At 42.5% G+C, this 72,089-nt stretch overlaps 1 protein-coding gene across 5 annotated transcripts; it reads left to right on the top strand.

The window, feature by feature from the left end:
• The first annotated feature begins 12,876 nt into the window (after positions 1-12,876).
• On the top strand, positions 12,877-32,056 carry LOC139420434 (enoyl-CoA delta isomerase 2-like). Of its 5 annotated transcripts, none has more exons than XM_071170567.1 (11): positions 12,877-13,043; positions 13,617-13,737; positions 14,012-14,174; positions 15,045-15,143; positions 15,600-15,782; positions 23,075-23,144; positions 28,651-28,753; positions 29,013-29,133; positions 29,568-29,657; positions 29,820-29,963; positions 31,047-31,817. In XM_071170567.1, exons 3-11 carry the CDS (start codon positions 14,064-14,066, stop codon positions 31,200-31,202), a joined length of 1,077 nt encoding a protein of 358 aa, XP_071026668.1. In that variant the 5' UTR covers positions 12,877-13,043; positions 13,617-13,737; positions 14,012-14,063; the 3' UTR covers positions 31,203-31,817. The 5 variants fall into 5 exon arrangements, with proteins under 5 accessions (XP_071026668.1, XP_071026667.1, XP_071026664.1 ...); XM_071170566.1 differs by having other exon boundaries at positions 12,893-13,043; positions 13,617-13,695; positions 31,047-32,056; XM_071170563.1 differs by lacking the exon at positions 13,617-13,737 and having other exon boundaries at positions 12,937-13,043.
• The last annotated feature ends 40,033 nt before the right edge of the window (positions 32,057-72,089 follow it).

Below are 72,089 nucleotides of genomic sequence, written 5' to 3'. Positions count from 1 at the left end.
TCACTTCTGAACTGACAAATACAAATAAAATATACCTTTTACAAATACATTAGCACATGTAATACATTTGTTTCAAGCAATAGAGCATATGCTATGAATACTGGTCTGTTGGGCAAATATGCAGTTTTAGGCAAATTCTCATATCACTTTGCTCAGTTTGTCACATACAAGGATTTTGTATAGCTGTTGAAATGTGCAGAATATTAATCAGCTATGCCTTCCCCATATGTAAGGCCCTTTTTGAGTTGTTGCTCTTTACTGTGTCATGAGACCTGCGCCTATGCTTGGCACACTCCATTGAAGCAGCATCAGCTCTCACAACTCTTATCTAATTGATAAGTCTAATTCTAAAGTGCTGTCAAGCCACAATTTGTTCATCACATTTGATATAGCAGTTGCTCCCTCATTGAACGTGGCAACTGCCTTGATGGCTGCTCCGTCAATGCAGCTTTTGCCCACGAAGACAGTTTTGGGACATCACGACCATATTACAGAGTTCAGACATTCATTTGAATTCTGTGTTCCTCCGTGCTACATTCTTTTGAGGAGGTAATCATTTGACATCCTATGATATACAGGTACCATTTCCTGTGCAACCTCTATTAAAAAATCAAGTTGGTTTATTTGTGTCATGTGGAATAAAAGCCAATGTTGGCTGGCTGCTGTCTGGTTGATCGCTGCTTGTTGTCATCTTCATCTCAACTAATTTGCGTCTCAAGGCGCTGCTGCTGGCTAACTCCTTTTCCTGTACTGCCACGCCTTTCTTTTTCCCAACACAGTTAAGTCAAAATCACGCCCTGTTATTCAGTGTCACGTTCTGACCTTAGTTCTTTTGTTATGTCTTTGTTTTAGTATGGTCAGGGCGTGAGTTGGGTGGGTTGTCTATGTTCCTTTTTCTATGATTTGGGATTTCTGTGTTTGGCCTGGTATGGTTCTCAATCAGAGGCATCTGTCATTCGTTGTCCCTGATTGAGAACCATACTTAGGTAGTCTGGTTTCACTTTTGAGTGTGGGTGATTATTTTCCGTGTCAGTGTTTGTTCCACACGGAACTGTTTCGGTTTTGTTATTTCACGTTGTCGTTTCTTGTTTTGTTCAATGTTCATTATTCTTATTAAACAATATGGACACTTACCACGCTGCATACTGGTCCCCCGATCCTTCCTACTACTCCTCTACGTTCCCCTTGGCTAGCTAGCATTGTCCCACTCACAGGTGATCAGCGCATAGACAGTGACCTTCCAAGGTAAAGATGTAAAGTGTAATTTAACTTTAATTAACTTTAATTAGCTGCCTACCGTAATGCAGGCCTATTATTATCATGTTTAGTAACATTTGCATATGTATTTATCTTCAGAGATTCAATGAGTTGTAAAAATGGCTCAGAGAACTCTCTGGGTTGGCGCCCCCCCTTGGGTTGTGCCGTGGCGGAGATCTTTATCCTGGCCCTGTCCGGGGGTCTCGTAGGATGGGGCCACAGTGTCTCCCGACCCCTCCTGTCTCAGCCTCCAGTATTTATGCTGCAGTTGTTTATGTGTCAGAGTGCTAGGGTCAGTCTGTTATATCTGGAGTATTTATCCTGTCTTATCAGGTGTCCTGTCTGAATTTAAGTATGCTCTCTCTAATTCTCTTGCTCTTTCTCTATTTATTTCGTTCTTTCTTTCTTTCGGAGGACCATGCCTCAGAACTACCTGGCCTGATGACTCCTTGCTGTCCCCAGTCCACCTGGCCGTGCTGCTGCTCCAGTTAACTGTTCTGCCTGCGGCTATGGAACCCTGACCTTTTCACCAGACATGCTACCTGCCCCAGACCTGCTGTTTTCAACTCTCACATTATTTCCAATGTATTTGTACATTTTATGGAAGTTAAAAATATCCCAAAATATCCCAAATCTGAAAATTGACAAATGGAAGCAAATGTCTGCATGTGGTGCCTGGCCTTAAACATATTTAATAATCTCTTACCTAGCTTGATGACTGTGGGCATTTTCGCTTACTTTTTGATGTTCTAAATAGAGACGGCTAGAAGATTATGTAGAAATGCAGGAAATGTACTTTATATGCCCCAATAATGGGAGGGCCCCCAGACCGCCTGCCAAGTTATTGTAACGGCTGTCGTAGGTGGAAGAAGGTGAAGAGTACCAAGGTGCAGCGTGGTATGTGTTCATGGTAAATTGAATAAAGAAACTGAACACTAGAACAAAAACAACAACAAAGCGGAACAAAAGAAACAGTTTTGTCTGGTGCAGACACACAAAGACAGAAAACAACTACCCACAAATCATAGTGGGAAAACAGGCTACCTAAGTATGGTTCTCAATCGGAGACAGCGATCGACAGCTGCCTCTGATTGGGAACCATACCAGGCCAAACATAGAAATACGAAACCTAGAACAAAACCTAGAATACCCACCCACATCACACCCTGACCAAACTAAAAATAGAAACATACAAAGCAATCTACGGTCAGGGGGTGACAGTTATGTCCCTTTGCAAATAGCACTGCTAGGTGATTTAAAAAATAAATAAAAAATAATTTACAATATGTAGAGTCTATGAGAATAGAAAGGTTCAGAACTTTTGTGAAAAAGCACAGTTGAAAAATATATGGCAAAACTGGAGGGTGTTCAGAGATGGATGGAAGGGGTTGAGTAGAGCTGAAGGATGGGTCTAAAAACAAATAAAAGATAACTATTGTACTGTGCATGTCAGAGCAAGCCATGAGTTTGAAGGAATTGTCCATAGAGCTCCGAGACAGGATTGTGTCAAGGCACACGTCTGGGGAAGGATACCAGAAAATGTCTGCAGCATTGAAGGTCCCCAAGAACACACTGGCCTCCACAATTCTTAAATGGAAGAAGTTTAGAACCTCTTCCTAGAGCTGGCCGCCCGGACAAACTGAGCAATCGGGGAAGAAGGGCCTTGGTCAGGGAGGTGACCAAGAACCTGATGGTCACTCTGACAGAGCTCTAGAGTTCCTCTGTGAAGATGGAAGAACCTTCCAGAAGGACAACCATCTGCAGCACTCCACCAATCAGGCCTTTATGGTAGAGTGGCCAGACGGAAGCCACTTTGTGGCTGTGGTAACTAGTGATAATCGTGCAATGGTACAATCCAATCGCAAAATGCATCATACGGGCCAAATTTAGGTATTTTGAAAGATACATAACTTGATTGCTGACATGTAAAACAATTTGGGACTATATCAACAATGGACTAATGAAACAAATACCAAAATATAGTTTTTTGGTGGAGTTTTCCTTTAATGTCTTATTCACGTTAAACTTAACAGAGGTATTTGGAAAAGAGGAGATAAGAACCCCAACGGGAAATTAACAGAGAAATGTATAATGCTCCGCCAAGCAGACTGTCGACCAATCGCGTTCACATTGTGGTGCTGTGTCACGTGGTTGCCAAGCGTCACACAATCCCTTCTAAAAGTCGGTATGAGTCGAGAAACCTACCTATTTTCTTCAAAAGTGTGTAACGTCCAGGGTTGGGGAGTAACGGATTACATGTAATCCGTTACATGTAATCCGTTACAAAAAAACAGTAACTGTAATCCGTTACGTTGCGTTACCAGCAAAAATATGGTTCATCAGATTGCAGGTACTTTTGAAGAACTAGGTGATTGTTTCAAGGATTACTTTTAAACTCAGAAAGGATTTTGGTTTCTGTAGGCTACAGTCCAAGGTATGTCTTCCAGCTGACTGCTGTCAGCATCCAAAGATGAATCAAGGTAAGAACGACAGCAGTTGTGTAGTCTACGGCAATATGGATATCACTTATTGTTGATATCTACATAGCGCATTGATGTGCATCATACTGCTGCTCTCATTTAGCTATTTGCGCCCTACAGATTGTGGTTGTTGTGGGTGGCTGTTCACAAATCTAAATGTGTATTTGAACCCAATAATGGTGGAATTCAAGAGGTTTTTCCGCTGCCTATCAATCATTGTTTTTGAACCAGCCAGTGAAAAATGCGCTGTTGCAGCAGCTGCATAGTGCGGATCCCAGCATTTGGAATAAAAGTTGGGCTTTTATTGCTCAATCTAATTAATGCTGATTAAAAAAAAATCCATAGGGCTAATGGACACATACTCAAACACACAGTTTTCATAGACTTAAATGGCCAATCTGTAGTTACTACATCCATTTATTAACTTATAAATTAATTATATATATACAGTACATTGATTCTTGAAGATAATAACTTGTAAATGCCTCATTAGCTTAGTTAAACTGTTACACTCCATGAGAACCCAAAATATAAGCTTGTTTTTCTCCAATGTTTGTAAACATTGTAAACATATACAAACACTGTTTTGACTCATAGCATGGTTAAAACATAAATTTTGATATCATGGATGGTCTGTCATTGCATCCACAGCTCTGTCTATTAATCTGAGAGTGGTTACATTTCTCCAGGCCCATCCCTCCAAAACAGAGGCAGGGAGTTGTTTTGTTATTGTTTCAACTGTGGATTTGCCCTTTAAACAGCTGCATATTAATCAAGATATCAAAGTGTCACCAACAAAAAGGTAAACAATAGGCCTAGAGCAAATGCAGAATATGGCATTCATTTTTCACATGTAAATAGCACTTTTCAGTAATGCTCAAAGCATGCCATTCCATGAGCGCAGCATTTATGTATCAACTCAAATCAATGAGCCCAATCAGTCCTCCATGACAACAAAATCATAAACAACAGTGTAGGGCTGGCTAATAAGTCCTTCATTTTTGGGTTATGCTCAGGTAAAACATTTCCAAGTCCTATTCTTGAAAATCAAGGGGTACAACATTTATTGGAATGACTGGAATTCTGATATATCTTTACATTAAAAACCAACGTCTAAGTTGTAACTTAATTAACTTCTTATGGCTGGGGGGCAGTATTGAGTAGCTTGGATGAATAAGGTGCCCAGAGTAAACTGCCTGCTACTCAGGCCCAGAAGCTAAGATATGCATATTATTAGTAGACCTGGATAGAAAAAACTCTGAAGTTTCTAAAACTGCTTGAATGATGTCTGTGAGTATAACAGAACTTATATGGCAGGCAAAAATCTGAGAAAAATCCAACCAGGAAGTGGGAAATCTGAGGTTTGTAGGTTTGCCTATCCAATATACAGTGTCTATGGGTTCATATTGCACTTCCTAAGGCTTCCACTAGATGTCAACAGTCTTTAGAACCTTGTTTCAGGCTTCTACTGTGAAGGATGAGGGATTGAGAGCTGTTTCAACCAGGTGTCTTGCAGAGTGCCATGAGCTCACACAGGCGCGCCCCCGTGAGAGGTAGCTGGGTTCCTTTTAATTTCTAAAGACAAAGGAATTCTTCGGTTTAAACATTATTGAAGATTTATGTTAAAAACATCCTAAAGATTGATTCTATACATTGTTTGACATGTTTCTACAAACTGTAATGGAATTTATTTACTTTTCGTCTAGCCTGCGTGTCATGAATTTGGATTTTTGAACTAAACGCGTGAACAAAAAGGAGGTATTTGGACATAAATGATGGACTTTAACGAACAAAACAAACCTTTATTGTGGAACTGGGATTCCTGGGAGTGCATTCTGATGAAGATCATCAAAGGTAAGTGAATATTTATAATGCTATTTCTGACTTCTGTTGACTCCACAACATGGCGAGTACCTGTTTGGCTTGTTTTTGTGTCTGAGTGCCGTACTCAGATTATTGCATGCTCCTAACATAATCAGATGGTGTGCTTTCGTCGTAAAGCCTTTTTGAAATCGGACACTGTGGTGGGATTACCAACAAGTTTATCTTTAAAATGGTGTAAAATACTTGTATGTTTGAGGAATTTTAATTATGAGATTTCTGTTGTTTGAATTTGGCGCCCTGCACTTTCACTGGCTGTTGTCAAGTCGATCCTGTTAACGGGATCTCAGCCGAAAGAATTTAATCGTATTAGTATTATATGTAGGATAAGGCGATGAGTTAAAAGCAGCCTATTTATCCAACCCACAAAGTGAAAATGTAACATCCATATAAGGCCAGCTATGTAAACTTTAACATTGATTTATCCTGCAATAGATGTCATTCAATTAGTAGCATACATTTCTGTCTTCTTCTAATGTCTCTTAAGATTACGTTACTGAGTTTGGGGTGATCCAAAAGTTACGTTAATGATTAACATTTTGGACTGGTAACTTGTAACTGTAACAGGTTACATTTAGAAAGTATCCTACCCAACCGTGGTAATGTCACGATTTTAAAGAGATAGAATATTACAGAGGACAAGTCCATTATCTCAAATTCTGGGAAAGATTTGAAATGTTGAGCTTCTTGTTCACGTAATTCGTGCTCATGTTGGGTTTTTGTGCCAGCTCCCAATTGACTCCCACCAACTCCTGGAAGGAAAGCGCTCTTTGTCGGAGTGTACCCAGAATGCACTATGCGGCCCAGTGAGGAAACGTCCACAGTGGGCTATAATACGATTCAAACAGAGTTTCCTATCTCCTCAAAAGTATCTCTGACAATAAGTAGTCCGTTTCATTGCGCCAGATGTCATTAATTTCAATGGCAACCATCCATAATGGATGGAATCACAACACCTTTCCATCGAAGAACAGAAAATTACCATACACAGAAGGAAAAAAAATTGGTTTTCTTCTAAACAATTACCCAGTCCTATAACTGAGTACTATTTTAATAGTAATGTTAATGTTATATTATATGACAGTTGCCTCTTGTTTAAGTTTATCTGGCTGGTAATGATTTTTGTTTTTGATGATAATTATTAGGTGGAGGTTGCTAGATACCACTGTATCTTCAACCTAGCTTTTAGCTAGCTAGCTGCTCTGTTGACAGATGATACCGAGGTACTGGAGTCTGAACTCAATCATTGACTTCGTTGAGCCGGCGCAAGATATGGGTCATAAAACATATATGCAGGGGTGAGATATGCCTCTGATATGCCTCTCCAAATGTTATCTTTATCCTCACTGCTCCATCGAGAAGATTTTAAATACTGCTAGTTTTTCTGTAAAACTGCCCTTTAAATCCTCATGCTAGCTAGCAGTAGCCACAGCAGCCATCATGGAATGACACGTCGTGTTGAACAAACGAGCTGATTGGCTGACACGTTCATTCCAAACCCCTGGATTGAGGTACGTTTTCTGACCCATATGGGCGGCTCCACAGTCTCTTAAAGGGAAATTTCACCACTGTTCTATTACATTCGGTAATAATTCAGCCCTATTTGGTAAAATACCAAGTCCATATTATCGCATGAACAGCTCAAATAAGCAAAGAGAAACAACAGTCCATCATTAGGTCAGTTAATGGTCACTCTGAAAAAGCTCAAGTTCCTCTGTGGAGATGCAAGAACCTTGCAGAAGGACAACCAGCACTTCATAAATCACGCCTTTATGGTAGAGTGGACAGACGGAAGCTACTCCTCAGAAAAAGGCATATGACCGCCCATTTGGAGTTTGCCAAAAGGCACCAAAAGGACTCTTGACCATGATAAATAAGATTCTCTGGTCTGATGAAACCAGGATTGAACTCTTTGGACTGAATGCCAAGCCTCACGGCTGGAGGAAACCTGGCAACATCCCTACGGTGAAGCATGGTGGTGGTGGTAGCATCATTCTGTGGGGATGTTTTTCAGAGGCAGGGACTGGGAAACTAGTCACGATCGAGGAAAAGATGAACAGAGCAAAGTACACAGAGATCCTTGATGAAAACCTGCTCCAGAGTGCTCAGGACCTCAGACTGGGTGGAAGGTTCACCTTCCAACAGGATAACGACCCTAAGCACACAGCCAAGTCAATGCAGGAGTGGCTTTGGGACAAGTCTCTGAATGTCTTTGAGTGGCCCAGCCAAAGCCTGGACTTGAACCTGATCAAACATCTCTGGAGAGACCTGAAAATAGCAAAGCAGCAACACTCCCCATCCAACCTGACAGAGCTTGAGAGGAACCTGTAAAGGGGAAAGTAAAGGGTCTGAATACCTATGTAAATGTGGTAATTCAGTCTATTTTTACTGATACAGGCAGTTAGATTTGGGTATGTAATTTTAGGCAAATTGAAAAAAGGATTCGAAGTGTGTCAGAACAATTGCAAATTTCCTCACTACACGTAAATATGAGTGTTTCTGCATCTGCCAGCTACATTGCCTGATTGTAAGCAAACCACATAGAATTTCAGGAAGAGGAGGACCGCCCCGTGGTGTGAGAAATATCTAAATGTCTGTGTTTGTAGCCAGCAGGTTCAGCCAGAGGATTTTGAAAAGGAACTGAAGTCTTAACTTCTCTAGGATAGGGGGCAGCATTTGGAATTTTGGATGAAAATACACTTCCTGCTACTCATGCCCAGAAGCTAAAATATGCATATTATTAGATTTGGATAGAATACACTCTGAAGTTTCTAAAACTGTTTGAATCATGTCTGTGACTATAACAGAACTTATTTGGCAGGCGAAACCCAGAGGACAAACCATTCAGATTTTTTTTTTTAGGTCACTCTCTTTTCAATGGGTTTTCAATGGGAATCCAGATATCTAAGGGACCTTCTTGCAGTTCCTATCGCTTCCAATGGAAGTCAAGTCTTTAGAAATTGGTTGAAGTATTTCCTTTGAGAAATGAAGGAATCCTTCTGTAAACAATTGCTGGAAAAATGACTTGTGTCATGCACAATGTAGATGTCCTAACCGACTTGCCAAAGCTGTAGTTTGTTCACAAGAAATTTGTGGAGTGGTTGAAAAACTAGTTTTAATGACTCCAAGTCATTAAAGTGTATGTAAACATCTGACTTCAACTGTATGTATATACAGTGGGGAGAACAAGTATTTGATACACTGCCGATTTTGCAGGTTTTCCTACTTACAAAGCATGTAGAGGTCTGTACATTTTTATCATAGGTACACTTCAACTGTGAGAGACGGAATCTAAAACAAAAATCCAGAAAATCACATTGTATGATTTTTAAGTAATTAATTTGCATTTTATTGCATGACATAAGTATTTGATCACCTACCAACCAGTAAGAATTCCGGCTCTCACAGACCTGTTAGTTTTTCTTTAAGAAGCCCTCCTGTTCTCTACTCATTATATGTATTAACTCCACCTGTTTAAACTCGTTACCTGTATAAAAGACACCTGTCCACACACTCAATCAAACAGACTCCAACCTCTCCACAATGGCCAAGACCAGAGGGCTGTGTAAGGACATCAGGGATAAAATTGTAGACCTGCACAAGGCTGGGATGGGCTACAGGACAATAGGCAAGCAGCTTGGTGAGAAAGCAACAACTGTTGGCGCAATTATTCGAAAATGGAAGTTCAAGATGACGGTCAATCGCCCTGGGTCTGGGGCTCCATGCAAGATCTCACCTCGTGAGACATCAATGATCTTGAGGAAGGTGAGGGATCAGCCCAGAACTAACGGCAGGACCTGGTCAATGACCTGAAGAGAGCTGGGACCACAGTCTCAAAGAAAACCATTTTTTGGGGGGGGGTTAAAATCCTGCAGCGCACACAAGGTCCCCCTGCTCAAGACAGCGCATGTCCAGGCCCGTTTGAAGTTTGCCAATGACCATCTGGATGATCCAGAGAAGGAATGGGAGAAGGTCATGTGGTCTGATGAAGACAAAAATAGAGCTTTTCTGTCTAAACTCCACTTGCCGTGTTTGGAGGAAGAAGAAGGATGAGTACAACCCCAAGAACACCATCAAAACCGTGAAGCATGGAGGTGGCAACATCACTCTTTCTGAATGCTTTTCTGCAAAGGGGACAGGACGACTGCACCATATTGAGGGGAGGATGGATGGGGCTATGTATCGCGAGAGCTTGGCCAACAACCTCCTTCCCTCAGAAAGAGCATTGAAGATGGGTCGTGGCTGGGTCTTCCAGCATGACAACGACCCGAAACACACAGCCAGGGAAACTAAAGGAGTGGCTCCGTAAGAAGCATCTTAAGGTCCTGGAGTGGCCTAGCCAGTCTCCAGACCTAAACCCAATAGACAATCTTTGGAGGGAGTTGAAAGTCTGTGTTGCCCAGCAACAGCCCAAAACATCACTGCTCAAGAGGAGATCTGCATGGAGGAATGGGACAAAATACCAGCAACAGTGTGTGAAAATCTTGTGAAGACTTACAGAAAACGTTTGACCTCTGTCATATTGCCAACAAAAGGGTATATAACAAAGTATTGAGATAAGTATTTGGTCAATAACAAAAGTTTATTTTCCACCATAACGTCGGGCCCTCATACCACCCTCATGGAGTCTGTTTCTGACCGTTTGAGCAGACACATGCACATTTGTGGCTGGCTGGAGGTCATTTTGCAGGGCTCTGGCAGTGCTCCTCCTGCTCCTCCTTGCACAAAGGTGGAGGTAGCGGTCCTGCTGCTGGGTTGTTGCCCTCCTACGGCCTCCTCCACGTCTCCTGATGTACTGGCCTGTCTCCTGGTAGTGCCTCCATGCTCTGGACACTACGCTGACAGACACAGCAAACCTTCTTGCCACATTTCGCATTGATGTGCCGCACTACCTGAGCCAGTTGTGTGGGTTGTAGACTCTGTCTCAAGCTACCACTAGAGTGAAAGCACCACCAGTATTCAAAAGTGACCAAAACATCAGCCAGGAAGCATAGGAACTGAGAAGTGGTCTGTGGTCCCACCAAGACACCTCCTTTATTGGGGGTGTCTTGCTAAATGCCTATATTTTCCACCTGTTGCATGTGACATTTATTGTCAATCAGTGTTGCTTCCTAAGTGGACAGTTTGATTTCACAGAAGTGTGACTGACTTGGAGTTACATTGTGTTGTTTAAGTGTTCCCTTTATTTTTTTGAGCAGTGTATATTGTTTTACCAATATTTAACCCAGATTTTGTCAGTAAACTATTTCCTTATATACTGTACTTCCATTTTCTTTATTTGACTTGTACCGGTCTACCTTCAGACACGTCTTGTGGGCAAAACACCTGACGTATGTGTTTGTGAGAGCCTCACCTTTCCATAGATGGCTCATATTATACTGAACAAAAATATAAACGCAACATGTAAAGCACAGGAGGCTGCTGAGGGCAGAATGGCTCATAATAATGTCTGGAACCGCTCAAATGGAATGGCATCAAACATATGGAAATCATGTGTTTGATGTAATTCATACCATTCCATAATTCCGCTCCAGTCACTAGCACGTGGCCGTTCTCCCCAATTAAGGTACCACCAACCTCCTGTGTTGTAAAAAATCCCAGAAATGTTAAATACGCACAAAAAGGTCTATCAAATTGTGCATGCAAATTTGTTTCCATCTTTGTTAATGAGCATTTCTTCTTTGCCAAGATAATCATCCACTTGAAAGGTGTGGCATATCAAGAAGCTGATTAAACAGCATGGTCAATACACAGGGGCACCTTAAGCTGGGGACAATAAAAGCCACTCTAAAAGGTGAAGTTTTGCCACACAACACAATGCCACAGATGTCTCAAGTTTTGAAGAAGCGTGCAATTGGCATGCTGACTGCAGGAATGTCCACCAGAGCTGTTGCCAGAGAATGTAATGTTAATTTATCTACCATAAGCCGCCTCCAATGTTTTAGAGAATTTGGCAGTATGTCCAATTGGCCACACTACCACATGTAACCACACCAGCCCAGGACCTCCATATCCGGCTTCTTCACCTGTGAGATCATCTCAGACCAGCCACCCGAACAGCTGAAGAAAGTGAGGAGTATTTCTGTTTGTAATAAAGCCCACTGGGGAGACAGGCCCAGCAATTCTCATTGGCTGGGCCTAATAGCTGGGCCTGGCTCCCCAGTGGGTGGGCCTATGACCTCCCAGGCTCACCCGTGGCTTGCCCCTGCCCAGCCATGTGAAATCCATAGATTAGGACCTAATTAATTAATTGAAATGAACTGTCACTCAGTAAAATCTTTGAAATTGTTGCATGTTGCGTTTATATTTTTGTTCAGTGTAGTTAGTAGGCCGAACCGTTTGACCCTACAGACATTTTCATGTGCCGGGACTGTTTTGACAAACACCCCTGTAGCTCTGCCACCTTCCACCACAGCTGTAGAAGGCCGACATCGGTTTTGCAAAAAAAAAAACATTTCTCTAGCTAATCAGATTTCCGCAGACATCAATTCTATAGATTTAAGCCACTTCATGACTGTTGCCTCCCGCTTTAGTTTATTGTGATGGTAATGACGTTTGTTTTTTTTACGATAATTATTAGATGGCAGTGGCTAGCTACAGTATCTACCATCTAGGTTAGAGAAACAATTTGAGGATGACAGGTGATGGCTGCATGGTGCAGTTGGTGAGAAGCAACTGCAGTTTCGTCAAAAACTCCATGACCTTTGATCACATGATTTTTGTAATGTTCTTCATTTCTTCCACATGGTTGCGAGTATGATCATTTTTATGAGCAGATAATGCATCACAATTTGAAAGGCTGTGACCAACGATGGTCAACCGCTTGACAAAAGTGACCAGCCAAAATGCGCCCAATATTTTACTTCTGTCTGAATGAAAAGGTCCTATTTTACAATCTCCCAAAATAAATGTGATATCTGATAAGCGACTATGATCTCCTCCATCCTGTCTTGTGTTGTGAAACTGTGGCCTTTTCTCTTTTTTTGGTCCTTGTGTCCTTTCCCGGTCCCCAGTCCTTTCTCCTTGTCTTAGTCAAAACCCATTGTATGAGAAAGCCAGAGGTCCCGCCCCTCTGACCTTCTCCTCCAATGGGTTGTGAGAAGGAGACGAGCAAAGAGGAAACATGACACGAGGAGGTTCCAATTGAGAAGGCACCCCTATTATTGACTTTATGCTCTCTGTCCAGTAGAGGTACGAGATTGCATGAAGATGACGTACGGCGTAATGAACACGTCAGGATGTAAACAAGGCATTAGCCAATGGTGAAAGCAACGAAGGTGAGGGGGAGGGTTCTGGATTGTAAACAGTGAATTAATTTATTCGAAAAGTCTTGTACAACCAGGCCTGCTACTGTACTTTGGACTGAAGTTACACCACTGTCATGTCTGTAGCTTTACGCATATTTTCACCGTGGCGATTTTTCAGGTAAGATTACCTAAAAACACCACACTCACTTGCAAGGTGGATTTACTGCTAACTTGATGTGGACATGGTGCACGGAGCTGAGGTTAAACTGAGTAGATTTTACTTTAGCTGTTCAGTATGAAGGGAGCAATAGATTGCTAGTTTAGCATAGCTCAATGATTAATGGAAACGAATGGTCATTTAATTTTCACCATGAAGTTTTAGCTGGTTGGCACGAGAGCCTCTATCGGTGCCTGTATTTAGCTAAGGTTGTCTCAAAGATGTCATGTTCTGCACAGATAACGTTACCGGTTAATTTCTGCACGACTCACGAGCAAGTGGTGTCTGTCTTGCTTGGAAAGATGTTTACTCAACCATGCTTGCTAATAATCGCTGAGCTGTTCTGTAGGAGATCTACCGTACATAAATTACCCTACATTCCAGCGTATCCGCTTCCACCACAAAAGCTTGCATGATGATCTGCTTGGTAGCTAGCTAGTTAATACTTCTAGTTAAAGCAAATATTCTGTGGTTATAGCTTGCTAGCCAAAGTAGCTAAACTTTCAATAACTATGACCTTTCCCCCACATCCAGATTTATGAGCCTTGTCTAATCATCAGACCAATGAGGGTGTGTCTAACTACCAATGAATGAAAATCAGAGGAATCGTCAAGTAACTAATTATTGATGGCCCATCGAATTCTGTCACAACATGGTTGTATCACAAACAGTACTGCAACACTCACAGTACATTTATGTGTCATCCTGTCCCAATCCTCCCCATATCCAATGTGATAATTTAAAAAGGTCATTGTAGGTGTTCAGAGCGATCTTAGTGCCCTCAGCCAAGTTAATTTGTGATTTTGCATTTTATTGAAACATTTAGGCTTATGTATAATATTATTTAACCTTTTGTGGCAGTTCATAATTGTTTAGGAAACAGTACCAGTTAGCTATGTCACTCATTTGTCCTGAAATGATCTCTTCAGGGCTGTCCAAGTATAACATATTCCCACTCTGAAGCTGCACACAGCTGATTCTATGATGGGGGCAACGGTGGAGCAATTCAACTGTGCAAAGAGTCAGATGGGCACGCTGAAGAAAGACCCTGGCAATGAGGCCAAGCTGAAAATCTATGCTCTCTTCAAACAGGTGAAAGGTCTTTGTTATTAGCTACTTGGCTGTCATGTCTCCGAACATCAAGAGCATGAGCGATAGAGGGGGTGGGCTCCTTGTTCAGTTTTGCTTTGTCACAGTTGTATTGAGTGGATGACAGAAAGCTTTGGGGTTATAGAAGCGGGCCAGTATTTGAACAGTTGAAGATTTTGAATCTCAGGGCTTACAGGAAAAATCCTGAGGGTTGCTGGCATCAACTCTGCTGACTCAACTGACCCTATATGGGTCTTACCTCAGTGATTCACTATAGGGATAGCCATGCTAACCTCGCCCTCATGTCGGAGGCTAGCTAATGCTAGGTATCAACAGCCAATCCAGTAGGGTCTGGAAACTATAGTAAGCTTTGATTGGTCAATAACAATGCGATGTCGTGGAGTATGTGAATACATTTCAGCTTTTCCCAACTTTGGTCCCGCCCTGTTCACGCTCCATCGCCCATGCTCATGTCGGCCCACTTAGGTTCCCTTCATTGTTTTATCGCCCCCTATGTGCTTGCTAGATGTAGTTCTGCCATTAGGCTGTCGTGTGTATGTATGTGATTGGGTGTTTGCACGATGGATGCTGTGTCAGCAAAAATACAAGTTTCCATTGTACTGTAGATGAATTACATCTGTTGTAATGGTTGTAAAGCTATCCAGGGCAGTTTCTTATTGGACAAGTCAAAGTAGTCCCTCCCTGTTTCAGTCTGTTTTCTTTCATTTGAGACCTAATGACAATGACCCAGATTGTTAACCTATCAGAGTGCATGAAGGAGACAGGATGAAGAAAGTAAGCACCTTAAAGTCTATTGGAGACACTGATCCTCCCATTTTAGTATCTTCTCCTCTCTCTTTGTTGTCTTATTAGGCTACTCAGGGACCCTGTAACACCCCCAAGCCAGGGATGCTTGACTTTGTCGGCAAGGCCAAATGGGATGCCTGGAAGTCTCTGGGATCTGTATCTCAGGTAATCTGCAGTCTATTATTGAATATACATAACAGCACTGTCATACACATTTTATTGAAGATATTAAGCACTTATTAATTCATAATTTATTGTACGAATTGGAATTTGTAACATACTGTATACAGATTGCAAAACATGTTTTTTTTGTTATTCAGGACGTAACATATCATACGAAATGGATGATGTAGTTCACAACTTTACAATTTTCGGGGACCGTTTTGGCTCGTGAACACTACTTTCAAAACTACTAGCTGAAATTATACAAAAGCTCAGGAGAAATATACCCATTTGTCTATCAAGGCTATTCCTCCCAAGTTTGTTAAATGTCACAATTTTCAGTGCCCATAAAAAAACAACTCTAATGTCCTCAATGTGCTAAAGTGCCATTTTCTTCACATGATGACATTGACAGGCATACATTGATACATTGTATAACTCTCTATTCCTCCCTCTCAGGAAGAAGCCAGACAGCAGTATGTGGACCTGATTGATTCTCTCCTCGCTCCTGAGGGACCTGTGGTAGCCGCACAGCCCACTGGGAGCGCTGCCTCCTTTGACACGCTGCTAGTCTCCACAGAGGACAACGTCACCACTATCCGGTTCAATAGGCCACAGAAGAAGAACGCCATCAATGTGGAGGTACATCAATTAAGTTATTAGGCATTCGTGTCATTGTCTATTCCCTCCTCCCAACATCACCCTTACAAGAAAAAAAACAGGCTTCTGGCAAACATCTAGCGGTGACTTTTGAACTTCTGGCAAATCATTTTGTGAAGCTTATGGCAAACAATCTGTTTGCTAATAACTCATTGTGTATGCAAATCAGGTTTTTGGTTACACATATAACTTTAAATGAACTTGCTTCCCAGTGAGAACTAAACTTACTAAACATGTTTTCAATGTCTTAACTTCTCTAGGGTAGGGGGCAGCATTTGGAATTTTGGATGAAAAGCATGCCCAAATTAAACTGCCTTCTACTCAAGCCCAGAAGATAGGATATGCATATAATTAGTAGATTTGGATAGAAACCACTCTAAAGTTTCCAAAACTGTTCAAATAATGTCTGTGAGTATAACAAAACTGATTTGGCAGGCGAAAACCAGAGAAAAATCCATTCAGGAAGTAGGATTTTTTGTTGTTGTTAGTTTTCTATTCAATGCCATTACAGTATCCATTGACTTAGGACTCAAATTGCAGTTCCTATGCCTTCCACTAGATGTCTTTAGAAATTGTTTCAGGCTTGTATTCTGAAAAATTAGGGAGTAAAAGCAGTCTAAATGAGTGGACCCTGCCGTGTCACAGAGCTTTTTCATGCGCGCGACCGAGAGAGTGCCTTTCTTGTTTATCTTTTATATTGACGACGTTATTGTCCGGTTGAAATATTATTGATTATTTAGGCTAAAAACAACCTGAGGATTGAATATTAACATCATTTGTCATGTTTCTATGAACTTTACGGAGACAATTTGGATTTTTCTTCTGCCTGTTGTGACTGCGTTTGAGCCTGTGGATTACTGAAGAAAACGCTCAAACAAAACAGAGGTTTTTGGATATAAAGAGACATTATCGAACAAAAGGAACATTTATTGAATCAATGAATGTCTTCTCAGTGCAACCATATGAAGATCATCAAAGGTAAGTGATTAATTTTATATCTATTTCTGACTTCTACTTGGCTGGTTGCTGTTTGTAATGATTTGTCTGCTGGGCTATGTTCTCAAATAATTGTAAGGTATGCACAGCCATGCAATATCCATAGACAAACATTGGCAGTAGAATGGCCTTACTGAAGTGCTCATTGACTTTCAACGTTGTACCGTCATGGGATGCCACCTTTCAGTTCGTCATATTTCTGTCCAGCTAGAGTAGAGCTGCCCGGGTCAACTGTAAGCTCTGTTATTGTGAAGTGGAAACATCGAGGAGCAACAACAGCACAGTTGCAAAGTGGTAGGCCACACAAGCTCACAGAACGGGATCTCTAAATGCTGAAGCGCGTAGTGCGTAAAAAAAAATGCCTGTCCATGGTTGTAAAACTCACTGTTCCAGTGAAGGGAAATCTTCGCTCTACAGCTTAGAATGACATTCTAGACGATTCTGTGCTTCCGATTTTGGAGGCAACAGTTTGGAGAAGGCCAGTTCCTGTTTCAGCATGCAAGGTACATACAGAAATGGTTTGATGATATCAGTGTGGAAGAAGTTGACTGGCTTGCACAGAACCCTGACCTCAACAATGCTACCTAATATAATGTTTACATACCCTACATTATTCATCTCATATGTATACGTATATACTGTACTCTATATCATCTACTGCATCTTTATGTAATACATGTATCACTAGCCACTTTAACTATGCCACTTTGTTTACATACTCATCTCATATGTATATACTGCACTCAATACCATCTACTGTATCTTGCCTATGCCTCTCTGTACCATCACTCATTCATATATCTTTATGTACATATTCTTTATCCCCTTACACTTGTGTCTATAAGGTAGTAGTTTTGGAATTGTTAGCTAGATTACTTGTTGGTTATTACTGCATTGTCGGAACTAGAAGCACAAGCATTTCGCTACACTCGCATTAACATCTGCTAACCATGTGTATGTGACAAATACAATTTGATTTGAACCCTATCGAACACCTTTTGGGATGAGTTGAAATGCAGACTGCGAGCCAGGACTAATCACCTAACATCAGTGCCCAACCTCACTAATGCTCTTGTGGCCGAATGGAAGCATGTCCCCGCAGCAACGTTCCAACATCTAGTAGAAATCCTTCCCAGTAGAGTGAAGGCTGTTATAGCAGCAAAGGTGGGACCAACCGACACATTGGTATGGCTGGCTTCCGGGTTGGATGTGCGCTGTGTTAAGAAGCAGTGTGGCTTGGTTGGGTTGTGTATCGGAGGACGCATGACTTTCAACCTTCGTCTCTCCCGAGCCCGTACGGTGAGACAAGTTAGTAGCGATGAGACAAGATAGTAGCTACTAAAAAAAACAATTGGATACCACGAAATTGGGGAGAAAAAGGAGTAAAACTTTTTTTTTAAAACCCAAAAATCAGCCAGGAAGTTAAAGCTTGGTCGCAAATGTGTCTACCAAATTGGCAAGCATACTTTCGAAGTTGTGGCAAAATGGCTTAAGGACAACAAAGTCAAGGTATTGGAGTGGCCATCACAAAGCCCTGACTTCAATACCATAGAAAATATGTGGGCAGAACTGAAAAAGCGCATGCGAGCAAGGAGGCCTACAAACCTGACTCAGTTACACCAGCTCTGTCAGGAGGAATGGGCCAAAATTCTTATCAACTTATTGTGGGAAGCTTGTGGCCCATTGCTACCAAATACTAATTGAGTGTATGTAAACTTCTGACCCACTGGGAATCTGACCCACTGGGAATGTGATGAAAGAAATTAAAGCTGAAATAAATAATTCCCTCTACTATTATTCTCACATTTCACATTCTTAAAATAAAGTGGTGATCCTAACTGACCCAAGACAGGGCATTTTTACTAGGATTAAATGCCAGGAATTGTGAACTGAGTTTAAATATATTTGTCTAAGGTTTATGTAAACTTCCGACCTCAACTGTATATGCTGTATAACAACAACTGTATAATTTAGAGTTATTTATGTAACTTTAGTTGTGATAGAAATGTTGATGTATGTTTAGATTTTTATACATTCTAAGGCTGTATGGTGCGACTGATGAGGATTTGAAAAAAGTTGCATTGAAGGCATGAGCTCTGCTTTGTGTTTTTGTGCAGGTTTGTACACACTTCATCAGTCTTTCATTCACAATTTGACAAGCACTTGTTTGGTAGGCTACTGATGATTAGCAGCATCAGACCTTGGAGAAGCCTAATTACTGTGACTAAACGGTCATGTGGAATTTGACTGCCATCATGACTCGTGACCGCCAGTGTTGCGGTATTACGGTCACTGTAACAGCCCTAGTGTCCACATACTTTTGGTAATGTAGTGTATATATTTTTCAGCAATAAAATGTCTCTGCCTTGTATAAATGCTATATAAACAAACAATCTAGCTAGCATAAACTGCGTAGGATTGATCACCCTGTCACTGGCCGCCTTTGAGGAGGGTGTATAGTGTGAAAGGCTGGAACACCCTAGGAACCAAAGGTACACTACTGACGATGCACTCCCCAAATTTCACCAGGCTCACTGTTCATGAACTCTTGGAACTGCTTGCACAAAGGATAGTAACATCTCATCCTGTGTTCTTGGAATCTGAATATCTGGACTTGTCCAGTGACTGCTGAGAAAGATCTGACAACAGGGGAAAGTCCTTGTGGCGGCACGGAGAGACGGCTGACAGGAGGAAATAGACCCCACTGGGACAGTCATGGGGTAGCTTACAATTTCTGTAGTTTCCCATGCTTCGCAGTATGTTGGAAACATCCGCTTTAGCTATAGAAAGTCAACATACGAGAATACCCCTAGAGTCTGCGAGAGCGGGGGCGGAAGATGACTCATCGGCTGACAACATGGTAACGACTGGACCGGAAATGACTACGAGTAATGAGAGCACAGCACAAGAGAACACCACAGCAACTGTCACAAGTTCTGCTGCAACAGCAGGCCACAAACAGATGCAGGTATGTATCTGTGGTTGGAGGAAAGTTACATCACACCATGGGTTGAGGATCCACCAGGGGAAGAAGGGGTGTTTGGGTAAAGAGAGACAGAGGCCCCGCATTGATTACTTTCTGCGAAAGCGATCAAATCAGTCGAATGAAGCACAGCAACTGGACGCAAACCATAGTTTGCAGTGCATCAGTACCACTGTCATGGAGGACGTAAACTCAAGCACCGAAGTAACAACTGAGGTGGAACCAACAACAGGAGTGGAACTCACCCAGCCTCCCAGACCTGCAGTCGAGAGGAAGTGGCCTGGCGCCAGTGACAAGAAGTTGTGGGAAACAGTGAATACTGACCTTACCTTGACCCTCGAGAAACTTCGAGGCACCGTGGAGAAGAAGTTGGAGAGGATGGGGGACATCATCTATGAGTACAGGGCAGAAAGCTTTGGAGTGCAAAAGGCGGGAGAAAGGTTCCAACCCCACCAGTTTCCATTAGGCAACAAGAAATCAAGCGCCTCGTTCAAGAAAGGAGACAGCTTAAGAAACAGTGGAAGAAGGCATCGGAAGTGGAAAAGGATGGTGTCCTCAAGCTGCCCCTCACCAGTCTCTAACAGAGGAATTCAAGTGTGCAAAAACCAGGCTCCAGATGACACTGAACGAATCTGGAGACCCAGTGGTGAGCAACAACGCGCCGACCTTGGCAACTGGGCGCAAATGGAGGCCAGGAAAAGCAGTCCAGGAGGCAACAGCAGCCCTCAGACATGCTGACATTGTGGGTCATGTTCAGCAAGGGAGAGGAGGCCTTGGGCTAACTAGCCGTGCTGCTTGGAGTAAGGCCACTGCACCAGAGCGGCGGAAGATGGTAGTGCAGGAAGTACGCCATCAGGAGGAGGCTGCAAGGTGGGCCAAGGCAGTCTCTCTTGCCAAACAGGGACAGTGGACTCGATGGGACAGTGTGGAGAAGAGGAAGATCAGCTGGAAGGATCTGTGGGCCATGGAAGCGAGGCTGTTGAGCTTTTCCATCAGAGCAACATATGACGTCCTTCCAACACCAGTTAATCTTCATCAATGGTATGGTGAATATCCGGACTGTGCCCTCTGTTCCATGCCAGCCAGCCTCAGGCACATTCTCACAGAGTGTAAAACAAGCCTCACCCAAGGACGCTACACTTGGCATCACAACCAAGTCCTTATAAACCTTGCGTCCGCCCTGGAGAACAAGCGAGCTGCCACCAACTCCCTACCACCCCCAGCAGCATCACACCCCTTACGGACGACCTTTGTCCGCGAAGGGGCTTAACCACCGAAGAGCGGCTCTACACCATTAGAGCGAGACCAGCTGCGCTTGGCCTGCGACTGGAAAATGCTAGCTGACATTGGCCGGCAATTGCAGAGGTTTTGTGGCAACATCTACAACCAGCTTAGAGACCTGGGAATTAAGGGCCAGAGCCAGCGTTCGGCAATCAAAGCTGTATCGGAGCCGGCAGAAGGCAGCAGTCAGTGGCTCTGGATGAAGAGGAAAGACCCCAGCTGGGCCCCGAAGTGAGAGGGCCAGGAGGTATGCGGTCAACAATGCTTGACTCAGGGAGGAGGACGCCCCTGCCATGCATAGTCCCATGGGATGTTGGCTATCAACAACAAGGCAACTCCTATGACTAATTGGGAATGGGACGCAAGCGTAGGATTGATCAGCCTGTCGCTGGCTGCCTTTGGGGAGGGTGTATAGTGTGAAAGGCCGAAACACCCTAGGAACCAAAGGTACACTACTGACGATGCGCTCCCCAAATTTCACCAGGCTCACTGTTCATGAACTCTTGGAAGTGCTTGCACAAAGTAACATCTCATCCCGTGTTCTTGGAATCTGGGACTTCAGGTATTCGGGGTGTTGCATGCTATCAGATAATAGCTTCTCATGCTTTCGCCGAAAAGCATTTTAAAATTCGGACTTGATGACTAGATTCACAACGAGTGTAGCTTTAATTCAATACCCTGCATGTGTGTTTTAATGAACGTTTGAGTTTTAACGAGTACATTTAGCATTTAGCGTAGCACATTTGCATTTCCAGGTGTCTAGTTGAGACATCTGCGTCTCAGGTAGGAGCAAGAAGTTTTAAGAGCCAGTTGTCTACTAGTTGTTTATTTTTCCTGACTCAGGTGTATATTGTTCTAAAATGAATTATTGTTAACTTACATCTCAAAGCCATGCTAGGAACCTTGACCTGGAGCACACATTTCTCTTTCCTTAGTTTGAAGCCTTCAGTCAATCTGTCTTGATTACATCTAGAAAGAAAGAGAGAAGGAACAACACATGAACAAGATGAGCGAGCTACTAGTTTAAAGCAATGAAAGATCTAATTGTTACAAAGTCAGAATTTACATTTATGATAATACATTTATTTGCTTACCTTAAGTTTGAAGACGATTCACTCAAAGGGTTTTGATGCATCCTCTTCCAACACCACGGCTAAGGGAAGGGTATCCATCTACGAAAGTGAACTTTCGCTTTGTCAAATCAGCTAATATTGTTGCTACCTTAGCTGTTGTGCTAGCTAACATTTTACTGAACAGTGACACTAGCATATTGAATGGCATATTGTTATTAAAAACAACAATGTATTCACCTAAAAAGGCTTAGGCAAATAATTAGTTAGCTAGCTAGCTATCACATTAATTGTGCAAAAATATGATAGCTAGCTAAGCGCTAGCCAGTCAGTGGTACTGACGGATTGAAACTGATAAACAAAATGTGTTTCACTCTATCCCATAAAGCATAACATTGCTAACTAGGCATCAATTAGCTAACATAATTATGAAGTTTAATTAAGTTAGACACTCACTGGACAACTTTGGTAAGTAGCTAGATAACTCTGTTGGAAAATGGAAACTAAGCTTTCTTCTCCCACAGACTGGTCATCAGCTGTTACTGGTCTTGGAACTCGTGTCTTTGCCACTAGTGTTATTGCCACTAGTGGCAATAAATATTGTTTCCAAAGGTTTGCTGCAGATTCACCAGTGGCATTTTGTGGCATGCCTTGTAGAGTGGCTTACGAAGGTATTCACCCCCCTTGGCATTTTTCCAATTTTGTTGCCTTACAACCTGGAATTACAATTTTTTTTTTTTGGGGGGGGGGGTTGTATCATTTGATTTACATAGCATCCCTATCACTTTGAAGATGCAAAATATGTTTTATTGTGAAACAAACAAGAAATAAGACAAGCACTGTAAAAGCACTGTAATAGTGACATTTCCAACTGACTATGCGCATCCCAAATATCCAGTAATCATCTAGTTCTTCAATTCTATTGTTTTCCTCCTTCTATCCAGATGTACAACGAGATCATCAAGGCTCTGGAGGAATCTGGCAAAGATGACTCTGTCATTACTGTAATCACAGGTAGAGCCAACCAACCTATTCATCCCATTTGAAATAGTGAATCCATTAAAGAGAGCATCGGTGATATGAATATGTGACCGACCAGCTCGATTTGGTCTTGTGTAACAAAATTTGAAATGTTTTTTTATTTTTTATTTTTACATTGAATGAAAGTAGAGCCTCAGAGCTAGAAAATGGTATATCATACACTACACTTGAGGAACAATGGGAAAGTAATTCTGCTTTGAAAGTTGATGAACTTGTAACCTCACTTTTGAGAAAATGGCCCTTAAATGTTTTGGTACTGACTGGAGAGCTCTTTGTCTACACTCATGCAGCATCGTTCACACCCCTTTAAGCTTTAGCTCCACCCATCTCTTTAACCTCTCTGGGATATTCGGGACAGTAGTGTCCCACCCCTCCAACAGCTAGTGAAAATGCAGGGCGCCAAATTCAAAACAACAAAAATCTCATAATTAAAATTCCTCAATCATACAAGTATTTTACACCATTTTAAAGATGAAAATTCTCATTAATCCAACCACAGAGTCTGATTTTAAAAAGGCTTTACCGTGAAAAAAACACAAAAGATTTTTAGGTCACCACCAAGTCACAGAACAACAGTCACAAAAAGCCGAAATATAGGTACAATTAATCATTAACCTTTGATGATCTTCATCAGATGACACTCATAGGACTTCATGTATGTTTTGTTCTGTAAAGTGCATATTTATATCCAAAAATCTCATTTTACATTGGCGTGTTATGTTCAGTAGTTCCAAAACATGCAGTGATTTTGCACAGAGCCACATCAATTCACAGAAATATTCATAATAAACATTGATAAAAGATACAACTATTATACATGGAACTTTAGATAAACTTCTTCTTAATGCAACCGCTGTGTCAGATTTAAAAATAGTTTTACAAAAAAAGCAAACCATGCAATAATCTGAGTATGGCGTTCAGAGACCCAACAAGCCAAAAAGATATCTGCCATGTTGTGTATTCAACATTAGTCAGAAATAGCATTATAAATATTTACTTACCTTTGATCTTCATCAGAATCCACTCCCAGGAATCCCAGTTCCACAATAAATGTTTGATTTGTTCGATAATGTCCATCATTTATGTCCAAATAGCTACTTTTGTTAGCACGTTTTGTTAACCAATCCAGTCACGAAGTGCGTTCACTAGGAGCAGACGAAATGTCAAAAAGTTCTGTTACAGTCCGTAGCAACATGTCAAACGATGTATAGAATCAATCTTTAGGATGTTTTTAACATAAATCTTCAATAATGTTCCAACCGGAGAATTCCTGTGTCTTCAGAAATGCAATGGAACGGGAGCCACCTCTCGCATTACCGCGTGTCACGAGCCTGTGGCACTCTGCCACTGACTCAAAGAGCCCTTATGAGCCCTTCCTTTACAGTAGAAGCCTCAAACAATTTTCTAAAGACGGTTGAGATCTAGTGGAAGCCTTAGGAAGTGAAACATGACCAATATCCCACTGTATCTTCAATAGGGGCTGAGTTGAAAATCGACCAACCTCAGATTTCCCACTTCCTGGTTGGATTTCTTTCTCAGGTTTTCGCCTGCCAAATGAGTTCTGTTATACTCACAGACATCATTCAAACAGTTTTAGAAACTACAGAGTGTTTTCTATCCAAACATACTAATTATTTGCATATTCGATGGCTGAGTAGCAGGAGGTTTACTCTGGGCACCTTATTCATCCAAGCTACTCAATACTGCCCCCCAGTCACCAAGAAGTTAAAGATTCACATGTGAGGCTATGTGCTAAATAACTAAAGATTTCAAGACTAAAGGCTGGCTTATACTACGGGTGTGTTCGTAAATTTAATCTGGAGTGCCAGAGTGTGCTCAGGGCGTTCGTAACTCAGAGCGTTATGATTGTTTGTTCGTAAATTCAAATAGTTTCGTTCTCAGAGCATTCATAGCGCACACTGGGCGCTCTGGCTGAAAAGTAGGGTTGATCCGATCGTTCTGACCTAACAGCAGTCAAGCACCTTAGCTAACTGACTATTGACAGCTTTCACAGTGACTTCGTAAGCATTCATTTGAAATAGTTACTTGCATAAGGGAGTCTTGTTTAGGCATGTAGCTAGCTAAACAGTAAACCATAATCCCAACTCATAACGTTACTTCCCTGCATGAATCTGCAGGTAGCTAACCAACCAGGTTCAATTACTACACAGATGTTACTTCCCTGCATGAATCTGCAGGTAGCTAACCAACCAGGTTCAATTACTACACAGATCATACACATAATGTTAGCTAACTAACAGTAAACTTTTTCTTGAAATGAAAACGACTTTCTGACAAAATTAGTAACGTGTAACGTGAAAATGTAGCTAGCTAGACTATTTTACCCATATACATGGATGGACACTTCTCCCTCTCTGTCACGGATGCCATGGTTGCCCTTAGTTTGAAGATGTAATCCGGAGACAGGTGTTTTATACAACAGCCTTCTGTGTTCTTTTTCGACTCTGTCTGCATATTTGCAATTAAACACCAGAATTTTCTCTATCATACTCTAATTCCACTGATTTCAAAACTCGGTCCTCCAGAACGTGGAGAGCAACTTTTATGCAGTTCTCCAACGTAATATCTTTCAAAAAAGCAGCGTCACAAAGGATTACCTACCCATACTGACCAGCTCATATTATAGACAGAAGCGTGCTACATGGCGGACCAATCTGACCTCGTCTCTCGGCGGGAAGGTTATGTATTTTTTTCGTGGCTAAACAAACTAAGCTTGTAATTTAACAATGTTATTAATATTTACAGATGGCATACAAGTTTGTTATTAAGGCACATGAAAGTTCACATGTTCCAGACGGCCAAAAAACGCATTTTGATAAAACAAAAAAAAGTTTACGTTCATGTGGCGCTCCTATGAAGTAGTGCCGTGCGACATATGCCTAGTTTCCTGAAACGAGTAACATGCAGTGAATTCAGAAAGTAGTCAAACCCCTTGACTTTTTCCATATTGTTACGTTACAGCCTTATTCTAAAATCTACACGCAATACCCCATAATGACAAGGCAAAGACAGGTTTTTAGAAATGTTTGCAAATGTATTCAAAATGAAAAACAGAAATACCTTATTTACTTAAGTATTCAGACCCTTTGATATGAGACTCGAAATTGAGCTCAGGTGCATCCTGTTTCCATTGATCATCCTTGAGATGTTTCTACAACTTTATTGAAGTCCACCAGATGTTTCTACAACTTGATTGGAGTCCACCTGTGGTAAATTTAACTGATTGGATATGAGTTGGAAAGGCACACACCTGTCAAACCAAGCCATGTGGTCAAAGAAATTGTCCGTAGAGCTCAGAGACAGGATTGTGTCGAGGCGGTTATCTGGGGAAGCGTACCAAAAAATGTCTGCAGCATTGAAGGTGCCCAAGAACAGTGTGCCCACCATTATTCTTAAATGGAGGAAGTTTGAAACCACCAAGGCTCTTTCTAGAGCTGGCAGCCCGGCCAAACTGAGCAATCGGGAGAGAAAGGCCTTTGTTAGGGGGGTGACCAAGAACCCAATGATCACTCTGACAGAGCTCTAGAGTTCCTCTATGGAGATGGGAGAAACTTCAAGAAGGACAGCAGCCTTTGCAGCACTCCACCAATCAGGCTTTTATGGTGGAGTGGCCAGACTGAATCCACTCCTCAGTGAAAGGTACATGACAGCCCTCTTGGAGTTTGCCAAAAGGCACCTAAAGACTCTCAGACCATGAGAAACAAGATTCTCTGGTCTGATGACACCAAGATTGAACTATTTGGCCTGAATGCCAAGCGCCACATCTGGAGGAAACCTGGCACCATCCCTATGGTGAAGCATAGTGGTGGCAGCATCATGCTGTGGGGATGTTTTTCAGCGGCAGGGACTGGGAGACTAGGCAGGATCGAGGCAACGATGAACAGAGCAAAGTACAGATATCTTTATTGAAAACCTGCTCCCGAGCGTTCAGGACCTCAGACTAGGACAAAGATTCAGCTTTCAATGGGACAACAACCCTAAGCACAAAGTCAAGACAACCAAGGAGTGGTTTTGAGACAAGTCTCTGAATGTCCTTTAGTGGCCCAGTCAGAGCCCAGACTTGAACCCGATCTCTGGAGTGACCTGAAAATAGCTGGTCTGCAACACTCCCCATCCAGCCTCACAGAGTTTGAGGGGATTTGCAGAGAAGAATGGGAGAAACTCCCTAAATACAGGTGTGCCATGCTTGTATCATCATACCCAAGAAGACCCAAGGCTGTAATCGCTGCCAAAGGTGCTTCAACAAAGTACTGAGGAAAGGGTCTGAATACTTGTGTAAATGTGGTATTTCAGTTTAAATTATTTTATAAATTACCAAAAATCTCTAAGAGCCTGTTTTATCTTTGTCTTCATTTTATTTAACCTTTATTTAACTATTCAAGTCAGTTAAGAACAAATTCGTATTTACAATTGTGGCTTACCCCGCCAAAGCCTAACCCGGATGACTTTTGGCCAATTGTGCGCCGCCCTATGGGACTCAGCCTGGAATGGAACCAGGGTCTGTAGTGATGCCTCTAGCACTGAGACTCAGTGCCTTAGACCGCTGCTCCACTCGGGAGCCCCTACACACAATACCCCTTTGTGGTACTGTGTGTAGATTGATGAGGAAAAATAACAATTGAATACATTTTTGAATAAGGCTGTAACCTAACAAAATGTGGAAAAATTCAAGGTGTCTGAATACTTTCTGAGATCACTGTGCACTGCTGGGCCAAAAATGAACACTAGGACTAAAGAAAAGCCAGAACACAGTATATTACACACAGTTTATTATGGTGCACAAAAAAGCATGTGGTTGCAATGTACTGTGCGTGGGTTTTTCTCTCTTTAGTCCACAGGTGTCAATCTCATTCCACGGAGGGCCAAGTGTCTGGGGGTTCTCTCCTCCCTTGTACTTGATTCATGAATTAAGGTCACTGATTAGTAAGTGTCTCTCCTCACCTGGTTGTCTAGGTCTTAACTGAAAGGAAAAACAAAAAAAACAGCAGAGGCTCCATGGAATTAGTTTGACACCCCACCCCTGCTTTACATCTTTAAAGGGGCAATCTGTAATTGCTACATCCATTTTTTGACTTTTAAATGAATGATATATATAGCCATTGAGTCTTGAAAAATACAATTTATGAATCCCTCTTGAGCTTAGTTCAACTGTCTAACCCCACCAGAACCCAAAATATAAGCTGTAAACGATGTAATTGTAAAGAAACACTCTATAGCCTTAAAACATGATTAAATGTTGGAAATTGCTGTCGTAGATGGACAGCCTCTGTCTATTAATTTAAGAGTACTTATATTTCACCAGCCCCATCCCTTTGGATTTTTACCAAAACGGTGGCGGGATGCCCCTTTTAATTCTTTGAATTGCCCCTTTAAGTCTTTACAGTGATGCAGTGACTTGCAAATAGTGCTCCAGTCTTCTTAATTGTTAAATGTGGCTATTCCTGTTCACCCCCTCAAGGTAGTGGAGACTTCTACTGCAGTGGCAACGACTTGACAAACTTCACCAAAATCCCTGAGGGCGGGATGCAGCAGATGGCAAAAGATGGAGGCGAGTTGCTGAGGTAAGGACTTACCCAAAAAGAGCAAGCAAGAGGTTCACTTTGAGAGAACCATTTTTATAACGTGTGTGTGTGTGTGTGTGTGTGTGTGTGTGTGTGTGTGTGTGTGTGTGTGTGTGTGTGTGTGTGTGTGTGTGTGTGTGTGTGTGTGTGTGTGTGTGTGTGTGTGTGTGTGTGTGTGTGTGTGTGTGTGTGTGTGTGTGTGTGTGTGGTGTGTGTGTGTGGTGTGTGTGTGTGGTTGTGTGTGTGTGTGTGTGTGTAGGGAGTTTGTCAAAGCATTCATCGACTTCCCCAAGCCCCTGATTGCAGTGATCAACGGTCCGGCTGTGGGCGTGTCCGTCACTCTACTGGGCCTGTTCGAGGTGGTCTACGCCACGGAGAGGGTAAGGTGCTTTGTCATGTCCACTCAGTGTTAGCTTAGAACACATTTATATCTTCCCTCTATATATGTATGTTAGTTGATGGTACAAGACTAGCATTGGTTTATATTAGGGGTATCAAACTTCGGTCCTAGAGAGAAACTGGGTGTCCAGGCTGTGGATCCTGTCCACCAGCACTGACATATTGACTATGATTAGTTGATTTTCTGAAACTTGTGTTGATACTGGGCTGGGTGAAAAGCTCTCCAGGATCTTAATTGGAGACCACTGTTTTACATGCATACCTCAATCGAGGTCAAATAAGCAAAACAGTGTTGTGACCACTAGCGCACCACCCATACCACTACATTGCCATTCTCCACTTCCATTTTTCACTAAACTCTGCCGTAAGCAGTTGGGGCTGTTCCTGCCTAACTTGTGCCCTCCCCTCCTGACAGGCTACATTCCACACCCCCTTCAGCCAGCTGGGACAGAGCCCAGAGGCCTGCTCCTCCTACACCTTCCCCAAAATGATGGGCAATGCAAAGGTATGGATACTCCCCCTTGTTCCTTTGCTGCAACTTCTGCATTTCATAGAGGGGTTTTCCCAGGTATTTATTTTACTTTTGTTCTTTTAGTATGTATTAGACTTGCAGTTTGAATTGAATGAAATTACACTAATGGACAACATTGTCATGCTCTGTGACTAGGCCAGTGAGATGCTGCTGTTCAACAAGAAACTGACAGCCACCCAGGCGTGTGCCCAGGGCCTGGTTACCGAGGTCTTTCCCGACAGCAGCTTCCAAACCGAGGTGGCCACCAGACTGAAGGCTTATGCCAAGCTTCCCAGGAATGTGAGTCAAATCCCCAGCAAACATTGAACATCAGGCAACGTTTGAAATGTGTGTGTGTTTTGTATAAAGTTGTGTATTCAGAAACATTCCTGAATGAATCAATATTGATGAAAGCTGGTTGTATTTTACATAACTTCCTTTTGGGACGTTCCAGGAATTTTGTATTGTGTTATTGGCCGTGGCTGTGCTTCTGTGGACGGACTCCTTTTACTATTTTAAGTGACCGGAGCCACATTCTGCACATTGAATTTCATTCACAATTTCATTGACATTTTCAACAAGGTCTGATTTGATTACAGCACAGTTTACAGTGATTTGAATGAATATTCCAAAATGTTAAGTGTCAGTAATATAGGACATGGCAGTATATCTAGGCCACAATATTACATAATCACTCAAATAAGCAGGGAAAATGTTACAGGAAAGCGTAATTCATTCTGTATAGTCTGATGGCGATGCTACAATATGTGCACAATTGGTAGGCAGTTAGAGACAACTAGGAAGCAAAATTATAGTTGTAATATGGTTAAAACACAGATCGTTCTGCTTCAGAACAGTAGGAAAATAAGCCAATAATTGTTTGTCATGTTGTGAAGGCTTTTAATAGATTTCAGCTCATATTCAGCTGTTGATTCCGCTGTGACACTGGTCGTTTGGGCAGTACCATTCACTTACTATTGGGCAAGGCATAACCAAAACACAATTTAAATGCATCCACAGTTTCTAAAGTCACAGGCTTGATGCCTTTATTGCATGCAAGGGATATGGGACCAACCTACTTATGGTTCCCTAAAAAGGTGGACTAGAGGCATAATGTGCTTTTTTATTTCTAATATAAAAAAAAAAGAAGCTATGCATGAAAATACCATAAAGGACTGTAGACATCAATTGATATTTCATCCAAATTGCTGGAGTACAGGGCACTGCATTTGAAAACCTGTTTATTATTTTATGTCAGTATAATGAAACCATAGACACATTTCCACATTTTGTGGACCGTATCACTTTTGTTTTGTATCCACATTTTTATTCTGTCTATTTGTCCTCTACTTTCTTCCTATTGCTGTTTCCTGGCTGTCCTAGTCCCTAACACTTTCCAAGCAGCTGATCCGTGGGACAGAGAAGGAACGTCTCCACACTGTCAACGACCAGGAGGTGGAGCGCCTGGTGGAGCGCTGGCTCTCAGACGAGTGCATGCAGGCCATCATGAGCTTCTTCCAGGCTAAGGCTAAACTGTGAGGAGGTGATCCTCCCCCTGCAGAGTCCCGCAGACAGAGTCCCACGGAGCAGAGCGCCTAGCCTGAGTCGTGTTCATTAGGTACCAAGCAGAAGAAAAATCTGACTTACAGGGAGGGAGTGACTACTACTACCTGTTCTTAGAAGAAACACAAATTTCTGTTTTTGATAGATTTTTTTTGTATGTATTCCATTGCGTGCCCTAATGAGCATTACCCACATTACACCAGCCTTAAGCAGATGCCTTATTTTCTACTGTTTTATCGGATTGGCTGTGTAAATTAACTATAATAATACACAAAAACCCATTATGTACATTTTACCGTTGATCTGGTTGGTTTTGCATTTAACATATCTGGGCATTCCCTGTTTTGAAACACCTTTGAGGGAATGTAACTTACATGGACTTAAGCTACCAAGGGGTGTGTAATGTAAATTGAAGGTGGGTGGTGCCTTAGTCCAGATTGCCTTAGGACTGAACAAAGGCTTTGGAATACCTTCCAAGCGGAAGTGTCTTGTGGTTTTATATGCACAAAAAAAATATTTGTGGAGATGACATTGTTTCACACATCCAACTATATCTGTTTGAAAATAAATCTATTTCTGCAATCAAGCAAATATGTTTTTCAATGTCTTTTTGTGACAAAGGGACAATGATTTGAGGAAGAGGATAGGGATGGGTTGTAGGATAAGTCTGCCCTTTCCCTTAATATTCCACAGAGGGCGTACTGCACCAACAAAAAAAACGTATTCAACAGCTCTTCAGCCTTCATGCCAGAAATGTGAGTTTGTCCCTTTTCATTTGAAAGATGAACTATGGAAGTGTATTTGCTAATTGTATACATAGGTTTGAATGTTATACCTAAATTATATAATATGAATCAATTTCTCATGAAACCTGTATGCTTTTTCTCATGGGTATGGGGAGGTGCCTCGTCTGTCCAATAAGCTAAATACGGGACAGACGATATTTCTGTCCATTTGGAGTGACCCCTTTTGGCCCAATAGCACCCCAGAGGCACATTCCAACTCTTCATCTATTGAGACCCTCCCCACTAGATGGCATAGGTCCTCTATCCATTGCATTTGGTTTGACACTGACAACGCAGTGTACCTCAAGGCATGAGAGATAAGTACATTTCTTTTCCATGATGTTTCATACTAACACAACTGAGATGGAAAATACAACACATTGTCCACACCTGTCTGTCCCTTACCCTTACGGGGGCCCTGCTTTGCATGTCACACCTGGTTTGCTTAACCTTTCACTGATCGATAGCAGGAACATAACCTGCTGTAGCCAAACAAAACACTTAAAATGTCTTATTTACCATTTGTGGGCGGCAAATTCAAATGGTTGTGAATGGAATGGATAGTAACGAGTAGATACAGTACCAGTCAAAAGTTGACACCTACTCATTCCAGGGTTTTTCTTTGTTTTTACTATTTTCTACATTGTATAATAGTGAAAACAAACTACGAAAAACACATATAGAATCATGTAGTAACCAAAACAAGGATTAAATCAAAATATATTTTATGAGATTCTTCAAAGTAGCCACCCCTTTGCCAAGTGTGCAGAGCTGTCATCAAGGCATTCTCTCAACTAGCTTCATGAGATAGTCGCCTGGAATGTATTTCAATTAACAGGTGTGCTTTGTTAAAATATTAATTTGTGAAATTTCTTTCATTAATACGTTGGGGCCAATCAGTTGTTGTGACAAGATAAGGGTGGTATAGATAAGATAGCCCTATTTGGTAAAAGACAAGTCAATATTATGGAAAGAACAGCTAAAATAAGCAAAGATAAATGACAGTCCATCATTACTTTAAGACATGAAGGTCAGTCAATGCGGGAAATTGCAGTCAGAAAAATCATCAAGCGCTATGAAGAAACTGTCTCTCATGAGGACCGCCACTGGAAAGGAAGACCCAGAGTTACCTCTGCTGCAGAGGATAAATAAATTATTTACAGAGTTCAAATAACAAACACATCTCAACATCAACTGTTCAGAGGAGACTGCATGAATCAGGCCTTCATGGTCAGATTGCTGCAAAGAAACCACTACTAAAGGACACCAATAATAAGAAGAGACTTGCTTGGGCCAAGAAAGATGAATAATGGACATTAGACCTGTGGAAATCTGTCCTTTGGTCTGATGAGTCCAAATGTGAGTTTTGGTTCCACCTGCCGTGTCTTTGTGAGATGCAGAGTAGGTGAACGGATGATCTCTGCATGTGTGGTTCACACCATGAAGTGTGGAGGTGCTTTGCTGGTGACACTGTCAGTGATTTGTTTAGAATTCAAGGCACACTTACCCAGCATGGCTACCACAGCATTCAGCAGTTATATGCCATCCCAACTGGTTTGCATTTAATGGCCTCCACAATCACCCCACCTCAACCCAATTGAGATGGTTTGTGAGGAGTTGGACCACAGAGTGAAGGAAAAGCAGCCAACAATTGCTCAGCATATGTAGGAACTCCTTCAAGACTGTTGAAAAAGTATTCCAAGTGAAGCTGGTTGAGAGAATGCCAAGTGCGTGCAATGCTGTCACTGAGGCAAAGAATCTAAAATGTAAAATATATTTGTTTTATACTTGTCTGGTTACTATGCAATCCCATATGTGTTATTTCATAGTTTTGATGTCTTCACTATTATTTTACAATGTAAAAAATTGTCAAAATAAAGAAAAACCCTTGAATGAGTAGGTGTATCCAAACTTTTGATTGGCACTGTATATACAAAAGGAAATATCCATATAGAGATGTATAGCCTAGACAGACATAGCCAGGAAAGGAACATTTGCAGTGATCTGTTCATTAACTCCTACCTGCCGTGATGCGGCACATGTTAGCATTGTCACTGAAAGGCGAACGTTGAAACACCAGTCTCCTTTGTCCAGAAAGTTAGCCACTTTATCGGCCAACTTTCCTCTCCGGGCAGTCAGCACCGCTTCACAGTCACGCTTCACCCACCGCCCCCTGATGACCTATCCAACCAAATGTTCGCATTTCCAGAAGTGGCTGGGCAATAGCACTGATAACGTTTCCCTGAGTGATGCCACAGAGTAGGGCCCACAACCACAACATTTTGAATTCCGCTCTTGGCGCTGCAACCCGGCCAGTGTCCAAGGACAGACGGATTGGAAGACGGGTAGTGGGGGTGGAGCTATTGTGCCGGTATGACATTTTTGTTTAAAAGCCAGACGGTGGCTCCCTCGCCGGTTGAATAGTCAATGTTTCAGTGGGTTGGGCCCAGCATAATGGACTGTTGTGGTGTCCTTGTAGAATGTATCGTCGGGCTCCTCCTGATTCACAACCTCTGACAGATGAAGTCAAATCGAAAAGACATCCGACTGTGTCATGTTCCTTTTGAGTAAAAAAAAAAAAATGATATCAGAAAAACATCTTATGCAGAGCAGTTAATCTACCATTACAAGTGTTGAGTGGAGGCCTCTGAAACCCATGTCTATTTTATTTTACATGGGTGCTGGCAATACAAAACAGCTCTATGATGGGATGATAACTCAGAAGCTTGTTACTTTTCTGGCCTGATTCAATCATTCCAAAGTGATAGAAACATAAGATCAACGTCATAAACTCAAGACTCATGAGAGCAACACTATCCCATATTACATAAAACTACAGCATCATCTCAAACCCCCTTTCCCTCTGAAGCTGAAAACAGATCAAACCCTATAACAGAGGCCATCCTAGCCATCGCAATCATATCACAGTCTCTCTAATTATATGATGGAATTGATAGACTTGACTGATACTTCCATTGAAAACTAGGAGTCCTTGATGAGCTCAGATTTGAATCGGCATCACTCTCTCCTGCAGTGTTGTCTGACCATCAAGGACTATTTACCTGTCCATCTATGATGTGTTTGTTAGTGGTTGTAAAATGATGCACTGCACTACCCATAATGCTCTAACTATTTCCAGTTCATCTTGATAAACACACTCCTAAAGCTAACTCTATGGTATACCGTCTCCTTATTAATAGATGGTGTCGGAAATAGAAATCCGTTGTTGAAACTGCTGGATCTTGCTACCGAATGAGCTTGCTACCCGTCTCCTTATTAATACAGTAGTATTCATGTGACATTGAAATGTGAACAACCAGATGTGACCATTCATTGAGGATGTCAGTAATGTATGTACAGTGAACTTGATCCACAACCATTGCAATATGTGTGGGCGGTCCAGCTACAATATTTTGTAAATGTTCTGTTTTTGACTGTACGCCTATATGGGGCCTCAGCATGCAAGCCGAAGCCAAGGCCAGACAGACCTCTCCTTCCTCTCCCACTCCACTCTGGGTTTGACAGATGGCAGTTAAGCACAGCCCGTCACACTGCTGATGAATGAGCCCTCCCAACAGGGACCGGCAATCAGGCCTCTGTCTAGTGTTACCACAGACACTGGAGGCACAGCCATGGGGAGGAAGTAAAAGAGAAACAGAGAGGGAAGAGCATCGAAGGACCATACGAGAGTGAGGGTGGGGGTGGAAATACTGTAGTTGTCGGACATCTGGGAGAGCAGCTCTGCTCTTACAGGTGCAAAAGATAATTAGCAAACTCTCGGAAGGAACATATTCACTGTTATTGCTGACAAGGTAATTGGCCAATTGGTGCCATTGATTAGGTAGCAATTTCACACACTTACTATTCAGCCTAAATCAGGTACAGCATAAAGAATTCTTATTACAAGGCAAAGATTAACCTGAACACATGCTAATGTTATTCTTAATTTTTGTATAGGGACATACTGCTTTGGGCCTTGGCCCACCTCAGATTAGTATTCAGAGTGCCTTGGAGAGACACTACATATCTGGTAACAAAGTTTTCCCCATGAAAGGTTGGGTCTGTTTTCTTCCCAAATAACAATGATTCCACAGGCACTATAATGGGAGAGAGAGAGAGAGATGTCAAGGTGGACTTCAGTTCCAACTCATCACGTCCTTCCTGTGTTGCATGCAGATTGCATTGTAGGGATACATTGACGTAAACAGGCTTCAGTATAAAAAAATGTTTAATCCCCCTTAAATAATTGTTCCCATATACATTTAGTGTGGTATTATCCATAATGTGTACTCGGTGAGTCACATACATCACCATTACTGTGCATGCAGTTAATCCATGTCCAGTAAAAAAGGATAAAGAATGTATCCTTTTGCTAATCCAAGGATGACCCCCAGAGGTCATGAATACTGTGTCCTGGTGACTTCATCATAAATGTACAGTGTAAACCAGAGTTGTAGAGGGGACCCACCTGGGTCTTTAGGCCTATTGGTAGACATCTCTCACTTTGTTTCCCTCTTTCACTGTCAGCGTGTTAATTAACTAGGTGCCTTTGAGTGCTCCTACACAAGCATTTGACGTACCCCACATACGCCGAACCTTCAAACATGTGACACTGTTTATAGGGTGCGAGGAGATATGGCCTGTGGGTCATCGCTATGTGGACGGCAGCTCTGTGGAAGGAGGAGCAAGGGGACTGAGGGGTTTTAAGAGTCAGAGAAAGGGAAGAGGGAGGAAGGCCCCTGTCGGCTCGAGGGGTAGACTGAAGGGCCACGAGATGAGTGATGTTCCCCAGGGGAGATCACCTTCCTACCCCAAGCAAGTCCTGCCTAAGCTTTAGGTGGTGGGGGGCAAAGATTGGGCTCCAGGGGCTCCGATTAGGACAAGAGGGAAGAAGAGGGGAGGAACGAAAGATAAGAGGGCCCCAGCATCCCTGTTGCTGGGTATTGGTCCGTCCCGCACGAGGACCGTAGGCGTCTAACAGGAGGTCCTTCAGGCGTGAAATGTTTATTACATCACAAGTGCACTTTGGGGGCTTGGGGAGTGACAGTCATGGGCGGCTGACTCTCTTACATAGTAAAAAAGGAAACATTCACACACCCAACTTCAAGGAAGGCACCAATGATGAAAAAGGGCAGATATTTTGCTCCCCCTTATGCCTGCTACCTGGAGTGGACTTCCCTTTCTGTACAACGCTTGCATTAGAGTGTACACTGTTTGCAAAGTCGATGATTTAGATGTTTCTTTATGGGTCACATTCACGTTTTTGTTTAGCTTTGGATAAAATGCATTCATTTTAATGTAAACCGATGTCCCTATCTAAGTGTCAGTTAGATTTGCACTGTAAATTCAATACTTCAGTTTTACCTATTATTAGGTTGAGACTAAATGGAATAGGTTGTTATCAATAAGAAGTGACTTTTCGCAGCAGGTTAGGATAATAAAATGTTTGGGCGTATACTGGTAAAAAAACAAAAACCCATTTGCTATCTCAGCCAATGAGACTCATACATTTGGACATTTAAATTAGCTACCAACTTCACAGGGCTGCGCACAATAACTAGCAGGCTTTCCTTTTTTACCAACACCGAAGGATTAGCTACTGCCTGTAGTCAAATAGTATGGATGGATTCAAGGTTTGGAAACTTATGTTAGAACTACTAAGGCACTATAACAGCAATAAACGGAGACAGATTATTTGACAAGTGTGAGTCTGTTCTGTCCATTGCTTTGTCACTTAGTATTCCGGATATGTTTGTTGTTAGCTAGCTACTAGTTGTGGTTGCTAAGCTAGCTAAAAACTGTTGCAATTTTTTATTTTATTTTTTTATTTCACCTTTATTTAACCAGGTAGGTTAGTTGAGAACAAGTTCTCATTTACAACTGCGACCTGGCCAATATAAAGCAAAGCAGTGTGACACAGACAACAACACAGAGTTAAACATGGAATAAACAATAAACAAGCCAATAACGCAATAAACAAGTCAATGACACAGTCTAAAAAAAAGAAAGTCTATATACAGTATGTGCAAAATGCATGAGGAGGTAGGCAATAAATAGGCCATAGGAGCGAATAATTACAAATTAGCAGATTAACACTGGAGTGATAAATGAGCAGATGAAGATGTGCAAGTAGAGATACTGGTGTGCAAAAGAGCAGAAAAGTAAATAGAAACAGTATGGGGATGAGGTTGTAGATTGGGTGGGCTATTTACAGATGGACTATGTACAGCTGCAGCGATCGGTTAGCTGCTCAGATAGCTCATGTTTAAAGTTGGTGAGGGAAATAAAAGTCTCCAACTTCAGCGATTTTTGCTATTCGTTCCAGTCACAGGCAGCAGAGAACTGGAAAGAAAGGCGGCCAAATGAGGTGTTGGCTTTGGGGATGATCAGTGAGATATATAGAGATATACCTGCTGGAACCTGCTATGGGTGGGTGTTGTTATCGTGACCAGTGAGCTGAGATAAGGCGGAGCTTTACCTAGCATAGTCTTATAGATGACCTGGAGCCAGTGGGTCTGGTGACGAATATGTAGCGAGGGCCAGCCGACTAGATCATACAGGTCGCAGTGGTTGGTGGTATATGGTGATTAGGTAACAAAAGAGCTGTTGGCCGGGGAGTCAGTGCAGTCAAAAAAGTTTCCTGTGTTAGATCTAACACACACACACACACACACACACACACACACACACACACACACACACACACACACACACACACACACACACACACACACACACAGAGAGAGAGTGCATTAGGAAGTATTGAGACCCCTTGAAAATGTCTACATTTTTACGTTACAGCCTTATTCTACAATACCCCATAATTAAAAACCAAATTGTTGCAATTTTTGGGTATGACGCTACAAACTTGGCACATCTGATTTGGGGAGTTTCTCCCATTATCCTCCTCAGAGCATCTCAAGCTCTGTCAGGTTGGATGGGGAGCGTCGCAGAACAGCTATTTTCAGGACTCTCCAGAGATACTCGATCGGATTCAAGTCCAGGCTCTGGCTGGGCCACTCAAGGACATTCAGAGACTTGTCCCGAAGCCACTCCTGCATTGTCTTGGCTATGTGCTTAGGGTTGTTGTCCTGTTGGAAACTGAACCTTTGTCCCAGTCTGAAGTCCTGAGAGCTCTGGAGCAGATTTTCATCAAGGATCTCTCTGTACTTTGCTCTGCTCATCTTTCCCTCGATCGTGATCCCCACAGCATGATGCTGCCACCACTGTGCTTCACCGTAGGGATGGTGCCAGGTTTCATCAAGACGTGACGCTTGGCATTCAGGCCAAAGAGTTCAATTTTGGTTTCATCAGACCAGAGAATCTTGTTTCTCATGGTCTGAGAGTCTTTAGGTGCCGTTTGGCAAACTCCAAACGGGCTGTCATGTGCCTTTTACTGAGGCGTGGCTTCCATCTGGCCACTCTACCATAAAGGCCTGATTGGTGGAGTGCTGCAGAGATGGTTGTCCAAGGCCTTTCTCCCCCGATTTCCCAGTTTAGCCAGGCTGTCAACTCTAGGAAGAGTCTTGGTGTTTCCAAACTTCCATTTAAGAATGATGGAGGCCACTGTGTTCTTGGGTACCTTCAATGCTGCATACAAATTTGGTACCCTTCCCCAGATCTGTGCCTCGACACAATCGTGTCTTGGAGCTCTACAGAGAATTCCTTCGACCGCATGGCTTGGGTTTTGCTCTGACATGCACTGTCAACTGTGGTACCTTATATATACAGGTGTGTGCCTATCCAAATCATGTCCAATCAATTTAATTTACCACATGTTGACTTCAATCAAGTTGTAGAAACTTCAAGGATGATCAATGGAAACAGGATGCACATAGGCTCAATTTTGAGTCACATAGCAAGGAGTCTGAATAATTACGTAAATAAGGTATTGTTTTTTAAAATTAATTTGCAAACATTTCTGAAAACCTGTTTTCGCATTGTCATTATGGGGAATTGCCTGCAGATTAACCTTTCTTTGTAGATATGCACCTGACACTTCTGAGCTTGGGCTACATTCCCCTACACTTGCTGTAGGATCTGCTGCTGCCGCTGAACAACATTATAGGCTTTTTGGTTTGGGTCTGAAAGCTGACAGTCGCTCTAGAGGACCCTTCAGTTTTCTTCCCAAAGCGACCTCTGCAGGAGAGAAGTGTTGATAGAAAAACTCCCAGCCACAGATCCCAGTTCTGGGGATTAACCTTAACCTAGGAGGCCAATATTGTCTTTAGGGTCAGAGCAACCCTCTCCGTCAAGTTGATTTGGGTGTGGTAGCTTGTGTTAAGTTTCTGAATGACCGCCCAGGGTCTGTGGAGCACCTTCAGCAGCTGACTTGTGAACTGTGGCCCCTGGTCCAATAGGAGGAACTTTGGCTTCCCCCATCAAAGGAAGATCTCCTGCCTGAGTATGTTGATCATCTTTGTCTTGGCATCCAGCAGCGGGAAGTGTTAAACCCACTTTGAACCCTAGTCAACAATGACGAGCAGGTAGTTGTTGCCCTTTTTGCTTCTCGGAAAGAGTCACATCAGATCCACTCCCAGCATCGCAGCTGGTTCTTTCATGGTAGTGGACTTGAGGAGTCCGGCTGGTTTCTGGCACACAGGCTTGTACTGCTGGTAGACAAGGCAGTTATTTGTGTATGCCCATACATTGTTTCTGACTTGGGGCCAGTAATCTACATCCAGCAGTGACAATAGTTTCTTCAGCCGTCCCATGTGCACACTCAGAGGGCAATCATGAAGTATTCCAAGAATGGGTTACGGAGCTTTTGGGGCACAAACAGCTGTAACTTTTGGGCAACCCTCTGTCCTGGTATCAGCATTCTCCAGGATGTAAGTGATTTGGCCTGGTCTTGTGTTTCCTTCTATGAGAGCTTGTGTCTCCTTGCCAGAGGCTTGAGCATCTGCAATCTCCGAACAGTAAGACAGAAGGTTGCAGGGTTGGATAGTCTCACTCCTTATACAAGGCATCAGGTACAATGCTGTGCTTTCCCTTCCTATACACCACATTGAAGTCAAAGTCTTGCAGCCGGATCGTCCATCTGGTGAGCCTTGAGGACAGTTTAGGTGTGATGAAAGCCCACACCAGGGCAGCATGGTCTGTGACTACTTCAAACTGCTATCCTTCTAGCATGGCACGCCACTTCTCTGCAGCCCACGCCACAGCGAGACATTCCTTCTCTAAGACAGCAGTTGACCTCGCCAGGATTCAGCAGTCTCAAGGGATATGCAATAGCATGCTCTTGGATATCCAAACCAATGTAGATGGCATCTGCCTGGGAGGCTGTAGTCTGGCTGCTGTAGGATTGGTGCTGCTTGAAGGGCTTTCTTTAGGTCCTCAAGTGTCACTTGGCATTCTTGAGTCCACTTCCATGTGACATCTTTCTCTTTCTTCAAGGCATTCAGAAGCTGATCTCTCTGCGAACTTTGGAATTAATTTGTGATACCAGCCGGCCATACCTAGGAAGCAATGGGCTTCATTGACAGATTTTGGGGTAGAGAATGCCTGTACTGCTTCCACTTTCTGGTTGTCCGTCACAATTCCATCAGCAGATATGATGTGGCCAAGGAATTTCAAGCAGTGCTGCATCAGGTTGCACTTTGAGGTTCAGAGGGAGGTATGCATCTTCCAGCCGGAGGAAGACATCTCCCAGGTCCTGGAGGTGTTGTGTTTCAGACTTGTAATAGACGATGATGTCCCTTCAGATCAGCCAACACAACCTCCATCAGCCGTTGGAATGTGGCCGCAGCATTCTTCAATCCGAAACTCATGTACTTGAATAGGCCCAAAGGCTCTCTTCTGTCACAAAGGCTCTCTTCTGCTGGCTAGCAGGATCAACCTTCACCTGCCAGTTGTCACTTTTAAGGTCCAAGGAGCTGAAGACCTTTGTTCCATGCAGGCTCAAGGATTTCCTGGAGGTTGGGCATGGGATAGGCATCCTGGTGTGCTTTTGAATTCAGACCTCGGTAGTCAACACAGAATCGGATGCTGCCATCCTTAACAAGGACAACCGGAACAGCCCAGGGAGATGTGGATGGTTGAATGCAGCCTTTCACCTCCTTGTCAATCACAACCCTTATTGGGGATACTCGATAAGCTTTTTTCCTGATTGGCTGTTCATCTCTGGTTTGAATGGACTTTGGATCTTTCTCTTTTGCCTCCATCTGGTGGCCATTTCTCCTGGTCCTTGCTGGGATTTTGGATTTTGAACTGCATCTTTGCCTGTAATAGCATTCACCAGATTCCAGTAGGTGGTCTGGCCTGACCAGTCAGCTTCTACGGGGGTCCCAATCTGCACCAGCTCATCAACTATGTGGGTTGTCCCTCAGACTGCTGGACAATTTTGGGTTACAATTTCTGAGTATAAGATTCATGATATCCTTTTAAGCGTTACCAGGCTTGCAGCACACACACAGAGTTCTGTACTGAAAAGAGAAGTTTTGGATGCTTTCTTTTTGGCCTAAAATCCTGTTTCAAAGCCTCTTCTCCATAGTCTTCAGTGAGATATGCCCAGAAGAATGCAGTCGTGAAACTCCACCAGGTATCAACCTGTGAACTTTCACCTCGCCACCAGTCTTTGGCTGTGCCCTGTAGAACAGTATTCATAGCCAACAACTTCATGTGTTTAAAGGATGATGAGCCATTTCTCCAGATAGGTCAAATTACCTTTATCATCATCCTTTTCTCCAAAGCTGGGAAACTGAACCTTCACTGGTAGTTTGTATCTGTGAACGGCAACGCCACTCTCTTCCCGGCGTAAGCCTCCAGTTGCATTCTCTGTTGCCCCAGTAGGCTCCTTTCCTGTCCCCGACTCCACCATGTCACTTCTCTGTACAAACCCAGCATCTCTCCTTGTCCCACTCATTGAGAAAATGACAGAGGGAGCTTCATCATGCATGGAGGTGCTCACTTTCCTAGTAAGGTCCTTGAGTTGTGTATCCAACTGTCTGTCTCTCTGCGGCAAACAATCAACCATTGACTGCCTGATTTTCATCATAGCACCATCAAGGGCATTTTGCAAGCGTTGGCATTTATAGTCAATATAGTACCGGAGAACGTCTTTTTGCCTTACAGCATTGAAATGGAACGCCTGGATATCTCTTTCCACAGGCTTTAATCGTGAAGCCAAACTATTGTATTCATCATCACCCTCATCATGGTGTATTGGTAACTTGACAGGATAAATAATATGACCTAACCAACAAACAGTGGTCTGGGTGGGGTAGGCCGTAATTCTAAATAAGAATTTGTTCTTAAACTTGCCAAGTTAAATAAAGGCTAAATAAAAAATAATAATAATCCAGAGGAAAAAAACGAACCAACAAACAGTAGATTGGGTGAGAAAAGAGGCCTGAAATCCATTATTGGCACACGGAAAAAAAATGCCAGCTCTCTCTCAAAATGGGCTTGCAGACAAATTAAACCTTCTTGGTGACAGGGTGCAGTATTTTCACGTCCGGATGAAATGCAGGCCCAAATTCAACTGCCTGCTACTCGTCCCCAGAAGATAAGATATGCATAGTATTAGTAGATTTGGATAGAAAACACTCTGAAGTTTCTAAAACTGTTTGAATCATGTCTGTGAGTATAACAGAACTTATTTAGCAGGCGAAACCCCGAGGACAAACCATTCAGATTTTTTTGTTTTGAGGTCACTCTCTTTTCACTGATTTTTCATTGGGAATCCACATTTCTAAGGGACCTTCTTGCAGTTTCTATCGCTTCCACTGGATGTCAACAGTCTTTAGAAATTGGTTGAAGTTTTTCCTTTGTGTAATGAAGAAGTACGGCCATCTTGAACGAGAGTAACTTGAAGTGTACTGTTAGAGGCGCGTGACCAGAAAGTATGGTACAGTTTGTTTTCCTCTTGTATTGAACACAGATCATCCCGTCTTCAATTTTATCGATTATTTACGTAAAAAAATACCTCAAGTTGTATTACAAAAGTAGTTTTGAGATATTTTGTAGTCACGTTGCAAGTTGGAGCAGGTGTTTTTCTGGATCATTGGACATTTTGGACATATATCGATGGAATTAATCGAACAAAAGGACAATTTGTGATGTTTATGGGACATATTGGAGTGCCAACAAAAGAAGCTCGTCAAAGGTAAGGCATGAATTGTATTTTTATTTCTGCGTTGTGTCGCGCCTGCAGGGTTGAAATATGCTTTTCTCTCTTTGTTAACTATGGTGCTAGACTCAGATAATAGCATTGTTTGCTTTAGCCGAAAAGCCTTTTTGAAATCTGACATGTTGGCTGGATTCACAACAAGTGTAGCTTTAATTTGCTATCTTGCATGTGTGATTTCAGGAAAGTTTGATTATTGCAGTAATTTATTTGAATTTGGCGCTCTGCATTTTCTCTGGCTTTTGGCCAGGTGGGACGCTATCGTCCCACATATCCCAGAGAGGTTTAAGATGCCAAGCCTCTGACCGCACCCATACCTGCAGACCCACTACATAATAGGCAACTAAACTCAGCAAAAAAAGAAATGTGCTCTCACTATCAACTGTGTTCATTTTCAGCAACCTTAACATGTGTAAATATTTGTATGAACATAACAAGATTCAACAACTGAGGACCGTTCCATCATGATATGACAATAAATAACCATATTTTAAAATGTATATCCCATATCTGCACAAACTTGAATGCTCTCTCTCACAACCCCTTCTCACCAACACACATGGGCTCTGGGATTTGCAACCATTTTCCTTTTTCACTGACTTAACTCCACACTTTTCCAAACACAAACACCCCCCCTTACCTTTCACCACAATACATCCGCACATACCCACATACTCTGCCTTCTATGTCCTCTGTTTGCTGTGTTTTCTCTACCATGTTGATTGAGTACTTTTGTGTTCCAGTTCCTTATATTTGAAGATATATTATTTAACTAATTATCCTTTCTTCTAAAGATGTCTTATTAATTTATAAAATACTTTACATGGAAAGTCTAATACTAATTATTTTCCAACATTCCCTATCTAGAATGGTATACTGTAGTTTCTTTCTTTAATAATGGTTGTATTTTACTGCTTTTCTCTTTTTTTTTTACAATCCCTACCATCGCTAGTATTGGGTGTAACATTATTCGACTCCTCTATGGGAACAGTGTAATATTTAGAATTGCTATCGAGTAGTCTTTGTGTCTCTGAATATTTGGTTATCAATATACAGTTTATCAACCACGAGAGCTACACATTTCCCTTTTAATCTATTCTCCTTGAAGATTGGGAACAGAACCTTGCGCCGTTCTGCAACTTCGCCTTCTTTTTCTTGGATACCGGTAAGTATCAGATTTTCTCTTATAGGTCTAATCTGTATGTCAAGTAAGGCTTCTCTCAGAAATATGTTCCTTCTTTTTAAATTCATTAACAACCGTTTCAATCTTATTGACTGTCCCTTTTAGCTGGTTTGTTTCTTGCTCCATTGTCGCAGCTTTTTAGTCACTCGTCTCGAGGCTCGCCTTCAACTCCTTTATATCTTTACTGACTAATTCAAGTATGCCCAGTTTGTCATTTATTCATTTTAACAGATCGGGTTTCCACCCTTATCATTCCCGGTGGTGAAAAGCATAAATCGACGGTGTCCGTCGAGGAGATTGGTTCTTCTTGTTTACTCTCCGTCATGTTCGGGTGTTGCTTGTTTTCATAGTATTTGTCGATACATTTCTCTAGCCTTGAATATTTGTTTTGTGTTGTTATGCAAATTGAAGGTTATAACACACACGTATATAAAGTGATAATATCTAGTCTAACAGATGTTGATTATAATGATTTCATCTTGAGGCGATCTGCACTGCTGTGTTCAGTCCGCCATCTTACCCCACGTCCCCTATCGCAGAGTTAAATAGAACTAACAAAGCATTATTTAATGTTAATGTTTTTGACATTACATATATTTCTCTTATTGTATATACGGTATATACATAGTCATAGCAAGGTCTTCGGCAGCAGGCTTTTTTAGCAATAATATTTAGCTAGTTAGCTAGCTAGATAGCTAGCATCAAGTTTAGGCGATATAAAAATGGCTTTAAAAACAGCTCTAGCTTAATTTAGAAGAAAGACTGACTGAAGAATGGAGAATTACTTTTGAAGCACTGTAGGAAAGATTTGAATAACCAGCTCTGCGTTCTATTTGTGCCCTTAGTTTACAACATCTGCCATTACTACAGCAGTGAAAAAACAGAAACAGTAATCCCTTCCTTCTTTGGTATTATGGCGGTCCGCAAACAAATATTATAGATACATGCCACCACCTACTGTATTGGCTGTGTATTCTTTAGTATGAATTCATTAGACTTTGTGAAAAAAATTGCCTACCAACTAACCCTGCACTCATTAAAACCTCAACACTATTTTACTACTTTGATCCTAGCCTGGGAGGAAGAGACACTGTTGTTCAAAACATCTTGTAACTCTTCTACAGTAAAATCTTGTATACCCAAGTACTTCTCTAAAGCTGCCACCACAACATCTGTCCTCTTTGATTTACGTTCCATTCCTGTGGTACAATTGACAAACATGTCCATGAAAAAATACAAAAATTCTGAAGCATATGTTATTCCTATCACTCTCGATTGGCCTTGGCCTACTCACGGGGATCCTCTTAGGACTCCTCAGCCATCTTCCTCTACTACAATCGTCACTGCCTCAGCATACAACAACATCTGCAGTACTCTAATCCTGGAAACCTAAACCTGCCTTTCTCTCAATGGACACCTCTGATCTCCAGCCGCTACAGTTTTACACACCAAACCTTTTCCACTAATACAACACATTCCTTTGTCTCATGTCGCCCTGTACACTTCTCACATCTAGGAATCTCCCTCCTACACACTGCTGCCACATGACCATAATCTTGACACCTAAAACACTGTAATGGTTTCAGGACAAAAACTCTCACAGGATAACTGGCACATCCTAATTTGACTTTATCTTGTAAAGACACTGCATCAAAACTCAGTTGTACAGACATTGGCTTCTCTGTTTCATCACACTCTCCACCAGGTCTGCGTCACACCAAACACCGGACATCACAGAGACCGTGAATCTTCAACTTCAATGGATCCTTTTCAACACTTAACATCACTTCAGTTATCACTCCTTTCAATGGCGTCATGCTCCAGAGAGGAAAGCAAATCACAGTTCTTGTCCCCAGTCACGTGGTGAGGAGCGCACACTCCCTCTGGAGAGCAGAGATACGTAAAATCTACACGATTCCACTTCGAGTCACTGTTACCGACCCAAACTTCCTCAACTCTTCTTCATGCAACCTGACAGAAGGCAAGGATGCATTCTCTACCAAAAATCTCACTCCCACTCGGTCAGAATCATCTTTGCATCTAGGGACAAGGCTCAAACTCGCCGGTATTTTCTCCCCACCTGCCACTGCAGTTAATTCCTCCTCACTCTCGTCACGTTCAATTTCTGCAGCTCTTCCAAAAGTTTTATGCCATCCACCACTCAATATTCACTCAAAACAATTTCCACTTTTCTCCTTTCTTTTGTCCTCCATCTTTCCCCCACCTTATGGCCACGACAATAATCCACAGAAAACCCCCTGCAATTTGAACCCCCTCTTCATCTCCTTCTTTGTGTGAATTTCTGGCAGACTATACACTTTGGCATATTGCTGCATTTCTCAGTTTGGAATGTGCATTCCAAATTGTGACAAAACAAAAAAATTAAGGGAAAAGGGAAGGGGAAAAATAAAAATGACACCAGCCTTAACCCTGCAACTATAAATCCAAAACACCCCCCTTATCCCACTACTTTGAACTAACCATTCCTTCTCCTGGTCACTGGTCTGGGAGGACGGGACTCCTTCCTTCAACACCTGTAACCATTCTGCCATAAGATCTTTCACTACTGCTACTACTTTTAGCTTCTGAGACTTTCTTTCCATCTGTAAAATACAGTTAATTACCATAGCAATGAACGCCAAGAAACCAACCTTGCTAAAACACATACTGTTCGGGTCACTCAGTACTGACCTACTACTGGTATCCTCTCATGATCCCTCACTCTTAGCCCACCATCCTCTACTTTCCTCACTGCTCAAACCCTGGCAGCCTCAACCTGTCTCACTTGCACGGGACATTTCTGACCCCACAATTGAAACACTACTTTTTCCTCCGACACTACACACTCCTTTGTCTCATGTCCTCCTGCACACTTCTCACACCTCGGCATCTTCACCCGACACACTGCTGCTACGTTACCTTGGCACCTGAAAAATCATAGCAGATTCGGAACAAACACTCTCACAGGATAACTCATATATTCTAGCATGACTTTATCAGGCAAACACTCAATATCAAAACTAAAAAGGACAGATGGGGTCCTAAAAAGGATAGAAATGAGTCAGCCAAAAGACGACTCAATTTCTCCACAAACTCACTCCCACTGGGCCAGAGTCATCTCAGGCAGTTTCCTGCTCATTCGGGTGAGGCTCGGAAGCCTTCCCCACACCTGTCAACACAGGTTCTTTCTCTTCACTTTTGTTGGATTCGATCTCTGAACTCCCATTGTCCGCCTCTATCTCAAGGTTCTCAAGCGATAAAGTAGATTTATAAGTAATTCCAGTTGGCTTGTATTCCTGGAACGTAGGTTTATACTTAATGCCGGCATCCTTGACGCCCCTCATGCCAGTTAACTGATTTGATGCAATGTTGCACTTCACTAGCGATAGCTTAAGTTAAGACGGAAAGGGAGGCAGAGTAGATAGATTAATGTGATTGAAAGAAGCTGAAGTTTCATCAGGATATTTTCTACTGTTTTGTATTTGTTGGCTTTATCTATTTTTACTTTGTTGACAATGGAAGTTATATGCCTACCGCTGCTTAGGCCAATTTGGCCTATAGGCTATCTCTGTGTTCCATGCACTCATTTCTTTAGCCGCCAATGGCTCATGGTATAGGCCTATCAATGTGTCCATATGGCAGAGGCTGGTGCTCTTTCATTAGTTAGTTAAACATTTTTGTAAATTTAAGATTTGTATTATTAACCATGTGACAATAATTTGGAGAAATTAAAATATTATTGTTGAAATGAAACTGTTCCATGAAAATGTGAATATGAAAATCATAACTGACACATCGATTCTTAGCTTCCTCAAACTTGAAAGTCACATGTCGTGCCGCCTGTGTCAGTTATAGGCCTACCCAAGTTGTTTCAGGCGTTGCGCTATCTTGGAGAATTGTCAATTTTACTTTGACCTGTCTTGTTTTTAGGATATGGTGTGTTTGTTAACATGTGAATTAATACTTACATTTAGGCAATTTTTTCTTTGATAGGGCGCCATTTAGGCTAATTGATTGGAAACACGCATGATGTAAAAAGTGTCGGTCTCATGACATTCGGTCGCACTATAGGCTACAGAAAAGACCACTGAGGCTATATACTCATTCTACCATATATGTTAGATGACTTTGACGGAGCGTTTGTGGAGCGATGCAGCACAGCATCTCTCCAACAGCACTATTGAGAGACATGCTGGGTATGGTCAAGATACATATTTTGTACTCCTGCATCAGTGCTCACTTTAATAGCCCATATGCCACCGGATGAGGGAAGTGTTCATCATTGTTTTGGGGCAGAATTATGTGAGGTGTTGGAGGTGCCTCTTGGTCATTGGCTCAGAAAATGCCATCCTCGTCAATCTGCCGCACTAGGCAGCCGCCTAATCCTACCAAGTGAGCGGGCTTGCCCTGCCTGGGCCGGCCACAGACCACCAACTCTCTAACCATTATAGAGGAAGTGGAGTCTGGACGTTCTCCAAAGCTAAGATTGACACTCTGACACTCTCCCGCTCTCCCTCGGCTGCTCTGGAAAAATATAGAAAGACATTTTGGATTACTATGCAGTCTTCGCAACTCATTCACATCTACTGAAACTGTTTATATTGCAAAAACATGAGCCACCTCTGTTCTCCCGGGTTCTCTTTCCCTTCACTTGTTTGTTTCGTAAAGCAGGTTTAACCAGAGCGCTCTGCGATACGTGCACCGTTCATGCCAGACAGGCCGAAAGTACCAGCGTTAGTTATTTTGGGAGGCCAGGAAAGAGGGGGAGGGACACTATTAAAAACAAGCGATAACATGCAACGCACAAGGATTCGTAACAGCCTCTTAAGTGCTTTGGGTTCAGATTTGAGGGCCATGCAGCTCTTATTAGCACTTGGAGGATGTTTCAGCGTCCTCTTTTCCATTCTTCTGTTGTGGTTACTATTCCAAGAACATTGGAAAAGGAGACAAAAATAAACATCTCGGCTGTGACATTTAAGATGTGTATGGCTTTGGATAAAAATAATCCCTTTACCAGTTTCAATCTGAACATGGCCAAAATGAAATAACACAAATACATTTAGTGTAGATTTTTACTTAAAGGCCTCATACATAGTGGAAGTGTTGCCTAACTTGTTCTGGACAGACAAGGTGATAGAACTCCAAGTGGAATACAATATCCTGCATTGTGTGTTTATTCATGACTTATTCAAGGAGCTGCAAAGCTCCACAGCGAATATTGGAGTATCTGTCCACAGGACCACTTTAAGTCGTACACTCCACAGAGCTGGGCCTTATGGAAGAGTGGCCAGAAAAAAGCCATTCATTTAAGAAAATAATAAGCAAACACGTTTGGTGTTTGCCAAAAGGCATGTGGGTGACTCCCCAAATATATGGACGGAGGTACTCTGGTCAGATGAGACTAAAATTTAGCTTTTTGGCCTTAAGGGAAAACGCTATGTCTGGCTCAAACCCAACGCCTCTCATCACCCCGAGAACATCACCCACTCAGTGAAGCATGTTGGTTGCAGCATCGTGCTGTGGGGCTGTTTTTCCTCGACAGGGACTGGGAAACAGGTCAGAATTGAAGGAATGATGGATGGCGCTAAATACAGAAACATTATTGAGGGAAACCTATTTCAGTCTTCCAGAGATTTGAGACTGGGACGAAGGTTCACCTTCCAGCAGGACAATGACCCTAAGCATACTGCTAAAGCAACACTCGAGTTGTTTAAGGGGAAACATTTAAATGTATTGGAATGGCCTAGTCAAAGCCCAGACCTCAATCCAATTGAGAACCTGTGGTATGACTTAAAGATTGCTGTACACCAGCGGAACCCATCCAGCTTGAAGGAGCTGTAGCAGTTTTGCCTTGAAGAATGGGCAAAAATCCCAGTGGCTAGATGTGCCAAGTTTATAGAGACATACCCCAGGAGACTTGCAGCTGTAATTGCTGCAAAAGGTGGCTCTAGTTATGCACGCTCAAGTTTTTTTTGTCTTATTTCTTGTTTGTTTCACAAAAAATATTTTGCATCTTCAAAGTGACAGGCATGTTGTGTAAATCAGATGATATAAACCCATAATTCCATGCTGTAAGGCAACACAATAGGAAAAATGCCAAGGGGGGTGAATACTTTCTCTATCCACTGTATACTTATCTAGGCCTATTAATTTGTAATTGTTGGAAGATTTTATTTCAATCACAATAAAAAACATATTTGTTCTGAATGTATAATGTGAAAGTGAGTTTGGATGCTTGAAAAAGTAACATTTTATAGCCCATCCCCTTGCAGGTAAGCAAATGTGTGTTTCAATATGGGCCAATATAGTTTGGCAAGTGGATGTTTGAAAGTAACAACACAAAATCTTTTGTAAACAAGCCTTTTTTTAAACTTTTCTCCATTTTAAAAAGTCTCATAGCTGAAACTCCACAACAGGCTCGGGAGAGGTGAAGATCAGGTAATGTGTCCTCCGAAACATGACCTGCCAAACCGCGCTTCTTAACTCCCGCTGCACCAATGTGTTGGAGGAAACACCAACTGCTGACCGAAGTCAGCCTGCAGGTGCCCGGCTCGCCACAAGGAGTCGCTACAGAGCGATATTCCAAGTAAAGCCCTCCCGGCCAAACGAATCCCTAACCCGGACGATGCTGGGCCAAATGTCTGCCTCCCTATGGGACTCCCAGTCACGGACGACAGAGATGGCCGCCTCGCTTCGCGTTCCTAGGAAACTATGCAGTATTTGTTTTTTTTACGTGTTAGTTCTTACATTTGTACCCCAGGTAATCTTAGGTTTTATCACATACAGTCGGGAGGAACTACTGGATATAAGAACAACGTCAACTCACCATCATTACGACCAGGAATACGACTTTTCCGAAGCGGATCCTGTGTTTTACCCACCACCCAGGACAATGGATTGGTTCCGAGCCGGCGAACCAAAACAACGTCGCCGTAAAAGGGGCAGACGAAGCGGGCACATCGCACACCGCTCCCAAGCATATTACTCGCCAATGTCCAGTCTCTTGATAACAAGGTTGATGAAATCCGAGCAAGGGTAGCATTCCAGAGAGACATAAGAGACTGTAACGTTCTTTGCTTCACGGAAGCATGGCTCACTCGAGACACGCTATCGGAGTCGGTACAGCCAGTTGGTTTCTTGACGCATCGCGCCGACAGAAACAAGCATCTTTCTGGTAAGAAGAGGGGCGGGGGGGTATGCCTTATGATTAATGAGACCTGGTGTGATCATAACAACATACAGGAACTCGAGTCCTTCTGTTCACCTGACCTAGAATTCCTCACAATCAAATGTTGACCGCATTATCTACCAAGAGAATTCTCTTCAATTATAATCACAATATTCCCCTGCAAGCAGATGGCCCTAAACAAACTTTATTTGACTCTATGGAAACTGGAAACCACATATCCTGAGACTGCATTCATTGTAGCTGGGGATTTTAACAAGGCTAATCTGAAAACAAGACTCCCTAAATTCTATCAGCATATCGAATGTGCTACCAGGGCTGGTAAAACCTTAGATCATTGTTATTCTAACTTCTGTGACGCATATAAGGCCCTCCCCCGCCCTCCTTTCGGAAAAGCTGACCATGACTCCATTGTGTTGCGCCCTGCCTATAGACAGAGACTAAAACAGGAAGCTCCCGCTCAGGTCTGTTCAACTCTGGTCCGACCAATCTGATTCCACACTTCAAGATTGCTTCGATCACGTGGATTGGGATATGTTCTGCATTGCGGCGAACTACAACACTGACGAATACGCTGATTCGGTGAGCGAGTTTATTAGCAAGTGCATCAGCGATGTCGTACCCACAGCAACTGTTAAAACATTTCCAAATCAGAAACCGTGGATTGATGGCAGAATTCGTGTGAAACAAAAAACGCGAACCACTGCTTTTAACCAGGGCAAGGTGACCGGAAACATGACCGAATACAAACAGTGTAGCTATTCCCTCCGCAAGGCAATAAAACAAGCTAAGTGTCAGCATAGAGACAAAGTAGAGTCGCAATTCAACGGCTCAGACACAAACCAGCCCCGTCGCGGACCAGGATGTCTTGCTCCCAGACTGACTAAACAACTTATTTTCTCGCTTGTGGACAATACAGTGCCACTGACACAAGCCCTCTACCAAAACCTGTGGACTCTCCTTCACTGCAGCCGACTTAATGCTTGTTAGTGTACAAATACTGGAGAGTCGAGACCAAATCACGGACGCTGGACAGAGTGGATTTCAGTTGTAACAAAAGGCAGTTTTAATGAGTCAAAAGATATCTTGTCCCGCAGTTTTACGTGCACGGATCTAGTTCATATAACTCGGTAAGGAGTCAGGTGAAAAAGAGACCTATACAAAGGTTACAATCATTTTTATACATAGAATAAAGTAGGTCGAGTCTTGTCGCCTTCTGGATGGTCCTGAAGGGTTGGAGGCGGACCTGCTCTGGCCAGAGCAGGAGCCCCATTGGTGCACAGCAGAATCTTCTGTTCTGAGCACCCGACCAGTAGAGGGGGTTTGAGATGTGTGTGTTTATGTAAGGAGATATTTGTGTGTCAGTGGGGGTCGTGAGGCAGGACAACAGAGCTGAGGGGGGTAGTTTTAGGGGGTAGTTTTATTGCTGGGTGAGTGAGCTGGTTCCTGTTTTAGCAGGGGTAAGTAAGATGACTTGAGTCAGGCGGTTTGGCTTGGCGCTGTATAATATATGAGCTATGTGTATGAATGTTTACATATATATATATATGACATGCTTAATGCTGCAGGCCCAGAGGACATCCCCAGCCGCGTCCTCAGAGAATGCGCAGACCTGCTGGCTGGTGTGTTTACAGACATATTCAATCAATCCTTATCCCAGTCTACTGTTCCCACATGCTTCAAGAGGGCCACCATTGTTCCTGTTCACAAGAAAGCTAAGGTAACTGAGCTTAACGACTATCGCCCCTCAGGAGGCTGAAGATATTTGGCTTGTCACCGAAAGCACTCACAAACCTTTACAGATGCACAATTGAGAGAATCCTGTCGGGCTGTATCACCGCCTGGTATGGCAAGTGCTCCGCCCACAACCAGAGGGTTGTGAGGTCTGCACAACGCATCACCAGGGGCAAACTACCTGCCCTCAAGGACAACAACCACCCGAGCCACTGCCTGTTCACCCCGCTATCATCCAGAAGGTGAGGTCAGTACAGGTGCATCAAAGCAGGGACCGAGAGACTGAAAAACAGCTTCTATCTCAAGGCCATCAGACTGTTAAACAGCCACCACTAACATTGAGTGGCTGCTGCCAACATACTGGCTCTACTCCAGCCACTTTAATAATGGAAAAATGTATGTAAAAATGTATCACTAGCCACTTTAAACAATGCCACTAAATAGAATGTTTACATACAATACATTACTCATCTCATATGTATATACTGCACTCTATATCATCTACTGCATCTTGCCATCTTTATGTAATACATATATCACTAGCCACTTTAAACAATGCCACTTTAATATGTTTACATACCCTACATTACTCATCTAATATGCATATACTGTACTCTATACCATCAGTGCCTTAGAAAGTTGAACCATTAGGGAGGCCCAAACAATCTTTTTTTGTATTGACTACTGCAGCTGGGGTAGCAAAGTTTTTCAGGGATTAATATGATATGGGAGAGAGTGTACTGTAGGTTTGCAAGAGTTTCAATCCGGTGGGGAAGAGTGCTTGGAAGTTTTTCAGACATGCACACACACACACACACAACAGTGTGAGTTCAGTGCAGTACACGTTGTCATGAAACCCTGGTAAATTTAGTCGAATACTCAACCCGATCACGCCGGGTATACAGAGCCATTCACGTCATCTGTTTACTCAACGCAGGTTGTGCCGAAGATATGTGACACGCCATTGATAAAGTAATCTGGACTTTTTAACCCAAAAACGCATCTTGTCATACATTGAATTTAATTACGTTGCTTTTCAGTGATCATAAAGTAATCTAATGTCTGTACAAAAAGGCAGTGCAGGTTTCTCTCATTGAAAGAAGAAGTGGTTTGCATTAAAGGAAATAATGTTTTTAAGTGGCTGGTCCAATTTGGAATGCTTTGGGAGTATTCCATAATTATGGAATGTGATTCTGCGTTTTCCACACATTTCATAATTCATCCACGACAACAAATAGAAGTGTAATTCACAACGTATACAGTTTCTTTGTTGAAGCTTGAATCCATAGCGCTGAAACTGCCACGTCTGTTTTGCGATATTACAGCAACAAAGATATTACTTAAAACGACAAACACTGTTTTTTTCCCCTCAGGAATCATGCAAGCATGATAGAACAGCAGAGTATGTACTACTATATATATTTTTTACCACGATGCTGGATGGTCATTTCCTCAAAACAAAAATAATAACAAATGCGCCTGGGGCAGCCATGGCGCTGTTTCACCTATCACGGATCTCAGCTTTTAACTCCCCTCTACGACTTTATGAAACACACAAAAATGAGATAATTCATCTATTTTGGAACAGGGTTACCGTCTTACCATGGGACAATTTAACAGTGTTTATCTGTATACATTCAAGTGGCTATAAAGAACTTTCAAGTCGGGAGGTTCTGAGCCAAAAGGAGTGACCTAAACTGCTTGCCCAGAAATGACCTCATTGGGCAGAAAGGGGCACACCTCCCCATGTCCATGAGCAAAAGCATATATTGTTTGCCTTAGAGCCTTTTCCAGACCTTATGTAACGTAACAAAATGCAGTATGTGAGTTTCGTTTGTCATCACAAGAAGGGACGGCTCCTTGTTGTAAGCTATAGTTGACCATGGAACTCGTTTTGGTTGAAATGGAACCAGAAACATTTATTTTGTTCCTCTCTCTTTTGCAAAAAGTTGTTTCACAAAATAACTACCTCTACATCTATCCATTTATACTGCCCTAAAAAATAAGCACCAGTGTTGCTATAAATCCGTGAAAACAAAAGTGATGAAAGGACAAACGCTGTTCCTTGAGCTGATATATAGGCATCTATGTATTTCTCACTGTTCAGACTCTTATGCTACTGTGCCCTCATTATAATTGGAATGTAAGCTTAATTTGATTGTCATGCTCATGCTGTGTTAATGAGCAAGAGGGAAGGAGGTAAATACAAGCTGTGAATACCAGTTGGAATCAATCACGTTTGAAGTTGTTGAGAACCATTTTTTGACTAGTAGCCAACAAACTGTCTCAACAATGAACTAAACGTCAATCTATCATGCTTGTAAACATATTATAGTGTTCAAAAACCATATTAATAGATCACGTTCTATAAATAATGTTTTGTTGTTACGTTTAACTGCCAGGAAGGCTGTTATCGAGGTAATTCCCTTCAGAGATCAGCAGAGGTCAGCATGTGGGAGAAGTCAGAGTTCAGGGATGATAGTTTCCCACTAGTAATTACGAGTTGGAGCGGTGTTCAAAATCAAATCAAATTTTGTTTAGAAGTAATTCTTATGTGATTATAGGCGATTTTTAAATGAGAGATTATATGAGATTATATTTGGTTATCAACGTAAAAACAACTGTAGCCTTTAGCTAGACAAAATGTTAAACTAAACTTCAAAACAGCATTTTTAAGATACCGCTGTTTTAAACTGAAGAATGATACTTCGAACAGAATCTGTATGGATTGAAAGGCAAAAGTTTCAAGACTGTATTTTAGTACTTTCCAAAGAATAGGAATAATGGCACAGTCAAGCCCTTTCAGTTTTAGCATATGTGTCATCACGTATTGAGCCACGGATTGATGGATCAATCTCGGCTTTGAACCAACAGGCTGACCTTACTGATAGCCTCCACAGTTGACAGGGAGACATGGTTGGACTTTGTGAGAGATAGCAAGGATTAGCTCTACTTTTTGGCCCAGAAAGGAAGGGTGACGGATATATCGGTGTGATCAAATTAAGAGAAGTGTGACGTCCCTAGTTCGCATTGCATCACTACGGCAGTGCCTTACGTCACCTTTACATAAACCCTTACGTACTGCTAAATCTGATAAATGAAACAAACAAGTAAGTGAATCTGTTCACAGGGGAACACTGATTCAAAGTGTGTGAATTGGATCCACAGGATAAAAGTGACAGCTAGGAACTGGCATCAAACACTTCTACAGATAGAACCTAGGCAGTAACTGTTTTTTCTATATGTTCTTTTTCCTTGGATTGTGAGAATTAGAAAGAAAGAGGATGAAAGGAAGCAAAGAAAAAAGGTTGAGAAGGAATCTGGATTGTTGGCGTCACATTGACGGCTGAAGCCTTGTTCAATCGATGCTGAGGATCAAAGGCGCAGGTGTGAGGCTGTTACCATGGTACCATACCTATAATGGGGTGAGTCATCAGTGGTGAAGGGGGCCACCACCCCTTGGGCAAGAGAGATGGTGAGGGATTCCGCTCATGCGTCACTCTCTCTCTTTTGCGAAGATGAGGGCTATCTGATTCACTGAAATAGGGATGACTGTGAACTCTGAGACTCTTCCTCACTCCCCCTCACCCTGCCCACTCTTTTCCCTCCCTGCCAGGGCATGTCATCACTCACAGAAGAATAAGACTGGATAAAGCGATGACAGATGAGGCATGTCAAAAGCTTTTCACTCCTGATTCCGGGGGGGGGGGGGGGGGGGGGGGGGGGGCGGAGAATGACACCATCATTCATGGCTGAGACTTCTCTATATGTTAAATAAATAAAAATCATTCCCTTTACCTTTTCTCTTCCATTCTCCTTCCTGGATTAATTATGTGGCTTGGACTGAATCAAACGCAGATAAATGAACTGTCCCCTGCGATTGGCATGTATGGGAAATTGTCTTCAAAAGTTTGTGACACTGCACATGTTGCTTGTCTATGTTTGTTTGAATCCCAGCTGTGTGTTGTAAACAGTGTGGCAAGCTTTCTGTCAAAGACTCACACTGTGAAGAACTTCTGAGGAAAGCTCACTCGGCTCATATCAAACACTCTGATTAGCATTTCACATGTGCTATTCAGGGTGCCAGATGTGGGATGAGTGAGTTTCCCCCAGAAGTTCTTCAACGGCAGTGAGAAAACCTTTGATGGAAAGCTGACCACACTGATTACTACACAGGATATCATTCCATTTGCTGTATCTTGATGGGGTGGTGGATAGAGTGTTGGGCCAGTAACCGAAAGGTTGCTAGGTTAAATCCCCGAGCTGACAAGGTAAAAATCTGTCGTTCTGCCCCTGAACAAGGCAGTTAACCCACTGTTCCTAGGCCGTCATTATAAATAAGAATCTGTTTTTGACTGACTTGCCTGGTTAAATAAAAAAAATACAGCTGATGATAAAAAAAAAATTGTTTTGGTTTTCTTTGAAATTCATTATGCAAGAAGTTCCGCTACGACCTCCACAGAGCCACCAAACATACGAAAAGACAATACATGAATAAAGTAGAATCCAGCTACACCGGTACTAATGCTTGTGGCATGTTCCAAGGACTACAGTCTGTTACTGATTATAAAAGAGGACCTAACCATGAGCTACCTAATGCTGCCTCTCTACCAGACGATTTGAATGCTTTTTATGCGTGCTTCGACACAAATAACAGAGCCCTGCAGAAGGGCCCCCACTGACCTGGAAGACTGGGTGCTCTCGCTCTCTGAAGCTGACCTGAGTTAGGTTTTTAAATGGGTCAATACTCATAAAGCCACATGGCCAGACGCTATTCCAGGTATTCTGTTTGTCCTCAGGGCATGTACAGATCAGCTGGCAGGCTCTTCACAGACCGTTTCAATCTCTCTTTGTCCCAGTCTGTTTTCCCCCAAGTTTCAAGCTACTGTCATTCTTGTTCCCAAAAACTCTTAGGCATCCGGACACAGTGACGACAGCACTGTAGCACTCACATCTAGAAAAATTAAGTGATTTGAAAGGCTGGTCATTGCACATATCAACTCCATCATCCCAGACACCCTAGACTCACTCCAATTTGCATACCGCACCAAACAGATCCACATGCGATACAATCATAATTGCACTCCACACTGCCCTCTCTGACCTAGACAACTGCATAAAAGGAATACATTTACCACAGTACCTAACTTCCCCCATGATGGATTTTCTGAATAAGGTCGCAGGTAATTGTGACTGCCTCAAGTGCCTTGCTTTTATAAAATGGTTACCAACATACAGTATTAAAATAATTATTGACATATTTTCATACCATTTTTATTTTGATGAGTAAATTCATACAATTGAATTATCCCACCAGAATATATAGTCTGGACAAAAATATGGTTGTCAATCATTTTGGTCATGTTGTTACAGACGTGACCAGGTCAGTAATAATTTTAGTTTAGTTGCTATAGACAGATTGGTTGTTCAGAAACAAAACTGATGCGTGTGCAACTATGGGGCAGAACAGATGGAGTTGGCTTAGACTGTGACTGTTGATAACATGTAAACTATATTTAATCTCAATGTTTATTGAAAACATAAATACATTTGCACAAGGAGCACTTTTTGTCTCTCAAATACATTGCTACAGTTGTTGGTTAGCTAGCTAGCAAATTTGAGCCATTTTTGCATAGACATGACATCAGTCAAAACACCTTAAAATAAAATAACACATGGTATCAATAACAAGATACAATGAGCTGAAACGAGCCACCTACGATTACCCACAAGGCAGCTTCTTGTCATTCTTGCTAGCTATCTGACCATTCAGAATCATAACTGCATACCTTCCGGCTACATTGATGCATGCGCATAATTTTCGTGATGTTATCAGTCATCAGGCTGGATAACGTTCTATATCTCTTGCTAGTTAGCTAGCCAACTTCAGCTAACTCTGTCACATCAAACTTTGCATCTGGAATTCCAGTACACTAGCATTTTTGTTTTCACTTTTTTCTGTTGGCATTTACTTGAATATTTCCATGATAATGACGGTGGTTGTCTCATTTCGTCGGGGCACCGTTAACTCTCTGTATGGTACAGAGATCAAAACGCAAAAGTAAAAACAAAAATCAGAGATGATGCGTATATTAACCCTCGCTGTACCAAACCAAATGCTAGGCTAGAAGCAAGGAGAAATAATGTGCGAGTTGAGACAAATACATGAACATGATGATAATCTTATGAAGGCGCACTGATAATTCAGATGGAACAGTTAGCAGGCATAGTATGCCTGTCACGGTCAATACAGTACAGCTTGAAACACTGCTTGTCCAATCAGCATCCAGGATCCAAACAACCCGTTTTATAATTATGAATAATTTGTACATTGCAAATTGACCACAAGGATCCCAAACAGATAGTATTTCACCAAAAAATTATACACTGAACAAAAATATAAATGCAACATGCAAAGTTTCAAAGATTTCACAGGTCATTTAAGGAAATCAGTCAATTTAAATAAATTCATTAGGCCCTAATATATGGATTTCACATGACTGGGAATACAGACATGCATCTGTTGGTCAAAAAAAGGCAGTAGCATGGATCAGATAATCTGTCAGTATCTGCAGCGCGACACATCTCCTTGGCAAAGAGTTGATCAGGTTGTTGATTGTCCCACTCCTCTTCAATGGCTGTGCAAAGTTGCTTGATGTTGGCGGGAACTGGAACACCCTTTTGTATACGTTGATCCAGCGCATCATAAACATGCTTAATGGGTGACATATCTGGTGAGTATGTAGGCCATGGAAGAACTGGGACATTTTCAGCTTCCAGGAATTGTGTACGGATCCTTGTGACATGGGGCCATGCATTATCATGCTGACTCATGAGGTGATACCTCAGGATCTCATTACTGTATCTATGTGCATTCAAATTGCCATCGATAAAATGCAATTGTGTTCGTTGTCCGTAGTTTATGCCAGCCCATAACATAACCCCACCACCACCAAACGCCATAAACGCTGTCTGCCAACTACCTGGTACAGTTGAAAAGCACATTTCTCCTGCATGTCAGTGGCCATCGAAGGTGAGCATTTCCCCACTGAAGTCGGTTACGACGAGGAACTGCAGTCAGGTCAAGACCCTTGTGAGGACGACGAGCTTCCCTGAGACGGTTTCTGACAGATTGTGTAAACTTCCCTGAGACGGTTTCTGACAGATTGTACAGAAATTATTTGGTTGCGCAAACCCACAGTTTCATCAGCTATCCAGGTAACTGGGCTCAGAGCATCCCGCAGGTGAAGAAGCTGGCGTGGTTACACGTTGTCTGTGGTTGTGAGGCTGGCCGGTTGGTTGCTAATTGCATGCTCCCTCAAAACTTGAGACATTTGTGTGACATTGTGTTGTGTGACAACACTGCACATTTTAGACTGGCCTTTTATTGTCCCCAGCACAAGGTGTACCTGTGTAATGATAATGCTGTTTAATCATCTTCTTGATATGCCACACCTGTCAGGTAGATGGATTATCTTGGCAAAGGAGAAATGCTCACTAATAGGGATGTAAACACATTTGTGCACACAATTTGAGAGAAATGCGCTTTTTTGTGTGTATGGAATATTTCTGGGATCTTTTATTTCAGCTCATGAAACAAGGGACCAAAACTTTACATGTTGCGTTTATATTTTGTTCAGTATGATTTCGAACCTTGATTACATTGGGAAATTATCACATATGCATTTAGTATTTTATGTCCAACAAATGAAGATTCAAATATTATTTCTATTTATTTTTTGCTCAGAAAACCTGGGGCACAAATAAAACCATCTGCGGGTCAAATTCGTCCTGCGGGCCACTAGTTGGGGAACCCTGATACGCAGTCAAGCTAGTTCAGACATTACGACCAGGAGAGGTGGGTTAAGCCAAATATAAAATTAGAGTCATTATGATAGATGTGTGGCAGTAGAGGTGGACAGCGAGCCCAAGGACCGGCATTTACAGTTTTTGCCCTCCAAAGAAAGGTTGGTTGACCAAGATTCAAAGGTCAGATTAGGAAGGAAGAGGTGGTGTTTTCTCGGATGCGCATTTTTCATTGAACTCGTCATTACATCCAGTTTTCCAGCATGTGAATGGTTTGTGTGCAGAGTGTATGGTTAATGAAAAAGTGAAGCATGGGTTGATGTCTTGTTGTAAGTACCGTTATGTGGAAGAAAGGGCAATATTGATGTGAAGGGTTATTGAGGTTGGACGGGGATTTGGGAGGGGATTTGGGGAATGGGGGATGGTTTGTTAGAAGTTAATGAGGCTCTTTTTTATTTTCTTAATCGTACAGTATTAGGTAGGAGAGTTTTGTTTTTTGTTCATGTTTGGTTCTTTCTTAATTTAGCCTGTCCTCTGTGATTGACTACTCACTCGAGTACACAAGGTAACGGCATGCACATCTAACATTTGTTTGCCGACTGTTATAATACCATAGAAGAAAAAGACGACCGTGATAACTTTTGCGTAGGGACATCTTCGTAAAAGAGATTGGATTTTTGTACCCGTGTTGAATGTCCAAACTGAAATAGTCAGCTAGCTATTATGTTAAAGTAAGAATTATTTGAGGTAAAAGTAATTTCTTTGTTTGTTGAAACTGTCGCTGTTAGCTTACTAACTAAGAATAACTTACTATCTAACGTTAGTTAAAACAGACCAATGGGGGTTAGCTAGTTAGCTTGGATAAAAGTATGCTTTGTGCCTTTTTCTGAAGATCACTCTATGTATCGCTCTGTTTGTGTCTCACAATGTTAGACGTTGAAAAGCTAACGTTAGCTAGGTAACGCTTGAACATTGATAGCTCCGGGAGTGAAGAGGCTATCCTGTTAGCTGACATTACCAATAATACTTTTTCCTGTCAGCAAACACTTATAGGTCCTAAAGGTTATGACGTTAGCAATTATTTAGCTAGCTAGCTAATTCCCAGCTAGCACAGTGGATCTGGGACTATTCCGGCTTAGAGTCAGGGCACTCGGCTGAGAGTCAGACTCGGCCAATGTATTGTGGCCCGAGTCCGGCTGCCTTCGGCAGTATTACTTACGGCTAGGATGCGGGAATAGGGCTCGGGCCGATTCAAGTGTGAGGTATCTGGCCCAACTGTATTTCTTGGGGCTCGGACCGATTGGGGCTACTTTCTGGCAGTTGATTACACGGGCTGCTTCATATAATTAACATTTCATTATTTATTTTTCCATATTTTTTCATTATTTCTGTGATCAAAAAATACAATTAACATTTAAATTAAATTCTTTAAGAGTCCTGTGTAATATTTTAGTATTTTGATACTTTGTGCTAGCCAATTGATAAGCATTAAAAATGCTGTGGATGGAGTCTCTTGAGTGACGCAACGGTCTAGCAACTGCGTTGCTACAGATGCTGGCTCGAGACCCGTGCCAGCCTCACCCGGGAGACCCATGAGGCGATGCACAATTGGCCCAACGTCGTCCGAGTTAGGGGAGGATTTGGCTGGCCGGGATGTCCTTGTCCCATCGTGCTTTAGCGACTCCTGTGGGGGGCCAGGCTCATACACTGTCACCAGATGTATGGTGTTTCCTCCGATACATTTTTTTTTTGTGGATGGGTGTAATTTGTATGTATACAAATGATAATTGTAATATTTAAAATTACTAAATTGGGTAATTTTGTATGCATTTATTTAAATTTGTATCGGGTCGCTTCTGGGAGGATTCTGGTAAAATGCTGGCAGGGTTGGCTGAATTCCGGTAGGCGGAATTGGGCAGTCATTCATTTTGATTCTGGGCCGAGTCCGACAGCAAATTCCGATTCAATCAGTTCCGGCCACACTAGTGACCATATCCCCCGCGTATTCCGCAAAGGTGGAGGTGTTGCTAACATTTACGATACCAAATTTCAATTTACAAAAAAATCTGAAATTTTCGTCTTTTGAGATTCTAGTCATGAAATCTATGCAGCCTACTCAATCACTTTTTATAGCTACTGTTTACAGGCCTACTGGGCCGTATACAGCGTTCCTCACTGAGTTCCCTGAATTCCTATCGGACCTTGTAGTCATGGCAGATAATATTAAAATGTTTGGTGACTTTAATATTCACATGGAAAAGTCCACAGACCCACTCCAAAAGGCTTTTGAAGCCATCATCAACTCAGTGGGTTTTGTACAACATGTCTCCGGACCTACTCACTACCACAGTCATACTCTGGACCTAGCTTTGTCCCGTGGAATAAATGCTGTGGATCTTAATGTTTTTCCTCATAATCCTTGGCTATTGGAAAACCACTTTATTATGTTTGCAATCGCAACAAATAATCTGCTCAGACCCCAACCAACGATCATCAAAAGCCGTGCTATAAATTCTCAGACAACGCAAAGATTCCTAGATGCCCTTCCAGATTCCCTCCACCTAACCAAGGACATCAGAATACAAAATTCAGTTAACCACTTAACCGAGGAACTCAATTTAACCTAGCATAATACCCTAGATGCAGTCGCACCCCTAAAAACAAAAAATATTTGTCATAAGAAACTTGCTCCCTGGTATACAGAAAATACCCGAGCTCTGAAGCAAGCTTGGAAAGACAGTACCATGCAGTATGAAGAGCCCTCACTGCTGCTTGACCATCATCCAAAATGTATTTTTGATACTGTCGCAAAGCTAACTAAAAAGCAGCATTCCCCAAGAGAGGGTGGCTTTCACTTCAGCAGTGATAAATTCTTTGACGAAAATAACATATTTGACGAAAAGATCATGATCATTAGAAAGCAAATTACTGACTCTTCTTTAATTCTGCATATTCTTCCAAAGCTCAAGAGATCAAGGGAGACACTCAAGTTTTTTAATACTTTAATACTATATCTCTTGACACATTGATGAAAATAATCATGGCCTCTAAACCTTCAAGCTGCATACTGGACCCTATTCCAACTAAACTACTGAAAGAGCTGCTTCCTGTGCTTGACCCTCCTATGTTGAACATAATAAACGGCTCTCTATTCACTGGATGTGTACCAAACTCACTAAAAGTGTCAAAAATAAAGCCTCTCTTGAAAAAGCCAAACCTTGACCCAAAAATATAAAAACTATCAGCCTATATCGAATCTCCCATTCCTCTCTAAAAAAAAATGAAAAAGCTGTTGTACAGCAACTCATTGCCTTCCTGAAGACAAACAATGTATACGAAATGCTTTAGTCTGGTTTAGACCCCATCATAGCACTGAGACTGAACTTGAAGGTGGTAAGTGACCTTTTAATAATGGCATCAGAACGAGGCTCTGCAACTGTCCTCGTGCTCCTAGACCTTAGTGCTGCTTTTGATACCATTGATCTCCACATTATTTTGGAGAGATTGGAAACCCAAATTGGTCTACATGGACAAGTTCTGGCCTGGTTTAAATCTTATCTGTCAGAAAGATATCGGTTTATCTCTGTGGATGGTTCGGTGTTCCTCAAGGTTTTAGGACCACTATTGTTTTCACTATATATTTTACCTCTTAGTGATGTAATTTGGAAACATAACGTTAACTTTCACTGCTATGCGGACAACCCACAGCTGTACATTTTGATAAAACATGGTGAAGCCCCAAAATTGCCCTCCCTGGAAGCCTGTGTTTCAGACATAAGGAAGTGGAAGGCGTCAAATGTTCTACTTTTAAACTCGGACAAAACAGAGATTCTTGTTCTAGGTCCCAAGAAACAAAGAGATCTTCTCAAATAAAACTGTGAAGGACCTCGGCATTACTCTGCACTATGATCTCTCTTTTGACGAACATATCAAGACTGTTTCAAGGACAGCTCTTTTCCATCTACGTAACATTGCAAAAATCAGAAACGTTCTGTCCCAAAATTATGCAGAAAAATGTATCAATTTTTGTCATTCCTAGGTTAGACTACTGCAATGCTCTACTTTCCGGCTACCCGGATAAAGCACTAAATAAACTTCAGTTAGTGCTAAACACGGCTGCTAGAATCTTGACTAGAACCAAATGTTTTTATCATATTACTCCAGTGCTAGCCTCTCTACACTGGCTTCCTGTTAAGGCCCGGGCTGATTTCAAAGTTTTACTGCTGACCTACAAAGCATTACATGGGCTTGCTCCTACCTATCTTTCCGATTTGGTCCTGCTGTACATACCTACACGTACGCTATGGTCACAAGACACAGTCCTCTTTACTGTCCCTAGAATTTCTAAGAAAACAGCTGGAGGCAGGGCTTTCTCCTATAGAGCTCCATTTTTATGGAATGCCTATCCATGTGAGAGACGCAGACTCTGTCTCGACCTTTACCTCTTTATTGAATACTCATCTCTTCAGTAGGTCCTATGATTGAGTGTAGTCTGGCCCAGGAATGTGAAGGTGAACAGAAAGGCACTGGAGCAACGAACCACCCTTGCTGTCTCTGCTTGGACGGTTCCCCTCTCTCCACTGGGATTCTCTGCCTCAAACCCTATTACAGTCACTGGCTTACTATTGCTCCTCCATGCCGTCCCTAGGAGGTGTGCGTCCTCCTACACACTTCTCACATCTAGGAATCTCCCTCCTACGCTGCTGCAACGTGCCCATAAACTTGACACCTAAAACACTGTAGTATTTTCGGAACAAAAGCTCTTACTGGATAACTTACACTTCCTAACTTGACCTTGTCGGGCAAAGGCTCTCCAAACAGCAGGCATCACAGACACCGGGAATCTTCAATTTCAACGGATCCTCCTCAACACTTAAAGCCACCCCTGTTATCAATTATTTCAAAGGCACCCATTACTTGTCCCTAATCGCATGATCCGAAGCACCCTTTCCTTCTGGACTGAAATGTGGTTTATACTACAGGTGTGTTCGTAAATTTAATCAGGAGTACCAGAGTATGCTCTGGGTGTTCGTCAACTCGTGTCAGAAGTACCTTTCGTAAATTTAGAGCGTTTAGAGAGCTCAATGGACACTCTGGTCGAGGAGTAGGGTTGATCCGAGCATTCTGTGCTTACAACAGCAGCCAAGCACCCAAGCTACCTGGCTAACGTTGGCTAGCTTGCTAGCTGCTTCCAGACACAAATGAGAGAACAGCTCACTCTGACCATTTTACTCACTCTAGCAGAGCTGATTAGGCTGTTTTTTTGTTATCCAGAGCATTGGTGACTGCAACTGTGCTGCTAGCAACAATTTAACTATGCTTTTTTCCCAACGTTTACTGACACACTGACACTGACATAGTCAATGGGTCTTGAGCGTTCATATATTTATCAGTTATTCTGAACTCTGCCACACTCAGAGGAGAGTGCTCTAAAATCGGAGTAGATAGCCAGAGCGAATTTACCAGCTATGTCAATCAACAGTTGTCGCAGTGAACATCATGAACATTCTATTGAAATGGTTACTTGCATAATGGAGTCTTTTTTTATTGTTAAGACGTCTAGCTAGATAAACAATGAACCATAATCCCAACTCAACTCATGATGTTACTACCCTGCATGAATCTGCAGGTAGCAAACAATCCAGGTTCAATGTTGGCTAGCTAACATTAGGCTATAACTAGCAAAGGAAATGGCTCTGAGATACGAATAATATTACTACACAGATTATACAATTAACGTTAGCTAGCTGACCTCCAGCTTGGTTCTGGGTTAAGCGAGCAGGTTTTCAAGAAGCATTGCAGCTTGGCAGGGTTGTGTTTCAGGGGGGACGCGTGGCTCTCGACCTTCGCCTCTCCCAAGTCCATTCGGGAGTTGCATATACAGTTCCAGTCAAATGTTTGGACACACCTACTCATTCCAGAGTTTTTCTTTAAACATTTTTTTTTTTGTTACTACATGACTTGTTTCATGTGTTGTTTCATAGTTTTGATGTCTTCACTATTATTCTACAATGTAGAAAATAGTCAAAATAAAGAAAAACCCTTGAATGAGTGAGTAGGTGTGTCCAAACTTTTGACTGGTACTGTATAAGCAATTCAAAAGAGAACATTCTCCACATTAAACAATAGGGAAAAAAAGAGAAGGCAAAACACTCCATGTCCTTCGCCAACATGACTAGCCAAATATTTGAATCTCATACGTCAAGTCTGCCAGTAAGAGGCAGGGGGACTTTTCCAAGGCACTTAACATAGCAGCAGTTAAAGTCACAGGCCGATCCAAGTAAGAAACAAAGTTACTAATATTGTACAGGCTGCTTTATGGGCTTGAACACGCAGCATGGTCAGCATCTGGCCTGACCGTCTGTCTACCACTCTTAGTGAGAGAAGGGTGCTACCGTATTCTCCCCAGTTCTAACCGTATCCTGACTCAGCGACTACAAAGGCAATGAGAGTAATGGGTGGGCCCCTGATTCACATATAATCTGGCCCCTCCAAGTAGCCATAGACCCCTTGAATCAGCCGGACCTTTGAGGTGTCATGAGTCTGGGGCTAGTGATGCGTCTGGTCTGGGTGAGGGGGGCAAGAGCCTGGTTTTATAGAGTGTGAGTCGAGTTTAGGGGGTAAACACTGTGTGTGTGTGTGTGAGGTTTAGGGGGAGGGGGTAGGGCTGGTTGATTTATGCATGGAAAATACAGTTCTGATGTTTTCTCCTTTCCAATATGTATTTTAGTCAAAGGGTAGCCTTAACCTTAAGGGACACTCAAGTAAGAACAGACACACACACACTCCTGGTCCACCCTCACACATGCACCCACACAGGCATATCAAAACAAAGAACAGTTTATTAACATAAGACTGCATATGGGGCGTAGAAATCCCCTGATCGTGTGTGTGTGGAAGAAGCTTGTCATGAAGCCACCGGCTTTCGGAAACAGTTTTTAAAGCTGTCTGGGTTCCCTGCGCCGTCACACACCACATACAGCTGTGCAACAGAACGTTGCTTCCCCCTCCCCCACCCATCCCCTCTTACTCCCCACCCGCTGCCTCTCCTCTGCTCCACTCTCTCAATCCTCCACTCGGAAACAATGAGGCTACGCTAGTTTCGTGGCTGCGCTGGCCTTTCCAGCAGATCTTATCCTTCCACTGCGTCTACTGTAAAGTGAAGTCATCTCGGTGTGGTCACCATCGCTAAAAGGTCAGGGATTTAACAGGTTGAATAGATGGGTCATAAGGCTCTGTCTCTCTCATTCTCCACTCTGTATGCATTTGCATTAGTTCAGCCTGACTTTGTGTGCCCGTTTATACTAGTAACTAACATTCCGCACTACTCCCAGACAGACCATATACCCCATCCATCTCTTTCCTTATTTGGCGTTAATAGCTCATCTTAGGACAGAAGAGATTTAGATGATGACATTTTTACAATTAATGAACGAATCAAGTGTTTGTGTTTGTTCATCGAGGAGATTTACCGAACAGTCCAGGGTGACTCACATAGCTCACATTTTTGAAGACAGTTGCATAAATACCAAGAAGCAATTTCAGTCTACAGAATTGTTGGTAACTAGCCCGTCTCCCAAACCGCTAAACCGCACCCCTGTCCGAGTTATACACTTAACTCTGCTTATAAATAAACATTTAGCTGAAAAACATTCATTATGATGTTTCTCCATTTGGGTGGGGTTTCATCTGTGAAAAACAGCCAGTCAGACACACATTAGACGCGCCTCTCACTTTTCCAACAGAGTGGGAGTCTGAGAATACAATGTCTATTAAGGTCAGGTGTATCCTAACCGGACTGCGAAATATAATCACTGCTAGTTTAAACGGATGGCCTGTGGGCCAGGACACCCTGTACATATAAACACACTGACGCCTCAGAAGAACAACTAATACAGTTGGCAAAGGGAATAATTGTTACTATTCCACAAATGTACACTAGGTGGACTTAAAGTTTTAATATAGTCAGTGTACATAAAGGACATTGAGGTGGCCCTGGAGATTCAGAACTTGAGTTCAAGTTGAAGTCCAAATTACGTCCACATATCAGTTAATACAAACTGAAATCCAGTATATTCATAAATTGGACAGCCAAGGGACCTATACTGAGCCTGAACCTACATCTTGCTTCAACAAACCTCTGCTCCACACTCACACTCAACATGCCCTGACTTTCTCTGTCCAGCTACCTCTTCCCATTTATGTCTCTCTCAGGATGGAGGATGCCTGGTCCCAGATCTGTTTCTGCTGTATAGCCAACTCCTAAGGTTGTGGTCATGCGAACAACCATGTGAGTTGGCTATACAGCACAAACAGGTCTGGAACCAGGCTAGTGGAGAGAGAGGGGAGACTTAGACACTGTCTGGCTAGGCCCAGTGACGGTCAAACCTTAGCCACGGGCTCTCCCATGCGTCTGGATGGAGGAAGGGAGAATTACTCCGCACTAGAGGAGCACACATCTGGTGAAAGACTTACTCATCACTTTCTCAGGGTGAATAAAACTCCAACCCCCCCCCAGGTGAATAAAACCTGCCCCCCCCCCCCCCCCCCATGCCACTGTCACCACCACCTCATCCCAGTTCGTTGGGGATTTGATTTTAAAGGGGTCTGCTCAACGCCCCCGCCGCGACGGTGAGGAATGCCGTAACTTGAGTGTTGCTGGACTCTCGGCATCCTTCTCCCGGTTATATCTCCCCTGGCGTGGAGACGGAGTGAACCAATCCATCACACATGGCCGTGGCCCCTCCGTGCCATCACACACACGCTGAGCATAATAATAATGATAATAATAAAAATCGTCATCATTCAACTCTGTACTGTTGCTACTCCGTCTTGTACAAAGTACAATAAAAGGTGTTATGGGAACTATAACAGATACCTCACCTCCACATAACCTGCTGTCTCCCCGTGCTCTCTCTTACACACACACACACACTCACACACACACACACACACACACACACACACACACACACACACACACACACACACACACACACACACACACACACACACACACACACACAAGCCACCATCCTTCTCACCCCCACCCTCCTCTCAGCAACAGGGTGTCACACACAGGCAGCTGTAGCCTCTGGCTGGCTTGAGGACCTCCTGTCTTTTGCCTTCTGACATGATACGGCCAGCGCTACGTTGAGCTGCTCTATTGGCCCATCACTGTCCGCGGAGGACGAAGTCTCTTCTCGAGACTCTGAGGCAGTAAATTTGTCAGGAGCGGAACGATGTGCTGAATTCACCTATTACGTGTTTCATAAAGTTGCAGAGGTCCTGCAGCTACAGCTCAGAGTGGAAGGAAATGACCCCTAACCTTTACGAGAGACGGTGGCGGACAGCAGCCAAACTGCGCGAGAGAGAGAGAGGGGGGGGGGGGGGGGGGGGGGGGGAAATGTGAGGGAAGTAAAGAACGAGGCACGAGGGGGAGAAAGAGGACAGACAGGTTGATGGAGAGGGAGAAATAGAGAGAGGGGGAGAAGGAGATGGATACATAGAGGGGGAGAGTAAACTTAAAGGAGAAGGAATGAGTATGTGGTTGAAGGTACATCATATGTCCACAAGAGGGAGTAGTGCCATATACAGTGATCCTTCAGTTAGTTTAGAAGATATATATTACAATACACACTGTAGATTAGGATATTAAAGTGTTCAACTGTAATGTAACACTAAACACATACAAATGTTTACCTGCACACCATTTTCCACATAGTATAGAGCTGCATAAAGGTCTAGAACTACAATTAAATTGAATGCAGTACATGTAATCAAAGTCTTTGACCATTAGAAACAAAAACAAACATTTTGAAGCATACTGTTAGTTCCCCAAGTGCTCCAAAAACAGTTTATTCAGAGTTTTCACATAGCCTTAGTTAACATGAACAATTCAGATGCTAATTTGAGCATAACACAAGATGGTGAGTCATCGTAGCCAGTCACTTTCCAGAGCTGTTACAACTGCAAGTAAATTTCCATTGATCAAGATCAATGTCTTATTTGATAATATACTAGGGATGACTTTGCATGACTT

The sequence above is a fragment of the Oncorhynchus clarkii genome, chromosome 11 (genome assembly GCF_045791955.1).
Source record: "Oncorhynchus clarkii lewisi isolate Uvic-CL-2024 chromosome 11, UVic_Ocla_1.0, whole genome shotgun sequence".
Taxonomy (NCBI): Eukaryota; Metazoa; Chordata; class Actinopteri; order Salmoniformes; family Salmonidae; genus Oncorhynchus; species Oncorhynchus clarkii.
This window is presented reverse-complemented; position numbering and strand designations above follow the sequence as displayed.

Bases quoted from the DNA above. Each gene is read 5' to 3' on its own strand.
- LOC139420434 (XM_071170566.1), top strand. From the start codon at position 14,064: ATGATGGGGGCAACGGTGGAGCAATTCAACTGTGCAAAGAGTCAGATG. The intron at 14,175-15,044 runs GTGAAAGGTCTT...TTGTCTTATTAG, and splicing joins TCTATGCTCTCTTCAAACAG to GCTACTCAGGGACCCTGTAA. The intron at 29,134-29,567 runs GTAAGGTGCTTT...CCCTCCTGACAG, and splicing joins TGGTCTACGCCACGGAGAGG to GCTACATTCCACACCCCCTT.